The following is a 70935-nucleotide window of genomic DNA, read 5'->3' as shown; positions in this document are numbered from 1 at the left end:
AAGACTTTTTTGATCCTGTTGTACAATGAGCATTACTATGGGGTCCTGGATGTAAAAAAGTTGTTGGGTGCAAAAAATTGTGAGTTTTGCCACACGGAGTACAGTCACGACCACTCTTGCAGGTATCGTTGCCGCCTCTGCTTGAGCATAACATGCTCGGACAGCGTGGGCGTGCCGCTGAGGTGTCCTAGCTGTAGACTGTATTGTCGGTCCAAGGATTGTTTAGACAGACACGTCGACTGTGCATCGAAAAAACAAGCCGAATGCCTGTCTAAAACTTTGTGTGTGTTAAGGAAAAGCTAGCATATGTGACTCCATTTTGGTTTGGGGCCCACCATTGTCTAAAAGCAAACACATCATACACCAGGAGGAGTGTTCCTTAGATACTGCATTCCTGTGACCCCCCGCCGCCCCTTGTTTCCAGCTTGTCTCGACTCCTGGTTTCTGTTCTTTGTCTGTTCCTAACTCCCTGCCTCCTGGCCTTGATGTGAGCCTCCCATCCTGATAAGAAAGGCTACTGGTGCATTGCTTTAGGATCACGTTGTGTAGTTGAAGTAATGGTTTAGCACGGGGGATGCACTTAGCACTTCATCCAGCCAAATTATTCCAGATCCTGGTCCAAATGGAACCAAGCCAGGGGCACTGACAGCAGCTCCACATCTCAACAGCTTACAAACAACCCCAGCATCTGCCATGTCCCAGGCATCATCACGCACCCTCCCCCACTGATCCTGGTGTTTAACCTCCACTCTCCCGGAACAGGGGCTGCCTCCATCTGCCAGCCTCAGCTCCTCAGCACCTTCAAACAGAGACACAGAGCAGGGTCAGAGCAAGCAGGGAGCTCCCTCCCCAGTGTTATCACAGCAAAGTCTGCGCCTGGCAACGGGGGCTCCGCGCCCAGAGCCAGGAGAATGGGACACACCCAGAGCTGCCTCATGGTGCCACCTTCTCACATCTCAGGGCCTCCCACTCGGGGCTGTCAGTGCTGCAGCTCTCACCATTTTATCCCCACTCTGGCGATTTGGGGTGTTTTTACCTGTCTCATGAGAACACGATGAAAGGAGCCAACTCACTGAGTTTCCCTTATTCCAAATGGTGCCATCTCCTGTCACTGTCACTGGGGCTGTGATAAATAAAGTGGGGGGATAGTTCCCTTTGATGGACATCCAGTCAGCCAGTTAGTTAGCTGTAAAATCCCTCTTGGGGGAAAGAAACTTTCCCTTTGTCCGTTGCTCTCCGGGAAAGATGGCAACAAAGGGCAGAGGGAATGCTGTGTAAAGCTTAAGCCAGGTATGATCATAAATCATCAGATCATACCTAGAACTACTTATCTGAACTCCAGATGTGTAAGTAGATCAGAATGTTTAGCTAGATGTGATCAGGATTATTTTGGTTTATTTTTAAGGCTTGTGGATTTCCTCTGTGCTAACCCCTGATGCTTTTGTTTGCTTGTAACCTTTAAGCTGAACCCCCCAAGAAACTGAGGAAAAGCAAACTGAATGCTCTTTCATTGCCCTAAGATCCAAGGGTTTGGGTCTGTGGTCACCTATGCAAATTGGTGAGGATTTCTACCAAACCTTCCCCAGGAAGTGGGGTGCAAGGGTTGGGAAAATTTGGGGGGGAAAGATGTTTCCAAACAATGTTTTCTCAGGAACCAGATAAACTTTGGTGGTGGCAGCGAAAGTCCAAGGGCAAAGGGTAAAATAGTTTGTACCTTGGGGAAGTTTTAACCTAAGCTGGTAAAAGTAAGCTTAGGAGGTTTTCATGCATGTCCCCACATCTGTACCCTAGAGTTCAGAGTGCGGAAGGAACCTTGACACAAGCCAATTTCTGGACTTCGCTTGCAATATTTTTGAGTTGCTTGTTGTTTGCCTTTGGGCTTTTCTGGCTCTTTAAGTGGCTTTTTGCTTCTTGCTTTAAGTGGCTTATTGAGTGTTGTTTGTTTGGGCCTTCCAAAGGATTGGCTGATGCTTTTTTTTTTTTTTTTTTTTTAAATTTCACACTGGAGAGCATGATTAGCTCCTGGTTGCACAATCCCTCTAACAGAAAAAAAGGATCTGGGAGAGACTGACAGTCCACAGGGCCAGTGGGGAGAAGCCAACGCTCCAGGTCAGCTTGATCGACAGGGCACTACAGGCCAATGAAGGAAGGGATTCAGGGAACCAAGAGCCCAGGAGACACGGGATCCTCCTGCTGCATCTCAAGGTTTGATTTCTGAACCATGGATCTTCTCTCTCCCTAGATCAGCTTGCTTTCTCTAACCTTGGTTGGTCTTGCAGCTAAACTGCCTCCTGCTCACACTAAAAGGCATGTCCATCTTTTCCCTTCTACTCTCCTTTTGTCTCTCTGTGACTTCCCCCCCCCCCCAGTGAGTCCTTTTTAAACCCTTGCTCTGTCACTTCTGTCTCTCTGTCCTGTTTGGGAATTTTCCATTTTCCAAATTCCAGCCCCTTGTTTAGGGTGTGGAGAAAACTGGTTCTCCTCACTTCAACCAACCTCCTTAGCATATCTGTTATGTAATCGGAGTAAGTTGTTAAGGTTAACCACTCTCCATTGTCCTTAGTCTAGTGGGTAAATGCTACAGGCCCTGAAAGTCCATTCTGGATTCCACATTTACATAGAGGCATTCACATGATAGAGTTGTTTTCATAGTGACAACTTCATAATATCAACCAGAATTCTTTAATTGTACAGAAAATTTCCCCAAATTGTCACGCTGGGAAAATACATTTAGTTTTCAGATAGTGAATTCCTACTTCCAGGATGCATATCCCCTTCTCACCTTGGCCATCTGGAATCCCTGGGACTTCACTAAATCCAGGCCCCTCCTTGTAATCAAAATACAGCTGAGGATCATCAGAGGGAGCTACCCTTGTAACAGCAAACACCACACTCAGCCCATATCCTCCTGTGCTTCTCTTCAACAAAGGTGGCCCTTATAATTAGAGCCGTTGCTCATGACATTTTTCAGGGAAAGTCAGAGCGACCATGGTGAGAAGGGCACTAGTTAGTGACATACAGTAAGACAGTAGTTGTGCCACCATTATTTCCACATAAATAAGTAGGGGTCAATCCTGTCCCTGCAGAATCCAACAGCAGCTCTTTTATGTGTTTCAGTGGGAGCAGGAGTTTGAATTTTCCTGTTACAGTGGGGAGGGGGAACTTCCGCTCTGCGGGAATTAAAGCTCCTGCTGGGAGGTGACCGGCCTGATCCTTTGTGAGCTCCTGCTCTCCACTAGCCTCTCAGGCAGCCCAGGGATCAGCTTGGCAGTTGTGACGTTATTGATTTGAACTGGGACCATATAGATCATTGTTGCAACCAAGGTCCTGTAGTGGCACCAAATCTTATATGAAGTGGGTCAAATGAGGTGTCTCAGACAAGGTTATGGTTTGCTGGTTATGATTATGCTGTCTACATGTGTGTATCATTTTTGTAGTTGAAGTTATGAATATTGGCTCTATACTGTCTGAATTTCAAACTTGTGCTATGCTTCTGGCTGACACCCCAGACAAGTTGGTGTCAGCTCTGCCTAGCCTGCTTGATGGCCTATTAAGGACCATCAGCCACACAACTGGCCCACTGAGAGAAGGCAGACACGCCTTGCGACTCAGCAAGGTATGCAGGGACCTGCCTATGGACAGAACTCTGAGTTTTTTCCAGGCCATGTGATGGACAGCTTGTCTTTGGAACAAAGAAAGAAAGACGACATGGCAAGAGAGTATAAAAAGCTGCAGCAGCTCCTCCATCTTGTCTTCAGTCCTGCTTCATACCTCTGGAGGGACTTGGCTACACTGAAGCTTTGAACCAAGGACTGAATGACCCATCCCAACTGTGGATGTTCTCCAGAGACTTGATTTGAACCTGCAGTTTATTCCATCACGGCTGCAAGCCTGAACCAAGAACTTAGCCATTACTGTATTCCATTTAACCAATTCTAACTCTCATCTATATTTCTTTCCTTTTATGAATAAACCTTTATATTTTAGATTCTAAAGGATTGGCAACAGCGTGATTTGTGGGTAAGATCTGATTTGTATATTGACCTGGGTCTGGGGCTTGGTTCTTTGGGATTGAGAGAACCTTTTTTCTTTTACTGGGGTATTGGTTTTCATAACTATTTGTCCCCTTAGCAAGTGGCACTGGTGGTGATACTGGGAAACTGGAGTGTCTAAGGGAATTGCTTGTGTGACTTGCGGTTAGCCAGTGGGGTAAAACCAAAGTTTTCTCTGTTTGGCTGGTTTGGTTTGCCTTGGTGTGCACAGAAACCCCAGCCTTGGGCTGTAACTGCCCTGCTTTAAGCAATTTGTCCTGAATTGGCACCCTCAGTTGGGTCCCACCAGAACCAGCCTCATTACAGCAGTGCTTCAGCTTCTCAGCAGAACTGGCTCATCTGTTCAGTGTGTCCTCCCCCCAGCCACAGGCTAAACTCCCAGTGGGCCAAAATTCATGGACTCCCTTGAGAGCAACTGGGTAGAAATACTACCCCGTTTACAATTAGAGATGAGCCCAGACCAGGAAGTTCAGATCCAGAGTTCTGGTTCAACTTGTTATAGTGACAGGTGCCAGCTGCATAACTGAGATCCAGAATCTGTGAATCCTTCCTTCCCCAGAGTTCTGGTGGGTTTGGATCAGTGAGTTGGGCTGAGCCCATCTGTAATTAAAACACAGGACAATCTTCCTCTCTTTCTCGGGGTGTAAGATGAGTCCTGCTGGGCACTGATGTTTCCACTGAAAAAGACTGACCCATCTCCTCCTGCTGCTTACCTGGGGAGGTCACTGGGAGGCATTCCCAGGGATCTGTGCTCATGAGATGTGCATCCTGAGATTCTGACAGAAATCCTGTTCAATGTAGTGTTTCCAAATTAGGTCAAGACTGTGGTATTGGGTACTGTATCTTTTTGTTGTTCACTGTTCCAGGTAGCTGGGGGGAGGGGCACTCCTGAAGCCCATAATCTCTAGCAGAGACAGTTTGAATTGGTGACTTAATACTGAGGGTCTTTTTACAGGCACCTGGGGCTCAAAGTGACTGCTGAACACTACAGCTGCCATGGAGCAAGGAACCTAAAATCCCTGAGAAGCCCAACTCGAGCCAGGGCACCCAGAGCTCCCAGGGATTCCAAGCCCAATGGATCCTCAGCAGGGATCCTGAAAGCTCTGGGGTTCCCGATCTCAGGCAGTCAACTGGCCGAAAGCTACAGATCTTAGAAGCCTGGGCTCCCGAGGAGCCCATCAGATGAGCTGGCAAGAAACCAGAAAGGTTTGCGATGGATTCCAGCCCGGGGGGGCGGTTCCTTCAGAACCAGCCTGTATTTCAGTCACAGATTGTCAGAACCAAGGAAGCTTCCATAAGACATTTTGGTTTCATCAAATTGATATCTTCCAGTGAAAACCATCTAATTGAAAAATTCCCAGTGAGCTCTAGTGCTGTTAACCCCAGCCAAACAAGTTCTGACCATGTATTATTTAAATCATATCTGGGTCCCACATTAGATTTTAACCTGATTTTCAATATGTTTTGGAGACTTGCGGCCAGATTCACTCCCTGAGTTGCACCAGCACTTGCTGTTGTAACCTATGGTCTCCCTCCGCCCCCCAACTGGTGTTTAAATCTGCTTGGAGCTGGGACACAACATGGCAAAGAGCCTGCAACCCCTCCATACTGGAAGAATCAGAGCAGCCTGAAACTGGGCAGGGGCAGTCCTGAGGGAATGAAACCAGTGTGGCCATGAGAGGCCCTGCTACAGCACCTCTGCCATGCAGCTTGTGCCGGTCGGGCTTCTCTGGACTCCAGCTAGGATTCAAAGCTTCTCTGTTCCAGCAGAAACCCTGGGTGAGGGAGGCAGGGCTCCTGCAGGATAAATCTTCCCACTAGCACAACTTCCAGTACCCTTGTGGGTAAAGGCCTTGCACATTGCACCCCAACACATGCACGCACACACACATCCCACCCTCTGTGGGAGGAAGCAGCTCAGGCCTTATTTGGGTCAAACCCTGCTCGCCTCACACTTGCAAAACTTCTACTGGCTTCAGTGAGTAAATGGGGGAGTGACGAGTCAGGATTTGGTCCTTGGAGCTGTTGGATTTGGACCAAACAAACATTTCTGTTGGAGCCCAAATTATTGACTTATTTATTTGGATTTAGAATACTAAAGTGATACCTAGCGCAGGCTCTAGGCTCCTGGATGGCATTGATAACACATTCACATCCCAGAAGCATTAAGTGACCATTTCAAGAGGAACCCAGCCAGACTCTATAGAAACTCCTTCCACCCCTTTCTCGCTTTGTGAAGAGGATCCTGGGTCATCCCCAGCTGCCCCATCACACAGGACATGGGGGTGGGGACTTACACCTCTTAGCAAAGGATATAAAGAGTCGAGGTGATCTCCTAAACTGCTTAGTCCTACCAAGTAAAAGGCTAAAGCACTGTAATGATGCTGGTTTTGGTGGGACCCAACTGAGAGTGCCAATTCAGGACAAATTGCTTAAAAGCAGGGCAGTTACAGCCCAAGGCTGGGGTTTCTGTGCACACCAAGGCAAACCAAACCAGCCAAACAGAGAAAACTTTGGTTTTACCCCACTGGCTAACCGCAAGTCACACAAGCAATTCCCTTAGACACTCCAGTTTCCCAGTATCACCACCAGTGCCACTTGTTATGGGGACAGATGGTTATGAAAACCAATACCTCAGTAAAAGAAAAAAGATTTTCTCTATCCCAAAGGACCAAGCCCCAGACCCAGCTCAATATACAAATCAGATCTTACCCACAAATCACGCTGTTGCCAATCCTTTAGAATCTAAAATATAAAGGTTTATTCATAAAAGGAAAGAAATATAGATGAGAGTTAGAATTGGTTAAATGGAATACAGTAATAGCTAAGTTCTTGGTTCTGGCTTGCAGCAGTGATAAAATAAACTGCAGGTTCAAATCAAGTCTCTGGAGTACATCCACAACTGGGATGGGTCTTTCAGTCCTTGGTTCAAAGCTTCAGTGTAGTCAAGTCCCTCCAGAGGTATGAAGCAGGACTGAAGACAAGATGGAGGAGCTGCTGCAGCTTTTTATATTCTCTTGCCATGTTGTCTTTTCTTTCTTTGTTCCAAAGACAAGCTGTCCATCACATGGCATGGAGAAACCTCAGAGTTCTGTCCATAGGCAGGTCCCTGCATACCTTGCTGAGTCGCAAGGCGTGTCTGCCTTCTCTCAATGGGTCAGTTGTATGGCTGATGGTCCTTAAAGGGGCATCCAGCAGGCTAGGCAGAGCTGACACCAACTTGTCTGGGGTGTCACCCAGAAGCATAGCATAAATTTGAAATTCAGACAGTATAGAGCCAATATTCATAACTTTAACTACAAAAATGATACACACATATAGACAGCATAATCATAACCAGCAAACCATAACCTTGTCTGAGACACCTCATTTGACCCACTTCATATAAGATTTGGTGCCACTACAGAACCTTGGTTGCAAGCATGTTCTATTACGTCCCAGTTCAAGTCAATAACGTGACAGGCCCATCTAACACCCAGGGTATGGAAGCAGGATTCCTGCTGAGAACTGAGAGATTTTTGGAATAAATACTGGTAGATGGATCAATTTGCTAAGATGGAAGGTCCAAAGCAACCTTGGGCAGCAACCTGGGATGTGGGACATAAATAGACCTTATCACAAAAAACATGTGGTACAGAGTGGATCCACCATCAAAGACCCCCCTACTCTATGGGCTGATGTGTTGATAACTACAGAGGCCGCCTTCACAGACAAATGAGGAAGGGATCAGGTAACCATTGGTTCACATGGGGGCCTCATGAGGTGGTTGAGAACTTGATTGAGGTCCAAGAAGAAATGGGGTGTTTAATGTGGGGAAAGAGATTAGTCAGACCCCTTAATAAATCTGGACCATACCAGGTGAGCAAAAATGGAAACATCTCTTGACTGGGGGATGAAAGGCTGATGCAGCCAGGTGTACCTCGATGGAAATGATGGATAACCCAGATGTGTTCAGATCCAGCAAGTAAATCAGGATGAGGGAAAGGGGAACCAACTCAGGCTGAAGATAACAATGACCGCACCAGTGGGTGAAACTCTTCCACTTCTGCAGGTAAGTCGTGTTGATGTTTTCCTGCTGAGCAATAACACCTGCTCTATACCAATGGAGCAGGAGTGTACTGCCGAGAACCATCCAGGAGCCAGACTCTGAGATGTTGAACTGCCAGGTTTGGGTGAAGTGCAGGACTTGCATCCTGAGACGGGAGATAGGGAATGGCTGGGAGCTGGATCTGCTGTTGGACACAGCTGAAGCAGGTAAGGGTACTGTGACGGATTGCCCCCCTCCCCATACACTGCGAGGTGCCACCTCATGTACTGGAGTCCCTCTGAGCCTGCCCGTTCCAGCAGCCTGGGCTCCCTCACCCTGTCCTGCTGTGCCAGGCCCTCAAGCCTCCCCTAGCACACACACAGGCAGGGACACACCCAGCTGCAGAAAGACACAGACGCTGAAATCAGCTCTGCATGGGAAGACTCAGCTAGGGGATTGCCCGGTACTCAAGTGCGTATCCCCCCCCACCCCCAGGGTGCAAACCTAAAATTACACTGTCTTGCGCTGCACAGAAAACTGTACAGCATAAGCTCTTCGCTCCCTCCCTCAATGTGGAGGAACATATGCACAGATTTTGCCCCCCAAAACAAAACAAGTTTATTAATTACAACAGGTAAATTTTAAGCGATTATAAGGGCTAGTAAACAGAGCAAAGCAGATTACTGACAAAATAAAACAAACGCAAACTAAGCTCAATACACTAAAGAAACTGGTTACAAGTTATAATTTCTTACCTTAAATGTTGTTTTAGGCATTTCTTTCACAAGCGAGACACCTTTTCCAGCCCGGGCTCAGCTCTCCCCCGCCCCGAGTGCTTTCTTCTTAGATGTTGTCAGCAATCATCCTGGATAGGGATGAACCAAGATTAACTCACTTACCTGCCTTAAATAGGATTTACATGTGGTGGGAATCTTTTGTTTCCCAGTTGGTCCCTACCCCCTATTAATGGAAAAATACTAGTAGGCCAAAATGGGGTCCAGTACCGAGTGACACAATCACATGACCCTGCAGTGACAAAGCAGCATCCCAGGAAGCTTGTCAGGAAGGTGGGAGATTAGCATCTTCCATGTTCCTATTGTTTTCCCTAATAGCCTATTGATTAACCAGACAGCCTGATTGCATTTTGTCTGGTGAGCGTTCCTCAGGTGCAAACACTTTTGTAATGATACATAGTCCATATTCCTAGCTTCAGATACAGAAAAGATACATGCATACAAATAGGATAATCATATTCAGTAAATCATAACCTTTCCAATGATATCTTACATGACCCATCTTGCATAGAACACATCTTAGTTATGCCATATTCATATCATAACAATATCTCTATGAATAATATATGGCGTAGGGTCATAGGTACCAAGCTTGTCTTGGCCAGGTAGGTACCATGAGAATAACTCTGGCCTTGTCCTGCCTGATCCTGTTCATCACCCTTAGAATTAATGACATTGAGGGAAAGGCATAGAACAGATTCCTCTTCCACAGTAGCAGGAAAGCAATCCCCAAGCAGCAGTGCCCCCCATCCCCTCTTGAACAGAAGAGAGGACACTTCCTGTTCTCGGAGGTGGAGAAAAGATCAATCTCTGGCCATCCCCATCTCTGGAATAGGTCCTGGAGGATCTGAGTATCCAGCTCCCATTTGTAATCATGGGAGAAGTGTCTGCTGAGGGCACCAGCAGTGGTATTCCAGATGCCTGGAAGGTCGGCTGCTGAAAGCTGGATGTGGTTGACTATGCACCAGTTTCAGAGCTTTATAGCTTCGGAGCACAAGGAGGGGGATCTTGCGCCTCCCTTCTTGTACATCATTATCCTGATCACTCTGCCCCGATCAAGGGCAGGAAACGGAGACAAATGTTTTTGACCACCTTGAGCTCCAACAGGTTGATGTGGAGACTGGACTCATAAGCTGTCTATCCACCCTGAACTGTGAGGGTGCCAAGCTAGGCTCCCGACCCTGACAGGGAAGCAGCAGCTGTTATAGTCACTAATGGGTTTGGGTGGCAGAAAGGGATGCCTACACAAGTGGAGTCACTCCTTCTACCAATTCAGGGAGTTCTTTATATGGAAGTGGATGGCCACTTGCCTTCCCAGGGCATCTTTGGTCAGAGAGTTCTCAACCAACCTTGGAAATAGGAGATGTGTAACCTTCCATGATTGGTCACAAAGGCGCACTCTGCCATGTGGCCTAGGAATTGAAGACAGTTCCTAATTGACGTCTGTAGCCAGACAGCCAGCCCCCCCCTCAGACCAGCATTGCTGGAAACACAGGAGGAAGCCGGAACAGGGCACTTAACATATATTCCAGCACAGCCTTTGAAGCTGTGAAAGCACAGGTGTGCTGCTACAATGTGCCTCTGGGAACAGATACAACGATTAAGCTCACAGCAGGCAGAGGCCCTGTGACAGACATGCTCTTAGCCCCTACTAAATAGCGTGATGCACACACACCAACATCCTAGGTGGGAAAATATTTACCCTGATAAAAGAAATGTCCAGTAGTCGAAACTTATTGTTTCTCTCCCTTGCAAGTGTAAACTACTCTTGCGAAAGCTGGCGTCACCCAGACAGACCAGCCTCAATTTGGCATAAGAAAGGAGAAAGAGAATAAAGGAGTACAGAGGTATAAGTAGGGGACCTACAGCACCATGATTTTTGAGTGCTTTTCACTATCTATCTGCTGGTCAGATAAGTGACAGCCTCCCAAGGCTTCTGCAGCTAAGAGGGTCCCTACGGCTTGTCCCTTATTCGTCTTTCCGCGGAATTGAGTGACCGATCCTGGCTTGGCACCGCTGGAATCGAGAGATGCAAGGAGGGTAAGAAGCACCCACACCTGATCTCCTATCTTTAGTGTACACATATTTTGAAATAGAGCTCTATACTTTGTTTTCTTTCTTTGGGATTGTGGCTTCAGTTTTGTAACCTGTTTGTGTGTGTAACATCTCTACATTTAAATAAGTAGGCACTAGCAATTTTGTAACCACATGATTAGAATCTAGCTTAATAAATTTTGGTAACCATTTGTGCATAAGCCTGACTTGTTTTCTCTGGTTTACTGTAAAGCAGCCAACACAATTAAAGAACCTCAGCCGTTTTGGCTCTAAAGCCTGGCCATTAGGTGAGAGTACTAAGAGCCTAGCGTTGAGTTGTGCCGCCTCCACGGGGCAAACTCTTGGGGCACCTGTCAGTCAATCCTGGCTGCCCGCTGCGAAGGAGCTCTGAGCTCTAGCAGTTAAAGTCACGGGTGTGGAGAGGCTCTTAGTGCTGCCATTGGGGCACCTGTCAGTCAGTATTGACTGCCCGCTGCGAAGGAGCTCTGAGCTCTAGCAATTAAAGTCACGGGTGGTTAGGACCTTGGGGCATCCGTCAGCCTAGCCCGGGCTGCCCGCCACGAAGGGACAGTGCGTCCTAGCGGTTAAAGGCATGGATGGTATAAACGGGCATAGCTGGCACCTCACCAAACATCCTTGGCCGTCAGCTAACAACGTCCAAGGGCTTCCCTGAGTTGTTCTTACCAGACATGACAGAATCACAAATCTGTCTAAAGGGAGGTATGCTCGGCTGTCACTAAGTCCAAGCATGCCCCTATGAACTGAATTCTGTGCACTGGTACTAACATGGATTTCTTTATGTTTAGCTATAGGCCCAACTCTTGGAATACTGCAAGGGCATTCTGAGTGGATGACGACACTGCCTCAAAAGCGTAGCCTTTGAGAAGCCAGTCATCAATGTATGGGGAGATGAGAATCGCTTCCTGTCCATGGTAAGACACCACTACCACTAGAACCTTCAAGAACACCCTTGGAGCCTTGAAGACCAAAGGGAAGCATTCTGTACTGGAAATTATATTGGCCCTCAGTGAATCAGGTATTTCCTGTGTGTGATGAGTGAATGGCTATATGGAAGTAGACATCTTGTAGATCGAGGGATGAAAACCAATCCCCTTCTTCTAGAGCAGGAATTATAGTTGTGAAAATCACCATCCTGAACTTCTGGGGCTTCACAGACTTGTTCAGCTGTCTTAAATCTAAGATCGACCTCCAACCTCTATGCTTTTTCGGTACTAGGAAGTATAATACCTTGCCCCTGTAAGGGAAAGGAACCATCTATATCGCTCCTAGCCAGAGGAGAGAGACCACTTGCCTTAGTAGAAGCTTGTGAGAGAGGGACGGGGAAGAGGGATGGGGAAGTGTGGTGGAAGGGAGGAAGTATGTCAAAAACTAAACGATGTAGCCCAAAGTTATGACCTCCAAGACCCATTGGTCCATGGTAATCTGCTCACAATCCTGATGGAAATGGACAAGGTGATCCCCAAAGTAAGGGAGATGGGCTAAAGGGTTCAACTGTAAAATCAGAGGAGCAGGAGGACTTGAACCCCTGACCAATCATCAAAACTGTTATTTAGATTATGTCTGGATGTCCCAGAGGGAAGATGGGCGGCCCTCCTCCTCTGAAACCTGTCTCTCTTTCTGGAGGGTTCTGTAGATCTCTGGTACTCCAAGAACTGAGCAGGGCTTGATCTCTGAGCAGTCTGTGACCTCCTGAAATGCTTCTTACTTATAGATGTATACATGCCAAAGGAACATAAGATGGCCCTGGAGTCCTTAAGCATGAGCAGGGAGTCATTCGGGGTCTCCAAGAAAAGCTTGTGACAATCAAAGGGGAGGTCCTCTCCTGTATTTTGGACCTTTCTCGAAAACCTTGAAAGCTGGAGCCAGGATGCCCTGTGCATAACTACTGTTGTGGAGATGGACCTGGCAGCAGTATCTGTAGCATCTAAGGATGCCTGAAGAGCCATTCTGGCCCACAGCTGACCCTCAGTAACAATTGATTGGAATTGTTCCCTGCTGTGGCAGGTGTTTGCTAAAGGCCAGGAGTTTGCTATAATTAGTAAAGTTATATTTAGCCATGACCACCTGATAGTTTACGATCAGAACTGCAAGCTTGTGGATGAGTAAGACTTTCGTCCAAGGATGTCCAATCATTTTGGTCCTTGTCATACGGTGTAGCCCTGAAACAGTGATATCTACCCTGCTCATTCACAGCATCCATCATGAGGGAGTGGGGTGGGGGATGGGAAAAGAAAAGGTCACAGTCCTTAGCAGGCTCATACTACTACTTGTCTGCCCATTTACACTTGGTGGAATAGTGTCTGCCATACCATCTTAGGTGGATCCAGGAGGGAGCTGCAGAGTGCCCGCTACCCTTCTAATGAGGTTCTGGAACTGTCTGAAGTCGTCGGTGATGGAAGGAGGGGCAGGCATAAGCACCTTATCTGGCAATTACTATGAAATAGGAGTTTCAGGGGCAACTTCCTCATCTACCCGAGCTTCCAACTCCTCAAATGTCTTTGCCTGTCTTGAAAGGGTGAAGGGAGGATGTGGACCTCCGGTCTCCCTCCAGGATGATACCAGTGTTTTATTGTTACCTATAGGCAACCCAGTGGTTCCAAGATTGCCATTGCGGGAGGTCCATAAGGGAGAGTGAGATGGCATATAGGGCTGGTTCCACCATGCCTGATGCACTGCAACATCCTCCCTGAGTGAAGGCAGATTTCTGGAGGGGTTGTAGGAGAACCCCTAACAGAAACCGAGGAGACAAATTGGGAGTCTTCTTCCTCCACGTCCTCCCATGGGGGAGCAGTCAGTGGAAGAAACAGAAAGAAACATTTGTAGCCTGGGGAATTAGGCATATCCTACCAGAAGAAGACAAATCTCACAGGAGTAAAGAGAGGGGAAAAAGCAATCCTCTTACGTTAACTATACTAATGCTAACAACAATGCTAAACTAAACTAACTTTACAAGAAGTGAAGAGAGAGGCTGAGTATGCTCAAAATAGACACACTAGTGCGCTGCCTTGGGCCAAGGTGGTAGAGAAGGAACTCCGGGTGGTTCACCCCACGCACTCTTATATAGCCTCGGTGTCTGCCATGAGGAAGCAAAGGGCGCATGTGTGGGTTGGACAGGCGCTGCTTGCTAGAAATCTCTGATCAAGGCCTCGAGAGGTATATGTGCAGCTGTAATGGAGCACCCCGATGGACATTACTTGAAGAGCTATCAGGTAGCTTCCAGTGCATAGAGGGCAAGTGGGAAGCGAGTAGGTAGATATGCCAGGAGATACAGAAGCAGGACATTGTGGGAATGGCACTGGGGGACTATCTAAACACGAGGCCAGGTGCCTGTACTTTTGCTGTCTCCACACTGCAAAGTGGGCAGGTAAGGAAGTAAGTCAATTATTAACATATGCTTGGCCCCATGCTATCAGCCAAACACACCAGCATGGATTCAGGGCCCTTGTAGCAAGGGGGCATGGCCTCCCTCTGAGACTGATGGGGAGGAACAACTGTCCACCCCCTGGAAGCAGAGGGGCAGGACAGAAAGTATAAAAGTTGGGCCCAGCATCTCAGTTGGGCTGGAGCTGCTGAGGGAGACATATGCCTCCCACCTGCTGCTAGAGCGGGAGCCTGAAGAGGACCTCTACAGTACTAAGGACTCGCCAGGATCACCAGAACTGCCAGCTGACCTGGACACTGAGGAGCTACTGGGAATGCCGCTGGTGGTGTACCCTGGGGAGATGGAGAAAAACCCCAACATACAGGTACCCAGCGAGGGGAGTGTAGGAAGTAGCCCAAGGACACCGGACTATAGTCTGGTTGTGTTGTTGCCTGAATCCAAGTCAGCGTGTTTTGGCTGGAACCCTGGTGATCCAGTGGCAGAATACTCCATTATACGCTATTAGGGCCCTGGGCTGGGACCCACTGGAATAGGATGGGCCGAGTCCCCACTACCCTCTGCTGCCAACACCACCTCTGGGGTGGCAGCCTCCACCCACCTTTGGTTAGGAGGCCTGTGTTTGTCTGCTGTATGCCAGACCTAGGACGTTAGACTGTTTGTTGCTCCATCCTGCCTGTGGGCCTGAGCCCCTAAACTGTTTAGTGCTCCACCCTGGCTGAGGGCCTGAGCTTCTAGATTTGCTGCTCTGCCCTGCCTGAGGCAGAGCGCTGGATTACTTGCCTCTTGGCCCTGCCTAGAGGGCCAGGGCCTTAGAGACCGCTAATCGTCCAATAATCCTTGCCTTCCTAGGGATCCGAGAGTGATGGGGCATAGCCTCCTTCCGTGGCTGATGTGGAGGGACAACCACAAATTCCTACACATGGTGCAGAATGCGGGCAGCCCTCGCCCCTTGAGACAGAGGGGGACTGCACTTGTTCATAACCCGCCACCAGACCGAGTGTTACCCCTGGAACTGGATCAGCTGATGAAATGGTGAACTGAGAGCCAGCAGCAGCAATAGGCCACCCAGCTCTAACAACAACAGCAGCTGCTCCAGGAACTTGGGGGCCTAGCAGCAGCAGCTGATCTGGCAGCTGGAGGCCCAGCAGCTGGAGTACCAGCAACTGTGTTTCCAGCAACTGTCTGCCCTTCTGCCTAGCCCCTCCAGCCCAGCTCCCAGAGGAGCGACTACTTCTGTACCCCCATGTTGTCAGTACACCTCACAAAAATGGGACCAGAAAATGACCCAGAGACCTTTCTAATCGTCTTTGAGTGGGTCATCTCGGCTGACAGGTGGGCCCCAAACCAATGGGCCACACTCTTGGCCCCCTACCTAACGGGGAAGCCCAGGCCATATATCGTAACCTCCCCAATGATGAGACCCACGACAACAGGGCAGTAAGGATGGCTATCCTGGACAACCTAGACATCACCCACAAAACCTTTTGGTGCCAGTTTTGGGGAAAGACCTGTCCACTCTTAGGAACTTAAGGACACCTGTTGGTGGTAGCTCCAACCCAAGTGGCACTCCACGACCAGAGTAGCCGAGCAGGTGGTTGTTGAATAGTTTGTGTATATCCTCTCGCCCCGAGGGAGTGCCTGCGTCCTGCGACATCCACCCACCGCCCTAAAGGTGGCAATTGGCCTCATGGAGGACTTCCTGGCCACAGAGGATCCTGTGATGCCTGTGTAACCCCTTTGAGGTTTAGAGCGCGTGGCCCCTTTAAATCTTTTTCCTAGGGGGGCGGGGGAGCAGTGAGAGAAAGATGGGAAACTTTGGGGTGTGGATCTGGAGCTCTGGGGAGAGGGGGGCTGCAGGCTGGAGGCCCTGGACAAAAGGAAAGCAGCAGCGAACCTGCCTGAAGCCTGAGAGGGACAGGGCGGCTGATCGGGGACACCCCAGGACAGGAGCCAGGAGGAGCACTGTGCCAGGGAGGAATCGCCCGAGAAGGACAGGCCGGAGCTGGATCCAGTATCACTGCTGCCCAGAGCTGCATGGGGCCGTGAGTACTGGGGCTTGTGACTCTGCACTGGGAATAAGGAGGGAGGCTGCTAGCTAGTTAAGTGGGGAGGTGGTCGCTCTGTGGCTTTGCAAAGAGCGGCAGAAGAGGGCACCGGAGGGGTTTGTTGGGGAAAGTTCACTGGTGGTGAAGACGACCAGGAGCACCCAAGACTCAGCACTGGACTGGAACTTTGCTCAGGACTTCCAGACTGTGTGCAGACACATTGCTCAGCGTCTGCCCTTTCAGACTGTGCTACCACTGGGCCTGAGGGGCCTTGGTTTGAATGCAACCCTGTTCTACTGCTCCCCCTATACTTCCCCTTGTTGTTTTTCTCCCCTCATGCCTCTGTACATAAATATGTCCCGTTGTTATATCCATTGTACTTTTCCGGTGGGGGTGTGTGTTCACTCTGGCGGGTTTGAAACAGGTGCCCCTGGAGTGGAAGGGATTTTTCCTTCTGCATTCCTGTGCGCATCGTCTCTTGGCCAGAGTTGCCTACAGAGCAGACTCCATCTTGGCCACAAGGGCGCTAAAGTTACACCTGGAACTGCAGTGGCGGCTCAAAGCCTCCCAACCCCCGCCTCAGAAAGACCCTCCAGTCCTAAGATAGCAGCCCGCTGGGACTCGAACAATGACAAGGGCCATCACAATGGTTCCCTGCCACAACCCATCTCAAAGTCCCATGGGATGCTTGCAAGCCACAGCGGAGGCGGGAAGCCAAGGCCCAGACCGTCCCTGCCAAGATTGGGCCCTGTTTCACTTGCGGCAGCTTTGGGCACCTCCAGCGACAGTGCCCAACCATGGACTGCTCCTTTCTGCAAGTTTACACAGGGGAGACCCATGCCTGCTGGTGCCCGACTGCCAAGGTGATGATTCCCATGGATCTTGTCAGGAAACAGGTACACACCCTAGTGGACTCTGGCTGTGGGCAGACTTTAGTGTGTCAGGGGCTTGCCCTGGCAAGTGACCTGGCCAGATTTGGCTCCTCTGTATCCATGGGGTTGTGAAGGTGTATCCGAGTACTTGAGTGCCATTAACTGTGGATGGAGTGACCTGGGTAATAACAGTAGGGGTCGCCCTGAAGCTGCCTTACCCCATCATCCTTGGACTTGACTGGACAGAGTTCACCAGGATTCTGCACACCACAAGCCTTTGGGACCTGCCAGAGCAGATGGCCCTTGAGGGAGACCCCCTTGAGGGCAGGCTGAGATACGCAGGGAGGCTCACCCAGGCGACCCACCAGCCCCACGTGGGGGGTCTCAGCACTCCAACCCAGTCAGACGACCGGGAAGCCCCCCTGAACATGGGGGTTGACTTCAGCCGGAACCAAAGGGAGGACTCCACCCTCAGCTGGACTTACAAGCAGCTGGCCTACATGGCCAGGGCGGCAATGAACCTATAGCGCACAGCCCAGTGGCCATGATTTGAGCTGACAGGGAAGCGCCTACAAGGGTTTCCCAGGATCCTCAGACCTGCAAGCCCTGGTCCCAGCTAGTCATGCCACCAGTGTCACTGTCAGACTGTACATAGGATGGCTTATGATGTCCCCACAGCCAGCCATTTGGGTCAGGTGAAGACCCTGGCTTGGGTCTTGGCCTGGTTCGTATAGCTGGGCGTACACCGAGATGTCAAAGATTACTGCGCTTCCTACCTGGAGTGCCAACTGCCAGTACCTCCGGGGGTACCGAAAGCTCCCCTGGTCTCATTTCCGGTGGTGGGAACACCCTTTGAGAGGGTCGTGATGGACCTGGTGGGGCCTCTCGCTAAAAGCACTGCTGGCTACCACTACATCCTGGTAGTGATGGATTAGGCCACCCACTTTCCCGAGGCAGTCCCCCTATGGAACACCACCACATGCAGCATCGTGGCAGAACTCCTGAAGATCATTGCTTAGGTGGGCTTACCCTGGGAGGTTGTGACACACCAGGGGACAAACTTCACCTCCTGGCTGCTCAGTGAAGTTTACGGCCTCCTAGGGATCAAGAAGCTGCGGACATCAGTCTGTCACCCCCAGGTGGACAGACTGGTCGAGGGCTTCAATTGGATCCTCAAGGAGATGCTCTGAAAGTTCCACCTTGCACTCTTGGGACTAACTGATCCTCCCCCTCTACTGCTTGCCATGAGAGAGGCACCGCAAGCCTCCACCTAGTTCTCACTATCTGACCTCCTGTATGGGTGTCAACCTCAGGGTTTGCTCGACCTAATATGGGAGACCTGGGAACAGGCACCTACCCAGACCCTTCATGCAACTGCAACAACACCTAACCTGGGCCGGGGACCTAGTGAGGAAGAATTTGCAGGCCGTCCAGGGGGCCTGGGCCAGGATTTACAACCGGGAAGCGCACTCGGACCTTTGAACCAGGGTATTAGGGCCACGTACTGGTCCCCTCCGAGGAGACCAAGCTTCTAGTCCAGTCGAAGGGCTCATATGAGGTAATGCGCCAGGCAGGCCCCGTTATCTATGAGGTCCATCAGCCGGATCAGCGAAAAGAGTGCCAAATCTATCATGTGACCCTCCTGAAATCATGGTGCAAGCGAGAGGGGCTGCTGATCACCCTGTAATGCCTCCCCCACACTGAACAGGCGTTGGGGTCCCTGCAGCTGCCAAGCCCGAAGCGCCCCTGTGTGGGGACACCCTCACCGAGGAACAAATCCGGGCCTAAAAACCACTCGTTCTCCACTAATGGTTTTTCAGCTATTCATGTGCTGTTCTGAACTAGCTTAATCTAACAATTTATAAAACTTAAGTTCCTTCATGGAGCTGGGTATGAGCTGGGTAGAGCAGTTTGAGATTATTTTTTACATCTTTTTTATTATTCAACCAATTCTACTATGAAGCCTGCACTCTGGAGAAATTAAGGTCACATGAGGTCACCAGTTTTATTGAATCAGATTTATCCAAGAGAATTGCCAAAACCGAGTGAATTCATAACAAGAGCTGACCACTGAGAGCCACATCCAGCTGTGTGGGGGATGGTCGTCTTCTTGTGTGTATTGTAGGTGGAGTGCAGAGCAAAACCTGTGCTCCAGACTACAGTTAATGTTGCCTGGGCATTTCCATTTTAAAGGGATCCTTTCCACCTCTTTATAACTTTTTATCTTTAAGGCGGAAATTTTTCTAACCTAGACTCTCCTTAAGGTGATTAAAGAACAAAATCAGCCAAAACAGGCCAGACGTTTGAAGAAAAAGAAAAAAATACAATTTTACCATTGTTTAGAAAAAAAAACACCACCACCTTCAATTGAACAGCAATAGCATCTCTGGGGTTTGGTGTAGAAACTAGAAATTTCTCAGAATGGTTGCAGATACGCTTTTAGCACAGAAAATCTTTTAGAGAATTGGTCTAGTGCTAAGAATTTAAAAAATGGATTTTGTTAATGACCTATTAATACAGTAATACAAATAATTACAGATAATTTTAGTGTTCAGACGCCCCCATCAGGATTAGGGTCCCACTGTACATTGAGGACTGTACAGACATATATGTTAAAAGATATCCCCTGCCCCGCAAACTCTTACAGTCTAAAAATATATATGAGAGAGGGAGAGAGCACACACTCCCCAAGAGCCAAATTACCGGGGTTTCATAGTTCTGTTTACAGCTGTATGTTTTTATGAGTGCACATTTGATTTTCAGCAGCTGTTATCTCTTATAAGGATGTTTATGTAAGAGATGGAACTAATAGCAGGGAGGAAGGAGGAACACTGCTTGAGGGGAAATGAGTGGTGGGAAAGAAACCACTTTCTTCCTCACTCAGGCCTTGAGGGAGTTTGAGACTTGTATAGAGGAGGTACTGTGGTTTCTGCAGTTCAGTCTGAGTTTATAAGGATTAATCTCTGTATCTCAAATGAGAGAATGTTGGGACCCTTTTTCTAAACACACACCTGAGACAAATCTCTCTGGATCAGGGTGTGTGTGCATGCTTTCCTGTATGCACCAGTCTGTTTCAAAAGCTTCCTCTGCTAGTCAGAAATGTACTAACTCCTGCAAGGGCCAAACATGTCAGGGGAGAGCTGATGAAATATTTTTCTAATGAAAAATTATTCATCACAATTGCTGTTTTGAAGACTACAGATGCCAAAGAAATTTCCTTTTTGTGAAAAAAAAATCAATTAGAATTTTTGTTTAATTATTTTCAAATATTTGATTTTTTTTAATTCACACTTTAATTTTTATTTTTTTTTGTCTCCTTGTTCCTTCTGTTTTGTGACTGATCTTTGTCCCATGCTGCCTGCTGGTGTTCCTTGATCGGTGAGTGTGCCCCCACATACTGGGAGAGTGTGGGATCAGCTCAGCTGACCTGCAGGTCACAGAGGGTGAACTGCTGCTGCTCTGGCTGTGATGAGCATTGGGGCTCGGCCAACACGCAGTAAATGACCGACCATCTGCTTGTGGGGTTCTCTATAGGACAGCTGAGCCACACTCCCTCCAATCTTTGGAGCAAAGGAAAAGTTTGGGGGCTGGTGATTGCCTCACTCTTTGCAGCTGCTTGGCCCAGGGTTTTCATTGCACAGGCCTGGATTCTAGACAGGCCTTAAACGTTGCGGAGCTGGGCATCTGCTGGCAGGGTTCTCTGCTGGGCTGCTGAGCCGTGCCCTTTCCCCATCCTTTCACATCAGCCTCCCCCTCCTCTTCCTTCTCTCCCACCCTCGTGCCTTCTTCCCACCCTTTCACAATCCATAGGGGTTATAGCTGTGACATTTTCAGTATTGCCAACCCAGAAGTTCAAAAATAATGAGTCAGGGCCCAATCATTGGCCTCAAACCACGTTTTTTAAAAAAGATTGTATTGCATTTTTGCCTAACATTTGATTGTTCAACGACCCCTGCTTATACCCAGTGGGTCTGTGTCTGTCCATCCATGTGTTTGTGTGTGTCCATGTGACAATTAGTGTAGCCCCCCACCTGAATTTATTAAGGTGATTTTTGGCCCCTGCTACAGGGACTCACCCCCACATCAGCCTGTCCCCTGCCCAGCAATTCATTCTGCTTTTCAACCCTGCTCCCACATCAGTTCTGCCCTCCCACCTCACCTTTGCTCCCCCTTCAGCTCCAGTATGATGTTGTCCCACTGGAACAATCCCAGGTTTAAGAACAGTCTGATATTGCACCCAATCCTATCTTCCAGGAATAATGAAGAACTTGGGAAACACATGAGCATGCCATTAAAGCAGCTGTTCTAATCCTGTCCTTTCATTGCCTTCTATGGCTGCTTTATTCTGAGCTACCACAGGGTATCACCCTGTAGGCATGGTAGAGGCATCTCAAAGGTCCAAGAGTTGCCCCCCCAGCATCCACCCCAGGATTTTGTGATTCCCTAGATGAAATCTACTCCCAGTACATCATCACTGGAAATGTTGGTCACCACAAGAAGAGCCCTTTTAGTAGGGTGGCCCTACTGCAGCAGCAACTTCTAGTTTCCCTAGGTATGGCTTCCCCCTGTTTAGGCAATTTAATCGCCCAAGGCCTTTGCGTCTACATCACCCACAAATGTCATCTGGCCTGGGACCCACTCGAGAAACAGTCTCTTTCTGACCCACCAGATGTCTGTGCACAGCTTGCACCTCCACTTTTTTAGCCATTTCCCTTGCAATCTTTCCCAGAGTTGCTGCACAGGAGTCACACCGGGGCTGGGAATTAACAGCTGACACCTTTAAGGAAACATCACTTTCTGCTTCCACATTTGCAACTCTGTGTATAATCTGGCCCTTAGGTTTGTCCAGTAGGTGATCTTTCTTCACCATCAGCTTATGAAGATCCTCTGTTGAACAGTTTATAAACTACTTTTCACACGGGATTCTCTCACAGCTCGCCACTAGGCATAGGCCCCCTCTCTGCATTGCCAGTTCCAGATTCGGTGCAACAGATTCTGCTTCATTTGAGCCATCTCCCAGGCAGGGTGGTGCAGGGAAAGTCCTTTCGAACAGTGTCTGCAATGCACTCAAATACCTACACAGATGTTCCCCTCCCTGCCACTTCCTGGCTTACCATTCCTTCCAGTATTTCAAAATGATGAATCTCTGCCCCCCCACCCCCCCATGGTGGTCATACAAATGTTCCTGTTACTGTCTATAAAAACTATGATCCACACTGGGAAGGTGCTGGTAAAATTAGTTGGAGTCACCATCCAAACACACTGCTAGGTACGTGCTGCTTTTTCACCAGACCACTCAGTAACAGAGAGCAACAGCTGAAAGTCTGCCAACTATTCACAGACTCCAGTCTCATCTGCACGATCAGCACATTTCTTCTCAGGCAAAACTGACTTTGCCATCTTGTAGCTGGTGCCACCAGTTATAATACTTGCTTGTAGAACCCAAAGTATTTATTGGGACACGGCCAGTAACAACTCCAGCACCACAGGCAGGACTGAATTCCCAGCTAAATTCCCCACATCGGATACAACAACATAACACACAAGACAACAACTTAACACTAAGATAAAGATACAGCACCATCTATTGGTGGAAATACTGTCTACACTAATCATTACTGTATTTTCATTATTTTTTCTCTAAGGGCTTGTCTACATGGCCCTGCAATTTGAACTGGAGGGGTGCAAACTGCACTGTGCACTAGTATTCTTTCCTGTAACTGCGCCATATAAACCCTACAGGTGCAAATAAAAGGTACATAATTTGCACTGCCATACTCCTGAAACAGGACTACATTAATGTAAACTATGTAACTTTTAGTTTGCGCTCACAGGGTCTACACAGGGCAGTTATAATGTAGCACATTAGTATGCACTGTTACACCCCTGTACTTCAAACTGCAGGGCCATGTAGGCATGCCCACAGCATTTAATCCTAGAGTCAGCCTTGCTAGCTTGTTACTATTATGACAAAGTCAGGCTGGGGTCCTGTTGGGTTCTGTTAAGTGGGTGGGTATATTAGCCCCAGAATGAGAAAGGCGAGAAGCTGAAAAGGGGTTACCTCAGGTCAACTAGGGACACCTGAGTCCAATTAAGGGCTACCTGAGACTTTTAAAAATGCCTCCTCAGGTGAGAGACAAGCTGCTGCAGGGCTAGTGGCAGCAGGGAGAAAGGCTTTGCCAGATTGTATGGTTGCTCTCCTCTTTACAGTGGAAGCTGCCTGCCTGTTTAGGGGAAGAACTGGTACTCCAGGGCCAATAAGAGGCAACACGCCTCCAGAGAAGGATAGGAAAGGGTATTCCCTTTTGCTTTGTGTTATGAACATATTTCTTTTTGTTTGGTGGAGGGGCACTCCTTGGGCCTGCTCTGAGACCTACTTGGAAAATATTGAGAAATAAATCCCAAGCAGGAGAATAAACACCATCCGGAGCAGGGCTGACTTACTCCAGGCCCCCACTGCCAGAGGGGGAAGCAGTGAGCCTGCTGGGGTGAAGGAGATGCCTTGCCACACTATCTAGTGGTCAGTCAGGACCTCCCCTCCTTGTTTTAATGCTCTGATGTGAAGGGGTACTGGGAACAAACTAGACGGTATGTGTTGGTCCCAGAAATATGATGTAGGTCAGACTGACAAGGGGACAGTCACATGAAAGGGGCCCCATAATCATTGGCTCTAGCTGTATCATAGACACAAGCAACACACTGATTGTGTGGGTCCTGTCCTGCATTAGGGTAATTGTGGTATTCTCTGAACTGAATACTGACCTAAAGCTGGTACATCCTAGGGACAAGGATCAAAGGAAGGGGGGTGGGGGGGAGGAGTGACTGATTCAGCGCTGAATGAGGCCAAACGGAATGGTGCTAACTTTCCCTTTTGTTTTTCCTGTAATGGGCTGAGTAATTGGGAAGGTGCTGTGAGGTGGACAAGGCAGAGGGATGCTCTGTCCTTTAAATGGCACAGTCCCCTTCTTACTTACCCTTCCCTTACTTACAAAGGAGGGGTGTGTGAGGTTTTTTAATTCCACCGTGATCAGGTTATATGTAGTATGGAAATTTGTGGAAGTCCTAGTGAATAGTGCTCTTAAGAGATGACTAGGACTGGACTAGCACGGGGGGGCAGGGCAGGGCAGGACTGAGCGGCATTGGCAGAGCTGTGAAGCAGGTACTTTGCCTTGCCCACAATATTCCTGATGATTCATCCAAGAGTCATGCATAACTCCATTGCCCTTTTGTTACTTTCTTTTTGGGATTGCCTCTAGCTCTAATAGAAATTGCACACATCATTGCTTACATAGGCCCAGCAATCCACCTAAGGGAGAGACAGCAGCATATTAAACAGCTGCCTGTGACTTGTGTATGCAGCAGCAGGGGGCACCAGAGATTTCTCTGCCCGCAGCACCAAATGGGCATCCTGTATGCCTGACTTTAAATCACACATGTACCAGTGGAAAATCAGGCTTTTCCAGTTGTCCATGTTTCTTCAAAATCTGCAGGGTTCTGCCCACTGATGTCTAGAACATTCCCTGAAATTTTGGAATTGGTCAGCAGGGGTGTTTATAAGTTATTATTGCACTACAAGAGAGAAATGCCATTGAGTTTACTAGCAAAAAATGTTCTTCAGTTTCATGCCACTAAAGTGTGTGGAGAGAACAAGATAACCAGGACCCAGGCATGTGGAATTTGAGAAGTTTATTATGGGAAATGTTACATGCTTTGACCAATTACTGTTCTCAGTCTGACCGTGGAACCAGGGTAGTGTGGGGTCTTCTAGATCTGGGGGGAGTACATGGAGGGGACCTACACACTAGAGCTGAATCTAGCCAAGTCACCTACTGCACAGTCACAGCGTGTGGTCTGTCAGACTGTAAGTGTAACATTTACTAACAGTCTATAGTCAGAGGGAAATAAGCTGTCCGGCTTCTTTCCTCAGTTCACATTCCACGCTTGTCCTGTGAAGAAGAGAAAACACAGAGTAAAAACCATGAGTGATTATAACAGGGTGATGCTCCAGAAACTGCTCAGACCCACTTTCTTTTAGTGTTCAGTCTGTATTTTATTCCAAACCCTTCCACCAACACCAGTACAGAGCAACATCACAGTTTTTAATCCTACATGTTTAACTCCATCTTTACCAGGGTCCTAGGAGGAAAAGAGATTTCCCTCTCTTGGGAACTTTCAGCCTGGACTCAGCTAGCCAAGTCCTCCTTCCCTTGTAGCACTTCCTTCCTGGCTTCTATCAGGTTAGCCAGCTGAGGGCTAATGTGTTCCTTGCCTCCCCTTCTGATTAGCTAATTGCCCTAGCAGCTGTCCCCCGGGGAACTAATGGAGGCTAAAGCCATGAGAGTGCTGTTTAGCCTCGGCACTCTGTCACCACAATGAAAAGGGGGAGTCTGCACCAAAAAAAAGAAAAAAAAAAAGCCCAATTTTATCCCCAGAAAATGTCGTCATTCTGTACAGCTAAACAGGCCAGTCCTGAAAGGGGGGTTCTATTAATTACATGAAACAGTCTGTTTGGGCCCCATGCAGAGCAATCCTACATCTCCACCCATGCTCTCTCCTTCATTGCTGTAACTCGGTGGACTTCATGGGAGTTACTCTTGATTTATGCTGGAGCAAGAAAAATCAGAATCTGCCCCATGGGCTTTAATGGGAATTCTGGTTGTGCCAGGAGAGAAAAATCCACACTTAATCCCACTTCCTTTCATCTCCTGCTCTACAAATCACTGCAGCTGCATGAAACTGCAGCTGTAGAAGTCAGCACAGAGATTTTCACCGTGTTTGAGGCAATTTCATGCCCCACGTTTCACTTTTCCATGAAGTTCCCTGAAGTGGCTGTTACAGCATCAGCACTGTGAGACGTTTCAAATCCTGAATATGCAAGAGTTCCGATTCCAGAGTCATTTTCAGCTGATGTGCGGGATTTTCAAAAGTGCCTCAAGAGTACATGGCCCACTGACTTTCAATAGCACGTGTGCTCCTAAGTCATTTAGTTGCTTTTGAAAATCCCTCCTGATGGGCCCATTTTCTCCTCAGGAATAGGTTTATTTTCACTGTAAAAAGGGATTCACTTCCAAGCCCAACATCTGCAAAATCTTGTATATTTTTCCAGTGACATGGGCTCATTTTCAAATACCTCAGAGCATTCTGGGTTTGGAACAACTCTTCCTTTCTTTTAACTACATCTCTGCATGCCACCCACTCTCTCCTCCCCCCACCTTCCCCTCTCCCTATTCTTATCGCTCTCTATGTAAAGTATCACTCACACGTTACTCTAATCGCTGCAGACTTGCAGCTGCTTTCCGGGTGAGATGTCTGACCACAGGCTGTGCTGCACTCAGCAAGACGTGTTTGCTTGGAAAAGAAAAAACCCAAATGTCACATTCTATCGAACCCCTGCTGTAACCGCCATATGAATGTCCCCTGCCCCCATTACAGAATATTCCCAACTCACAAAAACCTTTGAGAAGCTGAAGCCTGTGTGATGCTTCCCAGGGGTATCCATGGATAAAAGGGACCTAGCTACCACTCACCCTGAGCATGAGGAAGCCTTGTCTGCACCTGCTGTGGGTCGGTTCTCCACCACCACCAGCCTGGGGCAAGACAAGCACTACCTTCCAGGCCCCACTCTCTGTACTGGTTAATGATAGATACGCTCCAACCCCTGAGCCCTCCAAGCATCCACCTGCAGTGCGAAGCCCCCGAGCCAGTGGACGCTCTCAGCTTCTCCAGATCTGCCATTCCCAAAGAGCAGTACAGCATAGCTCTGCTTTACACACAGCACTTAGATTTGTCTATAGAGAAAGTTTTTTGTTTTGTTTTTTAAACAAAGAGCAGAGAGTCAAGTGATAATAAGCAGACGTTTTGGAAACAAAGTGTTACATATAAAATAAAATCGTAACATGCATTCTAGAGCCTATACTTTACTTGTCATATCAGACAGCAAAAACTCACCCAAAATCCTTCCAGCGTATTACAGCCAAGCTAGGCTGTGATCTTCCATTCATGATACAAGTATGCTGACCTCTTGCCTCCTCAGTGGAAAAGTGCAGAGTTTGTTTCTGTCCCTACAGCTGTAGTAAAAAAGAAATCCATTGTCTTCACTGGAGACTTTGCAATCACTTGATTAGCATTTTGCTCAGACTGTAAATAGGTGTTCATTCTGAAGTATACAATACCCAATTGAATTGTAGACAGACCAATAGATAAACATTTTCTGGCTGAAATAAACTTGTTTATCCACTGCTGGTGGGTGCATTCAACTCACAGAACTTAAAACATAATTTTCATTATATATGCATAACTCCTTACATATTAACCATACATACATTTTGCAATGATTATGATGGCCAGTGCGACAAGATTTCAGTAGAGACCTTGCATCAGACTCTGACAAAGTAGTATGTAAATACCAGACCCAGAGGGATCCCTGTAACATTTATGCATCCCTGTGTCTTCCACCAGTTGGCACCAAGAGTTCCCCCTGCTTCACAGCCTCCCTTGTTTCAGAATGACCTGTCTTCACAGCTGATCTATAAACTCTTGGGCAGAATCTGACATGTTCAGAAAGTCACTAAATATTTGATGAAACTCTCTTGAAATCTCCCCATTTTGGACTGATCCATTCCCAAGGCAGAGCTACAAAAACCAGGCAGTGTCTGGTGAGTTCCAATGAGTCTACTGGTCGCATCTGGGAGGCGCATGGGGCTAACATCCAACACACAGACTGGTTGTGGCCTTTTGTCAATTGTGGTAAGGTACCAGCAGCAAAGGGCAAATAAACATCACCCAGTTTAGTGGAAATAGACAAGGATCTCAGCCAGGCCTCCTACCTCTTTTATAGTAATTACATATCAGCACTGAAGCTGGTTTGATGTTGGACAAAGAAAGTTCTTGCTCAGCTGAGAAAGAGAAACTGATATTCTTTTGTGAAACCTGGGAATGGGAGGACAGAGGAGGGCATTATATGTTTTCTTTTAATATCAATTTCTCTCTACCAAAGACCTACTGAGGTGGATTCCAAATACACGGGGCTCCCACCTTGCATGGCACCATCACCCCAGAGAGTCCCTGTTCATCCAATCAGTTTCTTTACAGTTGTCTTGTTAAGATTTTTGGCCCTGAGACTAAAAATTTTCAAAAGGCATCTGTTTAAAGCTTGTAGACATATATAACGCCAGGGGGAAAATGTCTCTTTGAATTTATGTTCTCCATGTAAAAGGGGACACAGTTGTTCTTGGTTTCCATCTGCATCATCACACAATCATCCTGAAGCTTTAAACAAAGAAATGGGAAAGAGGATCCATTATTAACAAGCATTAAACATAAGAGGCGTCCCAGATCCTGCAGAAATGCCCATGTGATGATATTATGACCCACCACTTCCTTAGCTACTGGGAGTAGTGGCAGTTCTATTCCTGTGAAAGAACAATGGCATCTAGTGGTCAAAGTGGGAACTGCAAAATAATCACTGGGGGCAAATTTTCAAAGGTATTTAAATACCTAGATACCTATAAAATCGGTCTCTAGGTTGTATGTGTGTGGCCTAAGCTAGTCTGCAGCAGTTTGACAGGAAATCTACACACAACTTGAGTATAATGTTTGTTTCATTAAGTGGGTTACTGGTTGTATGTAATAAAGGGGATGGCAATGTGTCCTGAGCCAAGTGGGCTCCAGTGAATGCCCACAATGCTCAGAACACTGGTTGGCTGACCCGGTCCTCTCCTTTTATCCAGCCCAGGGTATAACAGCCTGTAACCCCCTCTGCCCCTGGGGTGGTTTATTCATGTCGCTTCCATCGTTTACCTTCCGCAGGGATGATCTGAGAGAGATGAAGCCTTAGAGCATCTTGCCATCAACAGTGGCCATGCTGGAGCTATTGCATATCCAGCATTACTGAAACCAGGGAGACTGGATCAGTCTACATCATGAATGAGGAGGAAACGTTCTGCTCCAGAGCACGAATAGTCTGTGAAGACCTTTCTGATTTACCTGTTGCACTGTGGCTACTTAATGACATGGAGGAGAGAGAGGGTAGCGAAGGGCCACCTGGAGGGACAGAGCATGAGAGGAGGCCTATTAATACAGTGCCTGGTTTCTATGGTGCTGGTGCTCTATAAATACCTAGAGACAGAAACTGTGCTTTATGGAAACACCCTAAGTTCCATGCAGGGTGAGGGAACTAATGTTCCAAGTGTTTGACTAGGACCATAGTACAGGGGCACGATCCAAAATTATTGGACTTTGTTATCTGGGGGCCTGTGATGGGGTGGAGTAGGCCCAAAGGCCCCGGCTGGAGGCCTCAGGGTTTGCCACACCCATCCCAGAAAAGGAGCTGTGGAGAGATCCTCCAAGAGGCCTAGAGTGGTTGCGAGGAAGCAACCAATCAGAGTGGCTACTGGAATGGCCAATCAGGGGCCAGGAGGGCCATATAAAAGGAGCTGCAGAACAGATCATCAGTTAGTTGCTGTTTGGAGCTGGAGAAGAAAGGACTGTGTGCCTGGCTGGAAAAGCGGCAGGAGCACAGGCAGCTAAGCAGGGGCAGGGACCGGGGGAGTAAGAGGCTCCTGCCTGGCTGCTAGGACTGAGCCAAAGACAATTTGCTAGCAGGGACTGGGGGAGCAATGAAGGAGCTCCTGGCTGGCTGCTGGGACTGAGAAAGGACTGAGCCCAGCTGTAGGAAGATAGTGTCTCCAGGGAGGAAGCCCTGGGGATATGGCCCCATACCAGGGCTGGGACTACTTAACGACTGAGCCCAGGGAGGAATCATCCCCATTATAAAACAGCACTGACACTGTACTCAACTATTTTGTGTATATGTGCACTCTAGGGCACTGCTGGATAGAATCAGAAATGCTTAGTTGTGTACCATAGACTCTATACTGCTAGCATCTAGTGGAGAATCTCCTTTTGCTCCAGTCATTAAGGCCCAGATTTTGGGGGCAGGAGAAGCCAAGTCCTATGCACACAGTCACAGTGCAGCCCTCAGGGGCCATGCAGTTCAGCAGAGTGACAACAGGGAAGTCCTTGGGTGCTCCAGATTTGTAACAATATTCCTAATCGATAGTCCTGTTTTAAACCCTCCCCTCCCCCGTTTCCCAGTTGGCTGGCTCTTATCACCCAGGGAGCTGGGGCAATGGTGGGAAGTGACCTGGCTGAAAGGAGCAGATCAAACTTTGCTGCAAGGCTGCTGTGCAGGAAGCATGCACTGTCTGCAGAGAGAGATTGAACCCAGATATCGTTTTGGGCATGAGGATGTTGTATCTCAGGACTGTCTATAACAAAGGGAAAATAATCCTGACAATAAAACCCCAATCACTCCCATCCTGCATTTAACACTGTGGCAGTTCTCAAACACCTTTCTGACAGATCTGCCTCTATCCTCTCTATTAGCTCTTTAGAGTAGAAGTAACTGTTTTTACTAAAGTAACCCTTCTGCCAGGTGAGGTTGGGTTCAATATCTAGGGATCCCTCTTAACAACAGAATACAGAACTGGCCTGAGTCCCCACTGGTAATCTGGGAAAAATTACACCACCCTTGGGCACCTCTAAGAGTCAGTACTTCCCCTCTGGCAAGTACTGAGTCTGAGTGTAGAAAAGAAAACTTTCAATAAAAAGGGGAAAGGAAGCCAGCATTAATTTGGGGAACCACCACAAGCATGTGACCATGAGCAAAACCCCCAGCCCACAATACACTGGGCAGTGTTCTTTGCCTCAGGTTCTCACCTTGCAGTGTGAAAGTCCGACAAACAAGTGTTCCTTTAACATGCCACTCCCCTCTCCCTCCACCACATTGCACTCACAGTTGTTGTGCTTGGTCAGCAAAGATGCAGAATTCAGAGGTGCGTTCGGGAGAGTTCACCTCCCACCACAGTGGGTATGGGGGAGGGGCTGAACAGTGCCTCAGCGGCTTGCTCCACCCTTCACTCTGCCTTGCTGCCTGCTGCCGCCACTGCTTCATCGTTCACCCTGCCGCTGGCCGCATCGCTGCCAGTCCCTCGGCCGCCGGCCGCCTCGTTGTTCACGCCACCTCTGCGATGCCTTGACGTCCCGCCCCTTAACACAGCTCTCAGTAATTTCAGCCGTTAGAAGAGCAGCCTTGCTCCTAAAGCAGACCGGTCAGTCTCTTGTACGGGAGATACTGCCCCACAGCAGGTCACACGCACCTGGGCATCAGCCACTTCAGAGCTAGTGATCTGTAACAAAACAAGAGACTCCCAAATGAGTATAATCCGCTTAGTTATTAAACAGTAGAGAGCAAAAGGGTCAGAACAATGTCTGGGACTCTCTGGGCAAAGCCTATACCTACTATACCACCTCAGTCAGCCACCCCCAACTACCTCTCCGCTAGCCTTTGGCACCCCACCCCTGCTTAGTGAGTGCAGTAAAGTTGAGGGTGACCGCGCTTAATCAGGGCAGGCCAAGCACATTCTGCTGCCCCCACTCATACAACAAGGACAACAACCTTTCCTCACCCCTGCACCCAACACCACAGTAACCTGCAGTCCTACACCAGCCAAAAGTGGTCATCTGGGCAAAGCTGCTCCATCACGCTGCACACCTTAGCACAATAGGCGTGCCTATGCAAACAAGGCTGGTTCCTGAAGTCTTTCCCCCCAGCTGATCACTAGATGTCAGTGAAGAGCTCATTCAGACCCTGCTTAAATCAACTTCAGGAGCCACATCCTAGAATTGTACTGAGCCTTTATCTGGTAACAATGAATGCCTCTTCATTACCCACCCCCTTTTACCTCTACCAGATGTGTCACTGATCCCAATATCTGCTTTACCACACCTTCTTCCCACTTCATCCACCCCTTGTAATTTCGTACCAATACTCTCTACCCTAGACAGAAAAACCTGGGGGAGGGGCTGTCAGGAAACCAGTATAGGCTGTAACACAATATGGACAAAAAGCTAAAATCCAGGTAAGGCTCATTCTGCTGGACTCAGGCTTCAGACAGCTTTCCCTCTTCATTCCCTGCTTCTCATGGAAATGTCATTACTACCTTACACAGGACTAGGGTTGCCAGCTTTCTAATCACACAATACCGAACGCACTTACCCCATCCCTTCTCTGAGGCCCTACCCCTGCCCCGCGGTCCCACCCCGCACTCCATTTCCCCCTCCCTCCGTCGCTTGCTCTCCCCCACCCTCGCTCACTCACTCGTTTTTACCGTGCTAGGGCAGGGGGTTGGGGTGTGAGAGGGGGTGGGGGCTCTAGCTGGGGGTGCGGGCTCTGGGGTGGGGCTGGAGATGATGGGTTTGGGGTGCAGGAGGAGGCTCTGGGCTGGGGCAGAGGGGTTTGGAGTGTGGAAGGGGGCTCCAGACTGGGGCAGGGTGTGGGAGGGGGTACAGGCTCTGGGCTGGTGGCGTGGGCTCCACAGAAATGAGAGGTTTGGGGTGCAGGACGGCGCTCCAGGCTGGGGCAGGGGTTTGGGAAGGGGAGGTTCGGGAGGGAGTTTGGGTGCAGGAGGGGGCTCAGGGATGGGGCAAGAAGTTGGGGCAGGAGAGGAGGTTCGGGATGTGGACTTCGGGTGGCACTCACCTCAGGCAGCTCTCAGAAGCAGCATCTCCTCCCTCTGGCTCCTAGGTGGAGGTGCGGCAAGGCAGCTCCACGCACTGCCCCTGCCTGCAGGCGCCATCCCCACAGCTCCCATTGGCTGGGGTTCCTGGCCAACAGGAGCTGCAGAACCGGCGCTCGGGGTGGGGGCAGCATGCAGAGCCCCTGTGGCCACCCCTATGCCTTGGAGCCCGACGGATATGCTGGCAGCTTCCCAGGAGCTGCATGGATCCGGGCAGGCACCCTGCTTGCCCTGCTGTGGGCGGCCAACTGGAATTTTAAAGGCCTGGTCAGCAGTGCTGACGAGAGCCGCCAGGGTCCCTTTTCAACAGGGCATTCCGGTCAAAAACTGGACACCAGGCAACCCTAGTCCCCATAGTAAACAACCATCCTACAGGGATAACTCCAGTTCCCTGAAATAGTAAGGGCTAAGTTGTTCTTCGGTTATGTGATTTGGCCACCCTGATAGTGCATAGTGCATCACTTTAAAAGATCCCATTTTGGTTCTTATTTCCAGAGCAATATCATTAGCTGAAATAGGAAGGTCATCTAGGAAAGAGATTCGATACACAGAGTTTTCCTCTCTGTTTCCCTGTGTAAAGGGGCAAACAGGACAGTGCTTCTGCAGTAGCATGTTTTTCTGATGGTCTATAATAAATGGCATACAGGTACGCTGCTAAGATCAAATCCCATCGCTTCAGCCTTGCTGCCACTAATGGTGGAACGCCTTTGGACCCAGTATTTTTACCAGTGGATTAAACTTCCTAACACTAATAACAGTAGGACAATGGAAGAGACTGCCTTGGGAGGTTGTGGAAGCATCTTCACTGGAGGTTTTCAAAAGGAGGCTGGATAACATCTGTCTTGGATGGTTTAGAACCAACAAATCCTGCATCTTAGCAGGGGGTTAGACTAGATGACCCGTGCGGTCCCTTCCAACCCTATGCTTCTAAATCAGTGATTAAGGTCAATTGTTTCCTAAACAGGTATTCATGGAATTTAATAACCTCCCGAACGATGCTAAAGCTTCTTTTTTAATTTGAGAGTCTTTTCTCTCAGCCTTTGATAATGTTCTGCCAGCAAATGCTATGGATTTTTCACTCCCATCTTTACAAATGTGTGAAATGACAGGCCCAATTCCTACAGGAGAGGCATCACAGGCTAAGTTATGGGTAGGGCCCTGAGAAAATCTTGTGTTTTTTTGTTTTTGTTTGTTTTTTAATTACAGCAGTCACAGGTAAAATAGCAAATTTCACAGGATGTACACAGAATGCCATCAGTAAAAGGTCACTGCTGCATTCCTTTGTATAAAAACAGACACTGAATCACCCCAAACTGCTGCGATTTCCCCTACAACGGAGCGACAGAAGCAGGCATCCATGGGCAGTTTTACGTTGAAGCAGAAGTTCAGGTGAGGCTATAGATTTCCCCAAGCATGAGAACGTACAGGTGCCCACTTTTACTTTCCTACTGTAGGAAAAATTGCAGTACTGGGCTAATTCCACAATTTCTGTGCAGTCACAATTTTCTCAGGGCCCTAATTATGGAAAGCTCAGTTTTACAATCTACCAATAAACTGGAACTAGTTTCTTTTTCACTACCTCAAAAGTTTTATGTTCCTTTTCCATCCAAACCCACTTTATAGTTTCTGCAATTAATGTTGCTAAATTTGGAATGAATCTTCCATAATAATTTAACATGGTCAGAAACAATCTAAGCTCTGAGACAGCTATAGCACTGGAGCGTTCTCAATGGATTTTGTATTCTCTTTTAATAGGTAAACCTCTTCTGCATCTACACAATGCCTCAAACAAGTAACCTGATTTTGAAAAAGAGCACACTTATCTCTGTTAACTTTACAATTTTTTTGCAATCTCTTTAAAGTCCCCTCTAGATATTTTAAATGTTCCTCTGAAGTCCTCCCAGTTATTAATAGATCTTCTAAATAACAGACACCACCATTTACCTCCTGCAGTGCCTGATCTGTTATTCATTGAAACAGAACAGGTGTGCTAGCTCCCCATAGGGTAATCTTTCATACCTAAATACCCTTGTGTGTGTTTTGTGGACAGAAATGTTTTTGCATCTGGCTACATTGCCATCTGCTGGTAAGCTTGGGGCAAGTCTAGTTTGCTCGACTTCATTCCCTCTGTCAGCTTTTGCAAATAAATCTTGTGGTTTAGGAAATAGATATTTATCCATCTCCAGCCTGGGGTTTATAGTGACTTTATAATCCCTACAAATTCTTACACTATCATCACCTTTCGGGATACACACAATTAGTACAGTTCCTTCACTGGACTCCATAGAGACAGTATACCCTGCTTTTCAAGTCATCCAGTTGCTTTTCCATGGGCTCTTGGAACAGAGCATATGGAACAAGTGTAGTCTTCAGAAATTTAGCACTGGCCTTTGCTTTGCTGGTGTATGTCTTTAACCAAACCCATATCTGTACTAATTACACTGGTCTTTTAGTACCCCCACTCTGTCTGGCAGATGATGTACCACAATCCAATTTACTCTTGTATAGCCAGTCTCTGACTATTACTAGGAGGCCATTTCCTTCCATTACAATTAATTTTAACGGTGAACAGACACCTTTATAAGTTACAGTGACAGGGAGACAGCTTAATACCCCTCTCTGCCTTTATTGCAATTCTGTAAAAGCACAATAGTTTCTTACCTCAGATAAGATTTTTTTTGTAAGCGCCCTCAGAGATCATGGTCATTGCCACTCCTGTATCTCTCTCCATTGTCAATATCACATCATTAACCTTTACATTAACATAATACAGGTGATGACATCTGTTCAGTCTCCACCATGTACAGTTATGTGAAATGGTACAGCTCACATATCCTTTCATCTGGAGACAACCTGCCTCCGGACCCGACTCTTCCTAGTCACTTAACTAGTTCCGTGGCTCCTATCTGCAGTCATTGATGGCTTCTGCTCAGCGTATTCTTTGCTGTTCTGTGGGGCACTGTGGAATGACCAGGTGACATTTTCCCTCTTACCGCACTTCTTGCGGTGCAGAGAAATAGTGCTCCTGCTGGTGTGATATCCCTAAACCATGGCTCCCTCTGTTATGTGCTGAACCGTGTTGTCATCTTCTTCCTCCCCTGCTGAGTCCCTTCTTTCCAGGCCTGGCATGATGGGGAGAGTTTATTTTCAAATTTTGGTGCATTTTTCTTTATGGATTCAAACAACAGAACAGTCTCCACAGCTCCCTCTAGTAGCAGGTGTCACAATTCAGGGCAACTGCACCTCCCCTCAGGGGTTCAGCAAGGGCAACCACTCTATGGGGTAGTAAGAATTTTTCCCCTTAAAATACCAAGGAAATTAACTGCCCCAAACCTTCATTAATACAGAGTTAGGTTTACTCAGTGGGGCCTAATGCCCTTCCAGAATGTGGACGGGGGTAACCTTAAACCTCTGAAAACAAGGAAATAAAACGTTAAGGTACAAACCATTTGTGCAATGCAACCTTTACTCTGCCCTCCGAGTGATACTCCAACATGCCAATAACACACTGCCCTTACAGATACTACAGATACTCTGGGAACAGAGCACATACGCACCGTAGGACAAAGTCCAGCATCTACTCTTTGCTCAGGCAAAACTCAAGTTTAGATCAGGCATAGCCAACAGCAGCTACCTACACACAAACACTAACCATCCCAGATTTGCTAAATGTTACTACCTCTTCACCCTTGCCCTGAGGATTCCTTCTGAGACATTGCCTTCACTGACTCCTCACTAAGGACTGGAGACTAGTCACATAGACCACCAGATGGCTGACGATCCCCATAGCAAGACACACTCCCGGCACCCCCTACTGACAAAGCCTATAAACTCAATGCTGAAATGAGGAATACTTGATCCCTCAAAGTACAGATGCAACTCTCCTCATACCACAGTGACAGAGCAGCCAATTTGCTCCAACTGCTCCACCATTCAATACGGTTACACCTAAGGCAGCTGGTGTGCGTGCAGATAAACGGTGCACCTCAAACCACTGGAACACAACAGAACACAGTAGCATGTTCTCTTAGTCATTCCTCATGTCTATTTATTATGGCATTATCTTTACTGAACCACCTTATCTCTTCCAAAAGGTAAAGAGAGAAACTTGTATCTGTCCCAGAGTGTAGTAAAAGAGCAAAGATCAAATGACACATTATCTAATGTGACTTATCAATATCCATCTTTCTTATCTAGCATAATAAATATGCTTTTTTACCAGCTAGTCAGGACATCTGCTGGTGTGGGGATAGAATAATGCTGTATCAGTATAGTCTTATTAAGGCATCTGGGATCCAAACAAATCCTAATCTTGCCGTATTTTGTCCCAGTTATGATTAAACTGCTAACCCATGGAGTGGGTGAGTTCACTTTGGCTAGGACTCTTTCCTTTTCTAACTGTCTGAGTGAATTTCTGAGTCTGTCACTGCAAAAGGTGTAGTTCCGCAGCCATGCACTGTATGACAAGGGTGACTGATGGGTCTGTATATATGCGATCCTTCCCACAGAACTCTCCTAGTCCCCTGAAGAATTCCAGGTGTTGTGCAAGCAATTCTTCTTAGTGCTGTGTGCTTTTGTGTGCAGCATACTCATTCATACATACTAGGTGTACCCGTATGCAGGCTTCTCTGCCTATCAGTAGTGTTGTAAATGCCTTAGTGATTAAGTCTTCATCACTAAGGTGAAGTCTTCAATTGAAGACTGACCTTAGCTTTAACAGTTGCTGTTGTTAAAGTGACTTCCCCTTCAGAGTATATTCTGGAATCACCATATGCTATAAGCACATCATCAGACTGCTTTATCTAGATGGGACCTGCTATCTTTCTCAAACACTGAATTGGAAAACATTTAGCTTCCACCCCAATATCAAGATTAAAACTTCATAGGTACCTTCCTTACATACAGTGTAGGATACCAAGGTTCTGTGAGCAAGCTATATGATTTCTAACCGAGCTATAGGATTTGTTTCCCTGTGACACTGTATACACAAAAAGAGATTGTTCACATTCTAGTTCAGTCAGAGATTTGTGGCTTTGCCTTTTGGGTAAGTGTGTTGCTCTGCAAATAGAACAGTGATTTAATTTTCCACATTTGTGGCATATTTTTCCATAGGCTAGGTGTGTTGTACCACAGTGTGTACAGACTTTTTGTGTGAGTGGTTGGTATGCCTGCTTTGCTCTGACGCACCAGCAGCTGGGCCCTCCCCATGAGTATTCTTTTGTGTAACAGCCTCTACAAACTTGCCAGTATGTGGCCCAGACGGGATCTCTAGTTGTGTTTTTGCGGCTTGGGAGGCTCTGTGAATGCCTATTCCTTTCTGCAAGCCCAAATCAGGTTTCCACTTTCCTCAACAACCTTTCCTTTAGCCCTTTATCAGTGACACTAAGCACAGTACTCGCAAAAAGAAAAGGAGTACCTGTGGCACCTTAGAGACTAACCAATTTATTTGACCATAAGCTTTCCTGAGCTACAGCTCCCGGTGAAGTGAGCTGTAGCTCACAAAAGCTTATGCTCAAATAAACTGGTTAGTCTCTAAGGTGCCACAAGTCCTCCTTTTCTTTTTGCGAATACAGACTAACACGGCTGCTACTCTGAAACCTAAGCACAGTACTGTAGCTGAGAATATCCTTTTCAGTGTTTCCAAACTCAAACGCTTGCTTTTTGCCTCAGCTCTGTGACATACTTGTCTATCTGCTCTTCCCCTAAGTGTAGGTGAGGCCACTACAGAACTGGTGCCGTTCAAACACAACATTTTTCTTACGGTTACCCTAGTTCCTAAGCATTGTGAAGACCTCATCCAAAAGAGAAGCATTTTCAGCTGGCTGCTGTGAGAATGTTATAAACTTCCAGAGCTTCCGGTAAAATGGCTACTCTTATCCCCTGTTCTTTTGTATCTGCACCCGAAGTTTTCATATAGATCTGGAAGGTTTGTTCCCATCTCCAGCAGGATTATAACAGAAAGATACAGGTGGGGTTGGCTTACAGTCCTCCCTCTTGCGGATTTTTTTTTTTTTTAAAATAGCCTTTTCTAGTTTAACGGCTTTAAGTTGGCCCTCACTTGTGTGTACTCACTGTGTCTTTATTCTCTGCGCCTTCGGTGAGGTTTCTGCTGGTCTGTGCACGGCAGCTTCTGCTGGTCTGTGTCCGTGGCGCAGTTCGCACCATTTGCGGATACGCCGCGTCCTGGCAGGAGCGGCTACTTCCCGCAGCCCGAGGCCCCCGGCCGGCAGCGCCGCTTGCAGAGCCCCACAGCGCCCGCCGCAGCGCTTCGACCCCGGGCACGGCAAGGCGGCGCCCGCAGGCGGAGCGGGGCAGCCGCCGGGTGTCTCTGCCCCGCGTGAGAGCGCCCGGGCGCCGGCAGGAGGCGGCCGCGGGGCCCGTTGTCAAGAGGCAGCGGCGCAGCCCGCCCCCGCCCCGGGCCTCGCTCGCACACAGCTGCGGGCACAGGCTACAGCGCAGCCGCCCTGCGGCACGGAGGGGAAGAGGCTGAACGCGCCCGGGAGAGGAAGGATTCATCGCGGACACTGCACCCCCCTGCCCCGGCCCAGGGAGATCGCGCCGAGCCCCGGGGCCTGGATGCTGGGACGTGGCAGGGTCTCCTCCCAGCCGCTCGTAGCCGTACCCGGCTGGGAGGTGGGGGCGAGGAGCTCTGATGTTTCTGCTTCAGAGACACCAGAGAGAAGGGTCTGGTGGGACCCAGGGAGGTGGCTGGGGTGTCTTTTCCAGGTGGTTTCCGATGGTAGCCGTGCTAGTGAGGAAGTGGGGGCTAGCCCGCGAAAGCTTCTGCCCAAATAAATGTGTTAGTCTCCAAGGGGCCCCAAGGACGCCTCCTTGTTTTTCCAACTGGCTGGAATGACAGCGCCACTCACGACGGAGGAGAAATAACAGTGTACGTTTTCTGAGCTCCGTTCTGTCTTTCCTGGTACTTGAGGACAGTGTGTCAGGCCAGGGAGACCAGGGTATGTTGCGGAAGTGAGAGCAATGTGGAGAGACATGGAGCAGGGCTGGGGGTTGGGTTCAGGAAGGAAGGAACGCATTGCACCTGGGTGGGAGGAGGGACAGAGCATGCAGAAGCTGTGTGTTAAAGGACACCTGACATCATTTTGGGAGGAGGCATGGAGGTGCAACATAGTCTGGGACACAAGGTATAGTTTCAGCATGACTCCCAGTGCTTTTGGAGAGAAAACGGGTTCACAGTAAGGTGGGAGGCTTAATTCTGAGGCTTTTTCTAGCAATCCAGAGTTACACTAAGGAAGGAAAGCTCTGCACCATTTTGCTTCTCTGACAAAGCCTGGTAGATTTTGCATGCTAACCTCTCTCTTTCAACTAAGCTTGCTACAGAAGACTGTAACATCTACCAATCTGCCTCTGAAGCCATGTGTCATGACTGATGATGGTGTGTAAGGGTCTGCTTACGGTGGGGAATGGATGTAGGGAGGTTCTGCTTGCGGAGAGGAGTTAGAGAGAAGGAAACATGGCAGATTCAGAAAAAGATGCAGGAACCTTGGGATTCAAAGGGTTCATTCGAACACTCCCAAGGTGTAGGTGGGTTTGCGGTAATGTTGGGATGGAAGGCCATTCCACTGGATAGTTTTCTGGGGAAAAGGGAACACTGTAAAACCTTAAACCCATTCCGATCCTCATGAGAGTCACAGCTCCAGCATGAAGGGGGCCATGATTGAGGGGCTACCTGCGGAGCAGCTTACTGTATACAGGAAGCCCTCCTACAGATACACCTCAATCGCACCCCCTTGACTACCCCCAGTTCTTCCCAAAACAAGTGAAATTCACATGCAAAACTCTTTACAGCCTCAAAAGAAGAAAAGAAAAACAAAACCCCTCAAACTCAAACAAACAACAAACATAAAGCAAGGAAAAGTAAAGTTAAAGTGACACTTCCAACATGGCATAGCTCTACAACTGTAAGTCTGTGGGAAGATAACAGTATGCTCCTCCCTAATTTTGTTTTTTAAAAAGCCATTTTCTGGCAGTATATGTGAGAGACACAGAGAAACTTAGTCAACCTTTGGTATATCAGAAATGCTCAGCCTCTTGCTCACTCATCTCCGTTGAGTTGCTGGATTTTTCCTTCACTTTCTAAATCTAGATTATTTTTTTTCCCCATTCTGAGAACAAACTCTCCTTGTTTCTGGAATTCATGTCACACACACTGAACTCAGATAGTTTGTCACACGTAACTCATAGAGGAGACAACTTTCAAACACTTCTATTCAGCTGAAGAATGATCAGCAAAAACTTTTTTGTGAGCACAAATCTTTTAAAAATGCATCTGAACCCAGATTCAAAAGGCTTCACAGAAGCTTGGGGTTCTCAAAAAAAGGAAACTTGGCACAAAATGGGTTTTGGAAGAGACTGACACAGGAGAGTTTTATCTAAAAAACCAATTCAGAGAGTAAAACAGCCTCTCACACCCAGCTTTGCTGATGCCCCTCAATCCTAACCTGCGGTCTCCCATTATCTAGTTCTCAAGTGTTTCAGGCTATCCGGCTCCTTTCTTAGGTAAGGAAGGAGTTAATATTCTCCAGTCTGTTTTTGGTTGTCAGAGTGAAAGTGAAACGAAAGGCACTGGCAGTCTGAAGACTCATTCAGAGTTTGATTCTAGCACACATGCCTGATGTTTTAGGGTGTCTGGAACCCCTTTTTTGGGGCACAGAATGAATCTAGGGCTCATCCTCATCTGTGGAGTGCTGGCTCTGAAGGCTGGTGAGTTTAGGAGGTGTCAGGGATTCTGGCTGGTCTACAGGGATGCCTCTTCAGAAGGCCCATTATAGCAGGGGTGGCCAAACTCTTCCAGCCGCATAGCACAATCTTCAGAAGTTCCAAAGCCAGGGCACACCTGCCAGGGCTCCCCTTGGACCTTCATCCCTGCGTCCGCTGAAGCCCTGAGACCCACCTCCCCTTTGGGCAGAAGCCCCTACTTCACCACCCTGCTGCAAGGCAGAGGGCCTGAGCTCCTCCCCACCCCCCAGTCTGTTAAGTGGAGAATGGGGGGAAGGGAAGGGGGGCTCCGTGAGCCGCACTTTAACGGTAAAAGGGCCGCATGTGGCTCATGGGCCACAGTTTGGCCACCCCTGCGTTATAGGCTCAGGGAGCAAGAGGGGGAACAGTTTGATTAGCAGCTTTTGTCCCAGAAGGGATTAGACAAGTGAGCCCCTGTGCCCCCCCACCCAAATGATGGATGGACCAGAGGGAGGTGTGATAGTATAAGCTGATAATCATGGGGGAGTGCCTGGGGTCTTCCAAAAGGATGATGGCAGTGGGGAACGGGGAAGTAATACCAAACTGGGAAGAGGTACTTCAGGGGAGGTGTTTCAGGGAAGGATGGGAATTGTGTGGTGGTAGCGTGCCCCAGGGCTCACCTGGATCATCCCTGTTTCTATAGGGCTGCCCTAGCAAAGGGCAGGATGTCAGTGCCAATGTCTTGTCCCGATGGGGCAGCAGGTATGTGTATGTATGTGTGTGCACCCCACCTCTCAGCTGGTTCTTCTCCTTCTCAGCAGAGCTGCCAGTGGAGCTGGCCCCGGGGTCCCAATTACGCTCTGTGGATGTGGTCTTGGACTGTCATTATATAGAGGAAGCTGTGGGTGGATTTCCGGGTGCCTTTGCCGGATCATTCTCCTCAGACCCTGCCACCCTAGTGCTGAGAGGTGTCAGCGTTGCCGATGATGGAAGCTTGGACAGTGTCACCAATTATGAGGCGCCAGGCACAAATACTGACTCCGCTTCTCCCATCATCTTTGAAGTCTCAGGTGAGTGAGGAGCTGGGGATAGGAGAATTGCCATGCCAGCCACAGTAAGCCATGAGTGAACTGAAATCTGCACAGACTCAAAACACAGAGCCCTGCCCCAGGGGCTCACAGGACATGTGATGGACAAAGGGATAGCAGGATGAATGGCACTGTGTAAATAGAGACAGAGTCACTATCTATCAACTTACTTACATTAGAGGGACAAGGTGAGTGAGGTAAAATCTGTTATTGGAGCAACTTCTGTTGGTGAGCGAGACAAGCTTTTGACCTACACAGAGCTCTTCTTCAGCCCTCCTTGAGATCCGAAGAAGAGCTCTGTGTAGCTTGAAAGCTTGTCTCTCTCACCAACAGAAGTTGCTCCAATAAAAGATATTACTTCAACCACTTTGTCTCTCTAAAATCCTGGGACCAGCATGGCTACACGAACACTGCTTACCCACATGACCCCACCACCACAATATCTGAGCACCGCATACTTATTAATGAATTACTATCACAATGCCCTTCTGAGATAATTGCATTGGTACTCCTAGTGAAAAAAGGCAAAGCCATTATTTTCACTGATGGAGATTGAAACCCGAATAAACTGCCCTGGTGATAATCAGGCTTCACCTGTATAAATTGTATCATACAGAAGGGAGTTTGCACTCTGGCTAAAATCCCAGTTATATCAGTAGCTAAAGTCTCAAGATAGACAAGGCCATAGACCAGAATATTCATAGATTTTAATTAATATGTTCATCTATTTAAGGCGAGAAGGGACCATTAGATAATCTAGTTCAGGGCTTCTCAAACTTCAATGCACCGCAACCCCTTTCTGACAAAAAGAATTACTACATGACCCCAGGAGGGGGGACCGAAGCCTGAGTCTGTATGATTCCCACTGTCCCAAGTGGGAAGCCAAAGCCAAAGCCTGAGCCACAATTCCCTGGAAAGGGTAGGGGTTAAAGCCGAAGCCCAAGTGTTACACTAATAAAAATGATACCAACAGGATCTTGTGAGAGGGACAAGGCAAATTGCCACGTTTATTGTAAATACAACAAAATATTCCTATATGCAATTTCTATATAGATCCATTCACACACACAGACATTCACACGCAGGTTCTACATAAAGGTTGTTATAGTTACCAGCCTAGATGTTGCTCGTGCCAAGTCACTGGCCAGGTGGCCTGGACACAAGAGTGGAGCCAAGTCGTTGTCAGATGCGCATCCGATGCTCCTGGAGGGTGGTCGTAGAACCAGACTCAAAGAACACAAAGTCCCTGGACCCAATTTTTTAGGTCTCTGGTTCAATACAAGTCTATGGAAGTTGCTTCATCATGCTGAATTTACAACTGAGATGACCATCAATCAGCAGGTCATCCATGACGGCTCCATGATGGGTAGGTGTTATCTTCTTGTTCTTCCTTGATGCGTTTTGGGTGGATTCCGGTTCTCCCTCCGGGGGTCATCCGGTTATCTCCACTTTGCATATTCTTCAGCCCATCGATATCAAGGTTGAAATTCTTAGGATTAGGCTGGCACCATTTACTAACCAATTATTTCCCTGCTTCAGGCTCTCAATTCCATGCACTCATCATTCATTCTTTTACTTAACAACACAATCTGTGACTCTTGATTCATTTAACAAGTTTTATCCCACTATCTGTTTTTCCCTCTTTGGATACCAAGATTTACATAATGACAGGTTTCAGAGTAACAGCCGTGTTAGTCTGTATTCGCAAAAAGAAAAGGAGTACTTGTGGCACCTTAGAGACTAACCAATTTATTTGAGCATGAGCTTTCGTGAGCTACAGCTCACTTCATCGGATGCATACCGTGGAAACTGCAGCAGACATTATATACACACAGAGATCATGAAACAATGGTAATAGCCCATCCAAAGTGACAACTCTCTTCACAATGTGCATGATAATCAAGGTGGGCCATTTCCTGCACAAATCCAGGTTCTCTCACCCCCTCACCCCCCTCCAAAAACCACACACACAAACTCACTATCCTGCTGGTAACAGCTCATCCAAAGTGACCACTCTCCCTACAATGTGCATGATAATCAAGGTGGGCCATTTCCAGCACAAATCCAGGTTTTCTCACCCCCCCACCCCCATACACACACAAACTCACTCTCCTGCTGGTAATAGCTCATCCAAAGTGACCACTCTCCCTACAATGTGCATGGTAATCAAGGTGGGCCATGTCCAGCACAAATCCAGGCTTTCTCACCATAACCTCAGCCATGCGGAACGCAATGCCATCCACAGCCTCAGAAACAACTCTGACATCATAATCAAAAAGGCTGACAAAGGAGGCGCTGTTGTCATCATGAATAGGTCGGAATATGAACAAGAGGCTGCTCGGCAGCTCTCCAACACCACTTTCTACAAGCCGTTACCCTATGATCCCACTGAGAGTTACCAAAAGCAACTACAGCATTTGCTCAAGAAACTTCCTGAAAAAGCACAAGATCAAATCCGCACAGACACGCCCCTGGAACCCCGACCTGGGATATTCTGTCTACTACCCAAGATCCATAAACCTGGAAATCCTGGGCACCCCATCATCTCAGGCATTGGCACCCTGACAGCAGGATTGTCTGGCTATGTAGACTCCCTCCTCAGGCCCTACGCTACCAGCACTCCCAGCTACCTTCGAGACACCACTGACTTCCTGAGGAAACTTCAATCCATCGGTGATCTTCCTGATAACACCATCCTGGCCACTATGGATGTAGAAGCCCTCTACACCAACATTCTACACAAAGATGGACTACAAGCCGTCAAGAACACTATCCCCGAAAATGTCACGGCTAACCTGGTGGCTGAACTTTGTGACTTTGTCCTTACCCATAACTATTTTACATTTGGGGACAATGTATACCTTCAGATCAGCGGCACTGCTATGGGTACCCGCATGGCCCCACAGTATGCCAACATTTTTATGGATGATTTAGAACAACGCTTCCTCAGCTCTCGTCCCCTAAAGCCCCTACTCTACTTGCGCTATATTGATGACATCTTCATCATCTGGACCCATGGAAAAGAAGCCCTTGAGGAATTCCACCATGATTTCAACAACTTCCATCCCACCATCAACCTCAGCCTGGTCCAGTCCACACAAGAGATCCACTTCCTGGACACTACAGTGCTAATAAACAATGGTCACATAAACACCACCCTATACCGGAAACCTACTGACCGCTATTCCTACCTACATGCCTCCAGCTTTCACCCTGACCACACCACACGATCCATCGTCTACAACCAAGCTCTGTGATACAACCGCATTTGCTCCAACCCCTCAGACAGAGACAAACACCTACAGGATCTCTGTCAAGCTTTCTTACAACTATAATACCCACCTGCGGAAGTGAAGAAACAGATTGATAGAGCCAGAAGAGTTCCCAGAAGTCACCTACTACAGGACAGGCCTAACAAAGAAAATAACAGAACGCCACTAGCCGTCACCTTCAGCCCCCAACTAAAACCCCTCCAACGCATTATTAAGGATCTACAACCTATCCTAAAGGATGACCCTCCACTGTTACAAATCTTGGGAGATAGGCCAGTCCTTGCCTACAGACAGCCCCGCAACCTGAAGCAAATACTCACCAACAACCACATACCACACAACAGAACCACTAACCCAGGAACTTATCCTTGCAACAAAGCCCATTGCCAACTGTGCCCACATATCTATTCAGGGGACGCCATCACAGGGCGTAATAACATCAGCCACACTATCAGAGGCTCGTTCACCTGCACATCCACCAATGTGATATATGCCATCATGTGCCAGCAATGCCCCTCTGCCATTTACATTGGTCAAACTGGACAGTCTCTACGTAAAAGAATAAATGGACACAAATCAGATGTCAAGAATTATAACATTCATAAACCAGTCGGAGAACACTTCAGTCTCTCTGGTCACGCAATCACAGACATGAAGGTCGCTATCTTAAAACAAAAAAACTTCAAATCCAGACTCCAGCGAGAAACTGCTGAATTGGAATTCATTTGCAAATTGGATACTATTAATTTAGGCTTAAATAGAGACTGGGAGTGGCTAAGTCATTATGCAAGGTAGCCTATTTCCCCTTGTTTTTTCCTACAGCCCCCCAGACGTTCTGGTTAAACTTGGATTTAAACTTGGAGAGTGGTCAGTTTGGATGAGCTATTGCCAGCAGGAGAGTGAGTTTGTGTATGTGTGTGTGTCCCCGGGAAAAAAAAAAAGGGGGGGGGGTGAGAGAGCCTGGATTTGTGCAGGACATGGCTCACCTTGATTACCATGCACATTGTAGGGAGAGTGGTCACTTTGGATGAGCTGTTACCAGCAGGATAGTGAGTTTGTGTGTGTGGTTTTTGGAGGGGGGTGAGGGGGTGAGAGAACCTGGATTTGTGCAGGAAATGGCCCACCTTGATTATCATGCACATTGTGAAGAGAGTTGTCACTTTGGATGGGCTATTACCAGCAGGAGAGTGAGTTTGTGTGTGGGGGGGGGGGTGGAGGGTGAGAAAACCTGGATTTGTGCTGGAAATGGCCCAACCTGATGATCACTTTAGATAAGCTATTACCAGCAGGACAGTGGGGTGGGAGGAGGTATTGTTTCATGATCTCTGTGTGTATATAATGTCTGCTGCAGTTTCCACGGTATGCATCCGATGAAGTGAGCTGTAGCTCACGAAAGCTCATGCTCAAATAAATTTGTTAGTCTCTTAGGTGCCACAAGTACTCCTTTTCTTTTTGCGAAGATTTACATAGGCATGACAAGGGGCCCCCGCGCGGGAAGAGCATCAGGGTGTTGTTTTAAAGAACAGCATTGTTTCCTCAAAGTTCTTATCACTTTCCAGCACAGACTCTTCATCCTGTACTGGCCTGAAATAATTAGCACTTTGGCCTTGCATTTGTTACAGAGTGAAATTCAGCAACATGGAACTGATGTTCATACCTTTTTACAATACCTATATACTCTTTTGTCTATCTTTATTTCTCCTACTACATAATTATAATTCTATCATACTTTGTGGGCGACCCAACACAAGGGCTTCAGCCCCAGCCAGAGGATCTGTAACCTGAGCCCCGCCGCCCAGGGCTGAATCCCTCGGGCTTCAGCTTCGGCCCCGGGCAGGGGGGCTCAGGCTTCAGCCCCAAGCCCCAGCAAGTCGAAGCCAGCTCTGGCGACCCCATTAAAATGGGGTTGTGACCCACTTTGGGGTCCTGGTCCACAGTTTGAGAACGGCTGATCTAGTTTAACATCCTATATAGTGCAGGCCATAAAATTTCTCCCCTTTATCCCTGTATTGAGCCCAGTCACTGGTGTTTGTCCAGAAAGGCATCCAATCTTGATCTGAAGACTTAAAGAGATGGCAATTGTTCCAAGAGTTAATCACCCTCTCTGTTAGAAAATCTGTCTTATTTTTAATTTGAATTTGGTTGACTTCAACTTCCAGCCATTAGTTCTTTGTTAGGCCTTTCTCACTAGATTAAAGAGCTCTTTCACACCTGATATTTTCTCCCCGTGGAGGCCCTTATACACAGGAATCAAGTAACCTCTCAGTCTTTTTGATAAACTAAGCAGGTGGAGCTCTTTAAGCCTCTCATTGTAAACATTTTTTCCAGCCCTCAAATAATTTTAGTGGCTCGTCTCTGAACCCTCTGTAAAATTTTCAATGTTTTGTTTAAAATGTGGACATCACGTTTGTACAAGTATTCCATTATCAGTTTCACCAGGGGCATACGCACTAAACTCCTGTTTATATGTTCAAGGATCACATTAACCCTTTTTGCCACAGCATCACACTGGGAACTCATATTGAATGTTTGTCAACTATAGCCCCTAAATCTGTTGGATGGTCACTAGTTTCAGGATACAGCCTCAATTTTATAACGAGGGCCTGCATCTCCTGTTCCTAGATGTACAGTTTTGCATTTGGCTGTATTCAAATGCAAATTGTTTGCTTGCACCTAGGTGTAACAGTGCCTTTGTGGGTCACGACTGAGAATACCAAATTCAGGACAAACTGCTGAGAAATAGGGCGGACAGACCCCAGACTAGTGGTTATTCTCCCATGAGATATACCAAACCAGCAACAAAAGTAAACTTCTGTTTCACCACACTGGGTAACAAGAAGTCATAAAAGCAGTTTCCTTAGGCATTCCAGTCCTTGTATCACCACTGTAAACACTAGACTTAGAGATGAGTGGTTCTTTAAAACCAATTTAATCAAACAAAAGCTTCTTCTGCCCAAAGGACCAGCTACACACCCAGGTCAATAATATATTACTCAGATCTTACCCAAAAATCACGCTGTTGCCAATCCTTTAGTATGCACAATATAAAGGTTTATTTATAAATGAAAAGAAAGAAAGGTGAAAGTTAAAATTGGTTAAAGGAATCAAGTACATAAAATAATTGCAGAGTTCTTCGTTCAGGCTTGTAGCGGTGATGGAATAAACTGCTGGCTTAAGTCAAGTCTCTGGATGCTTCCAAATCAATGGAAGGTCCTCGATCCCTTGGCTAGAATGCTCCCATTAGTATAAGTCCATACATAGTCCAGAGGTTTGAGCAGGAAAGAGGCAACATGGAGGTGTTTCCAGGGCCTTTTATAGCTTCTGCCATGTGGAGGGAAACCCATTGTTTCAAACAAAGAACTCAGCACAGCTCGTGGAAAATCACAGGTGACAAGATAATGTTTGGAGTCACATGGACAAGTCACATGTCCATGCATGAATAGACACAGTAGAAGCCATTACCTATACTTCAAACAGCATGTTCACAGGAAAGTCCATTCAGGGTAGGTGGGCGTCTTCCATTGTAAGTTAAATGTTCTTTTGATGGGCCACTCAATTTCAATAGTTCCTCCAAGATGTGCTGGCTAACTACCTTGTGGGCACTACCCCAGGCACAAACATTTGAAATCCAGGTATAGAACCAATGCTCATAACTTCAAACACAAAGTGTTACATGCATACAAATAGCATAATCATATTCAGCAAATCATAGCCTTTCTAGAGACACCTTAATTGACAACCCTCGTACAGTATTTGTTGCAGTTATATAACAGTGATAGCAACAATGATCTGTATCAGAGGTGGACAAACTTTTTTGCCCAAGGGCCGCATCTGGGTGGGAAAATTGCATGCAGGGCCATGAATGTAGGGCTGGGGCAAGGGGTTAGGGTGCGGGAGGGAGTGCGGAGTGTGGGAGCGGGTGCGGTGTGTAGGAAGCAGCTCAGGGCAGGGGATTGGGGCAGAGGAGGGGTGCGGAGTGTATGAGGGGGCTCAGGGAAGGGGGTTGGGGTGCAGGAGGGGGTGCGGAGTGCGGGAGGGGGCTCGGGGCAGGGGTGCAGGGAGGAGTGCGGCAGGGGGCTCGCGGCAGGGGGCTCGGGGCAGGGGGCTCAGGGCAGGGGGTTGGGGTGCAGGCAGGGTGTGGCAGGGGTGCAGGTAGGGTCCAGCAGGTGGCTTAGGGCAGGGAGTTGGGGTGTGGGGTGCAGGAGGGTTTTAGGGTGCAGGCTCTGGCCTGGCGCTGTTTACCTGGAGCGGCTTCGGGGTGGCAGCAGCATACAGTGGGCCCAGGGCAGGCTCCCTGCTTGCCTGCCCTGTCACTGCGCCGCTCCCAGAAGCAGTGCGGGGCCCACGGGGGTGGCAATCCCAAGGGCCGAATCCGGCCCACGGGCCGTAGTTTGCCCACCCCTAATCTACCTGGTCATATTTTAATCAGATAATGTCACATCAGGTTACCAACTGGTCCAGTTCCTTCTGTATGATTGCCCTATCCTCATTGCTATTTAGCACTCTGCCAGTCTTTGTGTCATCTGAAAATTTTATCAGCAGTGATTTTGTATTTAATTCCATATCATCGACAAAAACGTTCTTAATTCATGTAACATGTGCTGTATTGGTATGGTGTTCATGCTAATTTTTAGAATCACATTGGCATGCAGTACTGAGCCAAACACCTTACAAAAGTCTAAATGTCTTACATCTGCTTTTGTCAACCAAACTTGCAATCACATCAAAGAATGAATTCAGGTTTGTTTGACAAAATCTATTTAAAATAAAAGCCTCTGGAGAGGCATTAATTATATTTCTGTCCTTTAATTTTTTTATTAATTGAATTAATTGTATCAGAGATTCTGTTATTTTGCCGGGGACTAATATCAAGCTAACTGCCCTATAGCTGCCTGTGTCATCCTGCTTGCTGTTTTGAAACGTGGCAGAACATTAGCACTCTTCCAGTCTTCTGGAATTTCCCATGTGACAGGATGTACCTGGCCCTTCGAGGCCCCTTGCTGGAGGCCTTGTGGTCCTACTGCACCCTGCCCCAGGAAAGGAGCAGTGAAGGTGGGTCCTACAGGCCTGCTTCGAGGGGTTGCATAGAAGCAGCCAATCAGAGCCCCGCAGGATCAAATAAAAGCTGCTGCTGGGCCTGAGCAGGTCAGTTCCTAGCTGGGCCCAGAGGAGCAAGGCAGGTGCGCCTTGCTGGTCACAGGAGCTTGAGGGAGAACTAGAGGGAGGGTTCTGGTGCTACTTGTGTTCTGTGAGGAGGAAGAAGATCTGAGAACTTCAGCCCTAAGGGAAGGGTGAAGAGAAGGGGGCTATGTGGGAAAAGGCCCAGGGAACAGCAGCAGCACACCAGAGGCAGCAGTATGTGGCTGCGGTTTATAGGATTCCTGGGTTGGGACCTGGAGTAGTGCATGGGCCTGTGTTCCCCCACTGGCCACTAGCAAAGTGGCCTAAGCCCCAAGAAGGGGACAAGCTTCCTTTAGAAGCCTGAGCGAAGGGACTGGATTTAAAGGTCCCAGAGGTGGGTCTGAAGACCCTCACGTGGGCAGATAGTTTGTTGGACATTTGCTACCCCGGAAGGGGTTCATCTGTTGAGGACAGTGAGTTGGCCAGAGGGCTGAGCCACTGAAGACCTGCCTAGTGTGGCTGACAACCTATAGAGGGTACCACGAGTGGGGAAAAGAGGATTGCAGTACCACACCCAGCCAATAGGAGGCATTCAGGAGATGAGTACCCCATCGCACCCCAATATTCCAAGCTTTATTAAAAATGAACATCAGTGGGCCAGAGATATCCTCAGCCAACACTTTTTTATGACTCTTGGGTGCTGGGGACCTGGTGATTTAAATTATTTTGTGCTTTATAGATATTGGTTAACATACTTCCTAGTTACTAAGTTCTTGAAAATACTTCATCATCCTCATGTGATATGAGTATGTCATCCTGCTTCTTTTAAAATACAGAACAGAAATATTTATTGAACACTTCTGCCTTTTCAGCATCATTATTAACAATGTTACCATCTCCATCTAGTAATGGGCCTGTACCATTGCTAGGATTTCTTTTGTTCTTCATATACTTACAAAACTCCTTATTGTCCTTGCCCCTGCCAGCCATGCATTTTTTCTTGATGTCTGTAACTTTCTTTATCAATTTTCTACACTTCATAACTTCAAAACTGGAGCCCCTCTGAGTTTCAGAATATGCCCTTGACTGGCACCAGACCCAATGCTGGTAGAGGCATCAACATTGATGTTGGCACCATCGGCCCTAGCATTGGAGCCATTGTCACAACTATCAGCATTGGCATTTCCTGAGAGCTACTTTTCATCCCTGTCACCAATATACTCCTTCTCTACCACACTGACCAGGGACCCTCACCTGAGGAGTGAGGTCGATACCGCCAAGGGTACTCTGAAGCATGCAGTACTGAGTCCTGGTGCAGAACTAGCATTAGATGGGGCATACCCAGTTATGCCAGTATCAGTACAACCTGCCACCATGGCCTCATTGGCCTGCCCTCCCATAGATCTTGGAGCAGGGTCCCCTCCCATGTCTCAGCAAAGAGGAGAAGATTTCAGTTGCCTCTGGTGTTGGCCAGAGCACCCCCGTCAGAACTGGAGGGAGTCTCTGAAGATGTGATAGAAGCAGTGAGGGAAATGCTCCAGCTGCCTTCACCACCAGAAGAATCTTCTTTGTCCCTGGACAAGACAGTTACAGTGGCTCTGATACCAGCTGTTGATGACTTCAGCTGGGCATCCCAGGAGATACTCTCGAGGACAGTGGATACAGGACACTGTGGTCCAGGAAAACGCACGCAAGGTATTCAGCAGCCTCAGCACCTGCAAGAATTGCCCTCCTGATCAGTGAGGGCATCCTAGATCCAGCTAAGATCTGCTGAATACTCCTAGCCTCACCCCTTCTCATTGCAGTGGGGGAGCTGTCTTCACCCAAATTCCATTACTTAGGCAAGGACAGCAAACCAGCAGCCTGCAGCACTGGCTTCCTCAAGGGGTTAATATTGGTCTGTCAATCACCTTGCTTCCTTTCCTGATTGGCTAAATCTGTCCTGATGTTACCGCCTTAGGCCCTTTGTGAGACATTGCTAGGCCGGATAGCAGTGAGGGCTGGCTCTGCCCACCTGATATTTCCATTGGTGTGGTTTTGTGATTGCCACATGTTCCATGTTGCTGGGTAGAAAAAAACACTCTTTCTCTGGCACTGTAATTGGCAGAGGAGGCTGAGCTTGGAGCCTAATGATTGGCCAGGGCAAAATCATATTTCGATTGGCTGCTGCCCTCCCCGCCTGAATTTTTTATTGGTGGGTGAGACCTGTTGCTAGGCGGAGTAGCCGGCGCTGGGACTTTGCAAGGGTAATACAGGATCGCGGGAGAACTTAAAAAATGGGGGCCAGGTGTGGGGTATCTTGGGATGGATGTTTTTGCACACTCTGCCCCAGGTGGTCCTGCCCATGCAAGTCAGTGCATATCCAGGCGTGATTTCTGTAGGTGTACTTACACTCCTGGACCCCAGGAGCTGCTACTGCGTGGCAATTTTGCAGTGTGCAACCCTGGGCTCCTGCACTCTAGTCCACCACTGCCATAATCACATAACCACATAGATAAAGATAGAGGCACACTCAGAGAGAGAGAGAGTGCAAAGTTGCATGGTGGAGTTGATGGTAGAGAGGTAGAGAGCAGGGATAAGTAAGAGCAAGAGGGAAGGTGTGGGATGCAGGTAAGGAAGAAGGTGGGAATGAGGGAGGATAGGAAGGGGAGAGTGGGGCAAAGGAGAACATTGTTGCCGGCACCCAGTGCCGAGAGGCTAAACAACAGCTCGGGTTGGTTCGCCACCCGGTGTGCTACACCCAATAATCACAACGGGGTGGAGAAGCAGAAAAGTTTATTTGCAGCTGCAAAAAGGTACAGGGAAAATAGAATCTCAAATCCTGTATATAGAGCAGGAAGTTACACAGGCTTTTATACATCCTTTTTCACAGCGTATTTATCCAATAGCAAGCTGCCCTAAGTATTCATATAGCCAGCCAATCCAGTTCCCAGCTAGTTCCCTGGTTCTCTGTATCATTTGTTAACCTATACATTAAGCTGCTTTATTCAGCATTTTTCTTCCATATCTGCCCTGTTTGGCCTTGTTTAGTTTCAGGCATTCTGACTCTGCAACATATTGTTGCAGATCCTCAGCATAACTGCTGCGAGTGCCTCCAGGCAGGAGGGCCAAGGACACTTGGGCCTAGTACGCAGAGCTGCTGTGAGTGCCTCCAGGCGGGAGGGGGGGCCAAGGACACTTGGGCCTAGTGCGAGGGGGCTTCATCGACACTCGTGGTCTTCCATCCCCTCGAGTTACCTAGTGGCCATGCCCCAGTGTCCCCAACAACATGATGAAGGGGGACACATAACTTACGAGGAGAGGCTTAGGGAACTGGGGTTATTTAGTCTGCAGAAGAGAAGAGTGAGGGGAGATTTGATAGCAGCCTTCAAATACCTGAAGGAGGGTTCCAAAAAGGATGGAGCTAGGTTGTTCTCAGTGGTGGCAGATGACAGAACAAGAAGCAATGGTCTCAAGTTGCAGTGGGGGAGGTTTAGGTTGGATATCAGGAAACACTATTTCACTAGGAGGGTGGTGAAGCATTGGAATGGGTTACCTAGGGAGGTGGTGGAATCTCCATCCTTAGAGGTTTTTAACGCCCAGCTTGGCTGAGATGATTTAGTGGGGGTTGGTCCTGCTTTGAGCAGGGGGTTGGACTAGATGACCTCCAGAGGTCTCTTCCAACCCTAATCTTCCATGATTCTATGACACACTTGGATGGGATGTGGGGCTGCTGAAATGGTTAGTGGAGGAAAGCTACAGGTGAGAGATCCCGGCTTCACTGATAGTGAAAAAGGAGGAGAAGATAGCAAAAGGAAAGGAAAGGGTGGCCTTTTCTAATCTTGCTGAAAAAATCAGCAAGATTTTGAATGGAAAAGTGGAAATGGCAGGAGAGGGGAGAGTTTAAGGATGGACATGAGAGTGGCAAAGAAGTGGTGGGGATTTGAGGATGGTCTGCAATGAGAGTGCAGAAGTGCTGTTTGGCTAGAGAGAATGTAGGAGGAGAGAGCCTGAGAATCCTGATACCCACAGTTCTGTGCTGTCAAGCAAGCAGCTATGTAACCTGCTAGCAAAGTATGTCACGCTACCCTCTCGTGCCTGGTCCGTAGGCTCGACTGGATACTTCTGCTTCCACTTACTGCTTCCTTGGGTTTGTCTACACTGCAATTAAAAACCCATGGCTGGCCCCCGTGCCAGCTGACTGGGCCTCAGGGACTCAAGCAGCAGGGCTGTTTAATTGCTGAGTAGGCTTCTGGGCTTGGGCTGGAGCCCAGACTCTGTGACCCTCCCACCTTGCAGGGTCCTGGAGCCAGGGCTCCAGCCCAAGCCCGTACGTCTACACTGCAGTTAAATAGCCCTGCAGCCTGATCCCCATGAGCCTGAGTCAGCTGGCATAGGCCAGCTGGGGGTGTCTACTTGCAGCATAGACATACCCAGTGAGATCAAGTGGTAGAAGTCTGTGTTGTTGATCTGAAAGTCCTGAGTTCAAACCAGTTGATGATACATGCAGAGAAAAATCATGGGTAATGATGTAATTTAAAAATGTAATCATATCATCGTAATGAATATGCATCAAACCCAGCAGCAGAATTACAGGTACTCTGTTCTTCGGACTCTGCAAGCACCTTCCTCACTGTGCACCTTTCAAACTGGCTGCATGTTATACATTTGGACTATCTGTGAAACATCTCGGTATGCTCATGCTCTGTACTATACATTTCCTTGCCCTCATGTCCCACCTAGACACCAAGCAGCAGAACCTGCTGCCTTCAACTGAGGACAGAGTTCCTTCGTGGAAGAATGTGCACTTCACCCTGGATCTGCAACTTGCCAGGGATATAAGGGAGGGATACAAGGAGAGGAGGGGGTGCAAGAAAGGGAGTATCACAGCTACAGGACTAGCTGCACTTCAGTCCTCTTTCTAGTCTCTCTCAGAGAACCTAAATCAGGTCTTGGGCCTCTTGCCCTTGTCTGTTTTGGGATGGAATCTTGTGACTCTTCCATACTTGGATCAGGTCTGGGACCACTGCCCCATGTATGACAACTGCTTATCACCGTGCAGGTCCAGCTAGGTTTGGGGCACCTGTGTTTCCTTCCCATGGGAACCTGTGACCAGTGATAATGACCAACAAAATAATCAAATATTTTAAAACAAGATCATAGAATCATAGAATATAAGGGTTGGAAGGGACCTCAGGAGGTCATCTAGTCCAACCCCCTGCTCAAAGAATATTTACTTAGCAGTTGAAACAAAGTTTTTCTCCTCAATCATAACAGTTAGAAACTTACCTTTTTAATCGAAGCTGAGATTCTCATGCAATTGTTTGATTTCAGCGGGGGCTATAAGAAAAAGTTGGCAAAGCTGTTACAGGATCATCTTGAGCCATCTTCTCCTTTCTGCCTGGACCATCCCAGATGGTTACCTGTTGGGAAGCCCTTAATCGAAGACATTCTCACAAAAAACACCTCACCAGAGCCAGGCCAATATACAGTATTAACAAATTATTTAAAGTGCTCCCATATTTTGTCATGGGGAGTATAGCTGAAGAGAGTGCAGGGCAACAAGAAAGATTGGCATGTGCTTCAGTAACAATAATGGATTTGGCAGGTAGATTTTCTCTTTGACAAACACTCATCTCTAGCTGTTGCTGCACCCTCAATACCTCTTCCTTTTTTAGGCTGGAACCTTTAAGGTTTCAGCATCCCCTTTGCTCCTAGGTTTAGGCTTGGGAAGAATAAACCTTGCTAGCATGGTTGGTATGTAGGCAGGTAGGTATTTCCCAATTTATAGCTCTCCCTATTGTTCCCTTAAGGTATCGTCTGTCTGTTATTGTTTTGTTCCCTGTTGTTTTTCCCCAACAGCCTTTGAGCTTATCCAGTCTGGCTGCAAAGTTAAAGCAAACAGGTAAACTCAGGAATATATGAAACAAGCTGGGAGACCAATGTTACATGCTAAGGCTCTTGTGTTTGCATAGCAGAAGCCTGACCCCATTTTAGACTAGGTGTAGACACAGCCCTTGGTGTCTCACCAGATTAGGTCCCTACTGAAACTTGATCCTGTTTTTCCTGTTCCATTCATCTAACTACATGTCTTCTCTTTCTCATTACAGAAACTTTGGTACCCATCCCATATGCGGAATCCCTGCTGCATGCAGACTGTGCTGGGGAGAAAGTGACCTGTGAGATCTCTCCATACAGCTTACACCTGGCAGATGAGGGGCCCAGCCAGGCCTCCTGGTTCATGGGGACCCTGAAGTTATCCAGTGGGATCAGCATAGCCCTGGTGCTGAAGGTCAGCAATGTCAGGGAAGAAGATGAGAGAATGGCTGTACTGCACCCAAGGCTGAAGGTTCCTATAAGCAAGGAGGGCACAGTGCTGACCACAGGTAAAGAAAGTGGCGAATGAGGGGAAAAGACTTTAGGGTTGATGAGAGAATGCACCTACTGCACCAGGGAGCACTAGGGGAGCCAGACACTCCAGGGCTGAAGCCTCCACATTAAGGAGTGCTAGGGGAACTAGAGACCCCAGGAATAGCACCCCACTCTGTAGTCTGGGACTTAAGGGAACTAGAGAAAAGGACTGCACGTGCTGTGAGTCAGCAGGATAGATAATCCTTCCCTTCTTGAGGGAAGCTCAAATGTACGGGGCCCTCCTGCTATCTGCTGGATGTAACCACTGGGCCACCAGTGTGATCCCTTGATCACTCTGCCCTTGCACTTCTGTGCCCCTTGACTCCCCAGTTCTGGCCCCGCTGTTCTCCCCACCACTGTCACTATAAGACTATAACAGGGTTTGAAAAAGGGCTAGATAAGTTCATGGAGGATAGGTTCATCAATGGCTATTAGCCAGGATGGGCAGGGATGGTGTCTCTAGCCTCTGTTTGCCAGAAGCTGGGAATGTGCGACAGGGGATGGATCACTTGATGATTACCTGTTCTGTTCATTGCCTCTGGGGCACCTGGCATTGGCCACTGTCAGAAGACAGGATACTGGGTTAGATGGACCTTTGGTCTGACCCAGTATGGCCGTTCTTATGTTCATTATTTGCCACACCACTGTGACCCTTGGCAAGTGCTGTGTCTGCTCTCCAAGAGTTCGATGTAGCAAGGAGAGCAATATACTCTTACTCCCCGTATCCTGCTAATAGCTCTGCAGCCTGCAGGATGGGATCTTCTTGTGGGGAGACACATGTCCAACCCTTCAACCCAGCATGGCCAGTCAGTCCACAGCATGCTTCCTCCAGGTGGGTGGAGCTGTGACCCAGTCCCTGGTGTCCTGCCAGGGGGAGTCTTCCATAACCACATATATTTAACACTCTCTCAGTCTATTTGTCTTTCTCCTTCTCTTTGTTCCTAGTTGAATTCCAGTTGTCATCTCGCACCCCTACTTTGCGTACCCGACTTGGCACCTCCGTCACCCTGGACTGCAGCTTTGCCTTGGCTTCCAGCTCTCCGCTGGCCTCGCTGGAGTGGAGGCTGCAGTACCGAGGCAGCGGGCGTAGAGTTTTCCACTACCAGGCGGGGGACGTGGCACAAGCAGAACAGTCAACGGCCCACGTGGATGTGGTGCAGCTGCTGGAGACTGGAGATGCATCGCTTAGCCTGCAAGGAGTGGGTGTGGGGGATGAAGGGACATACATCTGTTTAGTGTCCACCCTCCAGCACCAGGCCCAGAACATCATCCAGCTGCAGTTGGTCGGTGAGGCAATGATGCTTTAAGAATACCTAGTCAGGGGGCAATAGGGGAGACAGGCCCCATTCACTGGAACCTGACCATTCCCCATATCTCTCTGCTCCCCTCCTTGCTTCCCCAGCCCCACCCAGTGGGGATGAGGGACTCCTCTGTACTACTCCATTCCCTCAAACACAGTTTATCACCAGCTGGATTTAATTTCCTGTTTGCCCCCCTCCAGAGCCCCCGAGAGTCCGTTTGTTCCCAGAGTTGGTGTCACGTGAGGGGGATGGAGCCACTACCCTGACCTGTGAGATCTCTGGCTATTACCCCCTGGATGTGTCAGTGAAGTGGACACGGGAGGCCCCTGACGACAAGGACAAGATCCCTATCTCAGGCTCAAGCACATACTTCTCCAGCCATAGGCAAGCCCAGGATGGCACCTATGGCATCAATTCATACCTGAGTATCAACACAGCCATAGAGCTGGGACCTGTCACCTACAGCTGCCATGTCTCACATCTGGCCCTTGAAGAGCCAATTACAGCTAGTGCCCAGCTCAGGACACCAGGTAAACAGGGGGAAAGGAGGGCGAGTTCTCCTTATTGCCCCTGCCTCTCAGCTTTTGCTTCAACCCTCTGATCTCCTAGCTCCAGCTTTTCCCTCACCTCTCAATTCTGGGGTACTGAAGCCCCATCCCATTTGGAGCACCCTCCCATTTCCCCTGCCTGCCCTCATTCCCCATCCGTTCTTTCCTCTCCTGGCTTCTCCTGGCAGTCGCACTTCCTCAGCTCTCATTGCACCCTCTACAGCTCTTTGTAAAGCATGTTCTCTGCATCATGCAGCACCTTACACTGTTAAGGGGGCAGTGATTTCAAGGGAGCAAAAAGGCAGCACACGGACTCCTTATTGGGAACCTAGACAAATTGGAGGATTGGGCCAAAAGAAATCTGATGAGGTTCAATAAGGATAAGTGCAGGGTCCTGCACTTAGGACGGAAGAACCAATGCACAGCTACAGACTAGGGACCAAATGGCTAGGCAGCAGTTCTGCAGAAAAGGACCTAGGGGTGACAGTGGACGAGAAGCTGGATATGAGTCAGCAGTGTGCCCTTGTTGCCAAGAAGGCCAATGGCATTTTGGGATGTATAAGTAGGGGCATAGCGAGCAGATCGAGGGACGTGATTGTCCCCCTCTATTCGACATTGGTGAGGCCTCATCTGGAGTACTGTGTCCAGATTTGGGCCCCACACTACAAGAAGGTTGTGGATAAATTGGAGAGAGTCCAGCGAAGGGCAACAAAAATGATTAGGGGTCTGGAACACATGACTTATGAGGAGAGGCTGAGGGAACTGGGATTGTTTAGTCTGCGGAAGAGAAGAATGAGGGGGGATTTGATAGCTGCTTTCAACTACCTGAGAGGTGGTTCCAGAGAAGATGGTTCTAGACTATTCTCAGTGGTAGAAGAGGACAAGACAAGGAGTAATGGTCTCAAGTTGCAGTGGGGGAAGTTTAGGTTGGATATTAGGAAAAACTTTTTCACTAGGAGGGTGGTGAAACACTGGAATGCGTTACCTAGGGAGGTGGTAGAATCTCCTTCCTTAGAAGTTTTTAAGGTCAGGCTTGACAAAGCCCTGGCTGGAATGATTTGATTGGGGATTGGTCCTGCTTTGAGCAGGGGGTTGGACTAGATGACCTCCTGAGGTCCCTTCCAACCCTGATATTCTATGGTTCTAACCCAACCATGCCCCAAGGACCCCTATACACTGTTGTCTCCAAGGGAACCAGGACCTTCTTTGCCCCCACCCCCTTCCTTCCCCAATAGGAACTCAGCTTAGTCCCTGCTCCCTGTGGCACTGTTCTAATGAGATCCTAATCTTTCCCCAGAAACCTTGCACATCTCTCCTCCAATAGGATCCCAGCCCTGCCCTGTGTGTGATCTGTGTGAAGAATTTTAGCTCTCTGAAACAGACTCAGATGAGCTTCACATCACTGACTCCCCCTCTTTCTCCAACAGAGCAAAAAACATCTAATGGGCTTGTGGGAACCTTCATTGCTACTTTCATCTTCCTTGCTGCTCTTGTTGGCCTCATGCTCAGGAGAAGAAAAGCAGGTAAGAGTGTAAAGCACTTCAGCCCTCTCCCTAGACTGAGGTTCCACAGTCAGAGCTCATCTCCTGCTCCCTATGGTGCCGCTGGCTGTGAGACGCAGAGACTGGAGTAGCTTGGAGCACCTGCTACAGCCAGCACTCCTGCCACTCTAATTACAGTGCTTCCTGTAGGGAGTCGCATAGCTGGAAGCTCCGTCACAACCAGCTGTCCTGCCTCCTTCCCTACAGCAGCCTTGCTGGGAGAAGCCTGGACCGGAGTATTTGGGAGCTCCCCTCGTACTTCGTGCGCCTACTTCCTTTCCATTTTGCCTCCTTGAGGGAGAAGCTGGAAATGGAGTAACTGGGAGATGATTCCATAGCTAGTTCTCCAGCTTCTCTTCTTACAGTGTCTCTTGCTGGGTAGGAGAGGGGGTAGCTCTTAGGAGTGTTAGTGATGATAATGTAGTACTCAGACCTGTATATTTACCTGAGATAGAATTTTGGGTCTTGTTTGCTCATTTGACTTTTGATATTTTTATATTCTTACTAATATGTATGAACAAAGATACTGGGTGTTACATCTGCCCACAAGCAGATCAGGTGAAAAGAGATAAGAGATAGTGCTAAAGTGTTGTTGGGCAGAATGGGTGTGTAATATAAAAGCAGTCACTTGAAGGACAGTCCTGCCTCAACTCCTCTCCCGAGATAAGGTCAAGCAACCAGTCGGGAGGGCAAGGGGGATGGGAGGGGAAGGTATAAGAAACACTAAAAGCCAAAGAAATCCCTGTCCCTGACTGGAGCACAACCTCACTCCTTACTCCTCCCATGGGATATGAAAGAGGTGGTACTGAAGCCCCCAGACCCAAAACCCTCCAAAATGACAATACATTATAAGGGGTAGGATCAGAGGTGCACTACTTCTGCTCTTCTACTTTCTGTCTGCATGACAAGAACCAGGGCAGGGCGAAGGGAAAGCTCTTAATAGTAGTACCATCGCCTGGTAGCTGCAGATCATGGAAGAGAATGGCATTTTACTGATTGTTTTTGTCTTCCTGAATCAATTATTTTTCTTTCTTTTCAGCTGATCCAAAATCTGAGGAATCTCTGGAGACTTCAGGGTAAAAGGGACAGTTAACTCAGTTACCCTTATTCCTGCGCCCCCTCTGACAGACCCCGTACCAGATGAAGATCCAGCCACTCAGAAATTAACCTCCCATTTTACATTAATGGAGCTATCACCATTTCTAGGGACCCTCTTGCAGCTCTATAGGAAGGGATTGGAGGACCCTTGTGACCCTGGAAAGGTGGAGTCAGAGAAAAGGGGGTGTCTCCATCATGTGAGTGGGGGTAATACCATTAACCTCACTGGAACACTGTTCTTCTCACACTTTCAGGTACACAGAGCTAGATACACAAAGGGATGTAGACGTTTTAGGTGCCTAAGACCAACATTTAGGCACCACTGAGATCCTCAAACCTCTGCTCAGCTGGTGCCTAACCCTTTAGCTACCTAAATTCCTTAAGTACCTAAGTTTCTGCCTGTGGACATACACAAAATCACCTAATTCCTGATGCCATTGAGCTGCTTGGTTCCCTAGCTCATGCATAACCCCTGGTAGGATTGTCAACCTAGGCAATACCCTGCCTTTGTCGCCTGCAGGGCCTGATCCCAGAGGCATGCTCAGAGCATACCTATCAGAGCAGGCCTTGAACAGAGACAGCTAGGAGCAAGCAGGTCAGAAATTTGGTGGGTGTGTGTATACACATATGTGTGTACTGTCACTTTGCCCATGTCATCCCTAGCTTTTAATCCCTCCACTGGCTCTCCCTTCTCTATCACATCAAATATAAGCTGCTTATATTCACCTTCTAGTCCTTTCTTGGCCATTTCCCACCCTACCTATCATCTCTCATTTGCTATTGAACTGTTGATGCTCATCTCTGATGGGCCCATCATGCCAGCCTCCATTGGCCACAGGTTACATTTTCAGACAAGCATCTTTCTACTTTCTCCCACGCTGTTCAGCACACTTGGGAGGGGCTCCTTGAAAACATCCATAAAGCATCCACCGTCAAATACATCCACAAAACTCTCCTTTGCCGCGACGCCTGTAATATATTGACAATGGTTAGAATGCCAATCGTCCTGACCATTATTGTCTCATTGCTTCCTTTTATTCCCCTACAAGTCTCTTGCTTTACGCTCAAGATTGTAAGCTCTTTGGGGCAGGAATTGTCTTTTTGTTCTGTTTGTACAGTGCCTAGCACAATGGGGTCCTGGTCCACAACTAGGGATCCTATGTGCTACAGTAATGCAACTAATAACCTTATTAGCTTAGTGGACAGAGCACTCCCCTATAATGTGAGAGACCCAGTCTATATCCCTGTTCTGCCTGAGTTGGAGCAGGGACTTGAAGTCAGTTCTCCCACATCCCAGGTGAGTGCTCTAACCACTGAGTCGTTGAATATTCTGGGGTGGTTATGTCTCAGTCTCCCCTGCTGCAGCTGTTCCACTTGATATAAATGAAATATTTTTGGAGCCGGGCCTCTCCCACATCTCAGGGGATTGCCCTGACCACTGAGCTACAGAGTCAAACTCCTGCTTTGACTCCTCTTTCTTAAATAATTATTTAATTATTTATAATGAAGAGGTTCTTCAGCAGGAGAGATTGAGAGCCAGTTACATCCCTTGTTAGTATCTTGATGAAGAGCTGTGTTGGGAAGCTCAGGGTGGAGAGGGAGTGGGCGAGAATTGGGGCTCACTCTGTAACTGGCTCAAACAAGATACGGTATTCACTGCACTTTGTGCTAGTTTGAATCTGACCTCTGAATAAAACCGTGTTGTTATTTTTCTAACACATTTCCACTTTAACTCCAAACTCATCTGAATTGGAAAGTCTGGGGAGGGAGAAGCATCATGCCACCACTTCTCAGGAGGGGTGGAAGGGTGAAATTGCAGTGACAGATCACAGTAAAGGTTTACTGGTTATTATACAATTCTCTTCTTTGTCCTTTTCTTCAGAAGTAATAAGGTAAAAAGAAGTATTTAATTCCCAGCCTCATTCTGTAAAGGGCAATATGAAGTGTAACTGATAGGAAACAAACTGGGGTAAAGGCTGTCTCAGTAATGATCCCCACCCCCATGCAGGAGTTTCAACCACGACAGCAGAAAGAAAACTCAGCAAAAAGAAATGGGGGGAGGGGAGGAAGACTTCAGGACCGGACTATATTTGCATACACACACCTAGGTGTTCAGCAGACAGAGCTGCATTGCCAAAATGATCAATTTTGGCTGGTTTTGGGATACAAAACACTTTGAATGCAGGGATAATGAAATGTTGTTATCCTTACTGTATGAATAAAGGGCAGCAGAACTGTGCTTAGCATGCCCTGATTGAAGGGGTCACCCTAACCTCAAACCCACTTGCTAAGCAGGGGGTAGGGATGTCACATCCCAGTGAAAGTTAGAGGGGTTAGGGATAGATGTTTTTATCTAGTGGGGGGGCTCTGCTTTAAAGGGTTCTAGATACTATTTGATTCTCTTTAGTGTTCAAAGGGAGAGTTGAGTAAACTCAATTAAAAGTTCTTGTTTCTGTTGGGTGGTTACTAGAGCTGAAATCACTGATGAGCAGCTCTAAGCCTTCAACCTGGTGTGAGGACAGTGTTGTAATGAAAGACAAGAAGCAACAGTAGAGAGGTTTCTCGCTGTCCAGGGAAATCACTAAGGGTATGTCTACACTATTCACCGGATGGCGATTGATCCAGCGGGGATCGATTTATCGTGTCTAGTCTAGACGCGATAAATCGACCCCCCAAGCGCTCTCCCATTGACTCCTGTACTCCACCGCCATGAGAGGCGCAGGCGGAGTCGGCGGGGGAGCGGCAGCAGTCGACTCACGGCGGTGAACACACCACGGTAAGTCGATCTAAGTACGTCGACTTCAGCTACGTTATTCACACAGCTGAAGTTGCGTAACTTAGATCGATCCCACCCCCAGTGTAGACCAGGGCTAAGAGCTGGGCTAAGTGGTGGAACCTCAAAATGGGGCATTGCAGAAGTGGTAGTGAGTGGCAAGCAGCACTGATGACAGCAGCATTGCTGAACAGCGGCAGAGGTAACAGCCACAGAGGTAGTAGCACATAGCTAACGGTGGCAGAGTACAGTGGAAGCAGCAGCAGAGACACTGCTCGACAACTCCCCCTCCCTTTTCAGGGGTGGGAGGTGAATCCAGGGGAGTGCACCTCTGAACTAAGGGTCTTCACTGACTAAGAACAGCCAACTGTGAGTAGGGTGCAGTGCAGGGAGAGGGGAGTGGTATGTTAAAGGGACATTTATTTGTCAGACTTCCATGCTGCAAGATGGGAAATTGAAACAAAGGACACTGCCCGAAGGGACTGTGAGGTGCGTGTTGCTTATGGTTACGTGCTTTTGAATCATGGTTGTGGTGTTTTCCCAAAGTAATGCTGGGTTCTATTTCCCTTTTAACAAAAGTTTTCTTGTGTTATACATAGACTCAATGCTTCTGAGTGGGTAAGTATTGACTCTTAGAGGTGCCCAAGGGTGCTAATTAGTTTTATCAGATTACTGGGTAGAGGCTTGAAATGGTAAATCCATTGTGATCCAAGCATGCAGGGCGTTAATCGACTTCTGCTAAGAAGGATAGTGACTCTGGGCAACGTGCAGGACATAGTGGATGGTTTTGCCACGATGGGGTTCCCTAACGGCGGTGGGGTGATAGATGGCACGCATATGCCTATCTTGGCAGCAGACCACCTTGCCAAAGAGTACATAAACTGTAAGGCATAATTTTCAATGATGTTACAAGCACGGGTGGATCATAGGGGGGGTTTCATCGACATCAATGTGGGAGGATCAGGAAAGGTGCATGATGCGCGCATCTTCAGGAACACAGGTCTGTTCAGAAAGCTGCAATCAGGGACTTTTTTCCAGATCGCAAAATAAGCACTGACAATGTTGACATGCCAATCGTGATCCTGGGAGACCCAGCCTACCCCTTGCTCCTATGGCACACGAAGCCGAACATTGGCCACCTGGACAGCAGTAAGGAGCATTTCAACAAAAGGTTGAGCAAGTGCAGAATGGTGGTGGAATGTGCCTTTGGACGTTTAAAGGGTTGCTGGCACAATTTGTTTACTAGGTTGGATTTCAATGAAAGCAATATCCCCATTGTTATCACTGTCTGCCGTGTGCTCCATAATATCTGTTAGGCAAAGGGAGAGACGTTTCTGCAGAGGTGGGGTATGGAGGCAGATAGATTGGCAGCTAATATTGAGCAGCCAGATACCAGGGCAATAAGAAGAGCTCACCAAGGAGCTCTGCATCTCCTAGATGCTTTGAAAACTTGTTTCAGTAATGTGCACCGCTTATCTGTGTTGTGCCTTCCCCTACCATCCCCTCCATTGCATCAATTTCTCTGTACCCTCCCCCCCACCCCACCCCCCCAACCCCAATGATTGGAATAAATAAAGAGCATTTAATTCTCAAAACAATTACCTTTATTGCACACACATACATTATTTTCCTGTTCTTTCTGTTTCTTTAACCTTGGGCAAATGGTGGGATAATATTGGGAGGGGAGAAACCAGATCAGTTTGTCTGTGAAAGCACAGAAGTCTTGCCCATCAAAGATCTTTGAATGGTTGCCTTTTGTTCTTAGTACCCTCCCCAGTGTTGAGTGGAAGGGATACTGCACATCCCACTCCCAGCTCCTGGAACGTTTGTGGGAGAGGGATTGGGAACAGGGCAATGCTTGCAGGCAGTTCTGCATGGGCTGCAGAAAGAGTTTGGCCTCAAGCTGCTTTTCCTGAAGCTCAACCAGATGCCTCAACATGTCTAATTGGTCCTTCATAATCCACAGCATCTCATCCTGCATGGGATGCTCTCCTGCTCTCCATGTCCATGTCCAGTTTTTCAGACAATGAAATCCTCCAGGCTCTTAGCCCTGTCTCAGCTGTCTCAGAGGCCTTATTGTCTTTCTAAACATGTCATCATGCTGTGATGGGATCCCTGGCGTGCAGCCTGGGACTGTGGGACCGCTGTGCCCCCTGAACTCTCCACACTGGGCTATCTCTTACAATGCTTTGCTAGTGACAAGCAGCAAACCCCTCCAGGTGCTGTTATCACTCAGCACAACAGCATGTGGAGCCCCACACCCAGGTAGATTGCATGAATGCTCCCAGACCCACTCATGAATCACACAGAGAAAGGCACCAGACAAATCCTCCCAGCCTTGTACCTCAGGAATATACAGTCTGATGAGCAGTGCAAGTTTATTAATTGGTTCACCGCTTCATCAATGGAAAGTGGATATACACCAGCCTCTGTAAACCTGTGCAGATTTACCAAACACTTCAGGCAAACTCACTGGTAAAGATAAACAGTAAAACAAGTTTATTGACTACATTTGTGGGGGGAGGAGAAAAGGCAAAGTATAGGGTCACTGTGTTCTGTTTTATATCCTTAGTCCCACCCTGTGGTTGGAGAACACAAGTCCAGGCATGTCAGGGTACATTGCTGAGTCACCAGGCAAGGTTGAGCAATTCCCCTGGTGTGGTCTTGCGCAGCTGAGTCATTGCACTGTAGCTCTTTCGCTGGACAATGGCTTTTGATGGTTGTTCGACACCCACCTGGGTGTTGGTTATCCCCTGGTTATTGTCTTTGGGGAGCTAGTAGCCTGGCACTTCCCAAACCCACACCAGATATTTGTGACAATCATACAACACAATTCTCATAACTTCAAATGCATTAATGATATGCATATTTAGATGGAACAGTGGCTTTGAGCAGATCATAATCTTTCCCACGATACCTCATATGGTATGCTCTGCATAAAATATCACAATTTATATACAAATGATGAATATGGGGGTTACAGGGCATTTCCCTGGGGTGTAGAGTGTCACACACACATCCTCTTTCCCCCCCTTCTAATTACAGCCCTGTGCGGATACAAATTTATACCTGCAGATGCGGATATACACAGATATACATCGGTATCCACAGAACCCGCAGGGCTCTCCTGGGAACTGCAGTGGCGAAAGGAGCAAAACATGGAACCGCCACTCTCAGGAGCCAGCGCCCCACACTGGCAACTCCTCCGGTGCCACTGTACTGCCCCCAGCCCTGTCCTCTGGTGGGGCTGTACAGACCCCAGACAGGAGATGCAGTCATGCAGACAGCTGCATGGAAGGGACAGGGGTGGGGCTGGGGGCAGTACAGCCACGCCGGAGGTAGTAGATGCCCTAGACGTGCAGAATCTGAGGTCAATGCCAATCCCTGCCAACCAAACCACCCACATGTTAGGGAAAACATGGTTGAGGGACCCTGAAATCACTATGGGTGGTGGATCACATGCTCTATTGTTTGCAGTACGAGCACTTGTAATGGAAACTTCCCCCGTTTCCCCTAGGTGACCCTATGTGATATCAGTCTCCTGAGGGTTACAGGGGTGGCAAGGGAGTGGATGCTGCAAGCGTCTGGGTACAGACCTGGTCCTTATGCTGCTATGCTGTGTACCACAATGATACCAGGAGAGTTAATACTGGAGTGGCGCGGGAAAGTGTCCTACCGTGGTGGAAGAAATAAGGCAGCCCTCCTCAGAAACCTTCTGTAAAGGATTGCAGAGTGCTCCATGAAAGTTTCCTAGAAGTCTCCATGGAGGATTCCTGGGCATCCCTGTGCACATAAACGGTCTTTTCCAGGGGGCCACCCTCTGCGTAGCTGGAGCAGCCATTGGAAAGCAGATACTCACTACACTTCACTTTTTCTTTACATTAAACATAGAATATAAGAGCATGTAACCCCTACAGTTTGATTGGAATTGCATACTTATCAGAGGTGCCTTCCCCAGCATCATGCTCAGCCACCATGCAGTCCTGCAAACAGCTGGACTCTGGGGTTAAAAATAGCTCCTGGCTCTTGGGGAGAATGGACCCACAGCTCGCTTGTCTCCCATTCTCCTCCTCTTCCTCGTCTAGAATGTTCTCCTCATTGTTGCCTGAGGTAGCCCGAGACTCAGACTCCTGGGGTGTATCCATGCTGTGTTTGGGGGTAGTGGTGGGGTCGCCGCCAAGAATCACATGCCGCTCATTGTAGAGCAGCATGTTTGTGATGCAGAACCAGAATGACTGTTTGCTTTCCTTGTCTTCTGGTATGCCTGCCAAAGTTCCTTGATTTTCACGTGGCACTGCTGCGTATCCCTGCTGTAGCCCTTCTCTCCCATGCCCCATGTGATCTTTTCATAAATGTCTAGTTTATTGTGCCGCATTGGAGCTGTGCCTGCACAGACTCTTCTCCTCACAGACCAGTAAGTCCCACCATCTCCTGTGTACTACAGACTGGAGCACATTTGAGGCGTTGAGTCACCAGGATCACCTGGGCTGCCAAGCTCTCCATGCTGATCAAATAGGAAATGGGAATTCAAAGTTTCTGGGGCTTTAACGGGGAGGGGCTGTTTCCTGGGTATCTGGATTCTGTGCAGTGGAGTTGATAATGATGTCCAGAGAAGTCACAGTGGAGCATTGTGGGATACCTCCTGGAGGCCAATTCAGTCAACTTACATAAGACTGCGTCTTCACTGCCTCTCTGTCAACTCATCAACACTGAATTAAGTCTCTCGCAGGGGCAGAGTAATTAAGTGAACATTACAGGTGAGTTAGGTCAGTGGAAGGGACCTGGTAGTGTAGACACATACATTATTAGGTCAATGTAAGGCGGCTTTGTGATATTACTCACATAACCTGTAACCGTATAGATCATTGTTGCAAACACTGTTATATATTTGCAGCAAATATTGTACAAAAGTTGTCATGTAAAGTGTCTATGGAAAGGTTATGATGTGCTGATTATGATTATGCTATCTGTATAGGTGTATCATTTTTGTAGTTGAAGTTATGAATATTGGCTATGTACTTGTATATCAATGTGTTTTTATTCTAAGTAGCCTCACTGAAGCATTTGGTCAGCTTCTTGAGAAGGGACTATTCTCAGTAAGTGCCCAGTCAAGAAACACTTAACTGACAATGAACTTTGGTAGACGCCAATCCACATCTGAGCTTTCCTGGGAACATTCAAACTAATATGTAAACAATGGTGTGGGCCTGCAAAGAACTGAGTCATGCATGGACATGTGACTTGCCCATGTGACTCCAAACTCCATCTTGCTGCTGGGATTTTCCACAGTAAGAACAAAGGGGGGGTCCTTCCACAGGGCAAAGAATATAAAAGGTCCTGGAAACCCCTCCAATCCTGCTTCTTACTTCTGGAGGAACTTTGCTACAAACTGAAGCTCTGAACAAAGGACTGAATGACCCATCTCAGCTGTGGATGTACTCCAGAGACTTGATTTGAGCCTGCAGTTTATTCCATCACTGCTACAAGCCTGAACCAAGAACTTTGCCATTGCTGTATGTAACTGATTCCATTTAATCAATATTACCTCTCATCTGTATTTCTTTCTTTTATGAATAAACCTTTAGATTTTAGATTCTAAAGGATTGGCAACAGCGTAATTTGTGGGTAAGATCTAACTTGTATATTGACCTGGGTCTGGGGCTTGGTCCTTTGGGATTGAGAAAACCTTTTTTCTTTTACAGGGGCATTAGTTTTCATAACATTCATCCCCATAAGAAGTGGCTGCTGGTGGTGGTACTGGGGAACTGGAGTGTCTGAGGGAATTGCTTGTGTGACTTGTAGTTAGCCAGTGGGGTAAAACCAAAGTCCTCCCTGTCTGGCTGGTTTGGTTTGCCTTAGAAGTGGAGAAACCCCAGCCTTGGGCTGTAATTGCCCTGCTCTAAGCAATTTGTCCAGAATTGACACTCTCAGTTGTGTCCCGCCAGAGGCAGCATCGTTACAGTATGTGATGTTTGCTTTTCAGCTGGCAGTGGCTGAACATGCAAAATTGCTGATGGCAGTACTATTAAATTCTGGGGTAACAGTCCAACCTGTTCTTAAAAACCTGCAATGACAGAGATTCCATCTCCCTTAATAACCTATTCCAGTACTTTATTATCCTTATAGTTAGAAAGTTTCCCCTAAGGTCTAACCTCAATCTCACTTGCTGCAGATTAAGCCCGTTGCTTCTTGTCCTACCTTCAGTGGACATGGAGAAAAATTGATCACCATACTCTTTATAACAGGGGTGGGCAAACTATGGCCCACAGGCCGCGTC

The 70935-nt window shown here is 48.0% G+C and overlaps 2 protein-coding genes across 6 annotated transcripts; one reads left to right on the top strand and one right to left on the bottom strand.

The window, feature by feature from the left end:
- Nucleotides 1-24919: 24919 nt before the first annotated feature.
- On the bottom strand, nt 24920-39357 carry LOC144269042 (uncharacterized). Of its 3 annotated transcripts, none has more exons than XM_077824521.1 (5): nt 38899-39357; nt 30968-31437; nt 27197-27315; nt 26509-26596; nt 24920-25194 (listed from the first exon to the last, which is right to left on the bottom strand). In XM_077824521.1, the coding sequence occupies exons 1-2, from the start codon at nt 39340-39342 to the stop codon at nt 31327-31329; spliced, it is 555 nt and encodes a 184-aa protein (XP_077680647.1). In that variant the 5' UTR covers nt 39343-39357; the 3' UTR covers nt 24920-25194; nt 26509-26596; nt 27197-27315; nt 30968-31326. The 3 variants fall into 3 exon arrangements, with proteins under 3 accessions (XP_077680647.1, XP_077680639.1, XP_077680656.1); XM_077824513.1 differs by having other exon boundaries at nt 31045-31437; XM_077824530.1 differs by lacking the exon at nt 26509-26596 and having other exon boundaries at nt 31045-31437.
- Nucleotides 39358-40734: 1377 nt separating this feature from the next.
- On the top strand, nt 40735-63601 carry LOC144269009 (tapasin-related protein-like). Of its 3 annotated transcripts, XM_077824468.1 has the most exons (7): nt 40741-41550; nt 42345-42596; nt 57097-57372; nt 58343-58684; nt 58899-59228; nt 60674-60769; nt 61827-63601. In XM_077824468.1, the coding sequence occupies exons 1-7, from the start codon at nt 41502-41504 to the stop codon at nt 61865-61867; spliced, it is 1386 nt and encodes a 461-aa protein (XP_077680594.1). In that variant the 5' UTR covers nt 40741-41501; the 3' UTR covers nt 61868-63601. The 3 variants fall into 3 exon arrangements, with proteins under 3 accessions (XP_077680578.1, XP_077680588.1, XP_077680594.1); XM_077824452.1 differs by lacking the exon at nt 61827-63601 and having other exon boundaries at nt 40735-41550; nt 60674-61191; XM_077824462.1 differs by lacking the exon at nt 61827-63601 and having other exon boundaries at nt 40737-41550; nt 42348-42596; nt 60674-61190.
- Nucleotides 63602-70935: the final 7334 nt, after the last annotated feature.

This window comes from Eretmochelys imbricata, chromosome 1 (genome assembly GCF_965152235.1).
Source record: "Eretmochelys imbricata isolate rEreImb1 chromosome 1, rEreImb1.hap1, whole genome shotgun sequence".
NCBI lineage: Eukaryota > Metazoa > Chordata > Testudines > Cheloniidae > Eretmochelys > Eretmochelys imbricata.
This window is presented reverse-complemented; position numbering and strand designations above follow the sequence as displayed.

What these genes read in the sequence shown, in the direction of transcription:
- LOC144269042 (XM_077824521.1), bottom strand. Translation starts at nt 39,342, where the DNA reads ATGAATCCTTCCTCTCCCGGGCGCGTTCAGCCTCTTCCCCTCCGTGCC. An exon ending in GCGCAGAGAATAAAGACACA is followed by an intron (nt 31,438 to 38,898) that starts GTGAGTACACAC and finishes GTTTTGTTACAG; the next exon opens with ATCACTAGCTCTGAAGTGGC.
- LOC144269009 (XM_077824452.1), top strand. Translation starts at nt 41,502, where the DNA reads ATGAATCTAGGGCTCATCCTCATCTGTGGAGTGCTGGCTCTGAAGGCT. An exon ending in CATCATCTTTGAAGTCTCAG is followed by an intron (nt 42,597 to 57,096) that starts GTGAGTGAGGAG and finishes TTCTCATTACAG; the next exon opens with AAACTTTGGTACCCATCCCA. An exon ending in GGGCACAGTGCTGACCACAG is followed by an intron (nt 57,373 to 58,342) that starts GTAAAGAAAGTG and finishes CTTTGTTCCTAG; the next exon opens with TTGAATTCCAGTTGTCATCT.